Source organism: Triticum aestivum, chromosome 4D, assembly GCF_018294505.1.
Source record: "Triticum aestivum cultivar Chinese Spring chromosome 4D, IWGSC CS RefSeq v2.1, whole genome shotgun sequence".
NCBI classification, from domain to species: Eukaryota; Viridiplantae; Streptophyta; class Magnoliopsida; order Poales; family Poaceae; genus Triticum; species Triticum aestivum.
In genome coordinates this window covers 427,738,762-427,810,850 of record NC_057805.1, presented here as the reverse complement: position 1 = coordinate 427,810,850, position 72,089 = coordinate 427,738,762, and the positions used below count along the sequence as shown (strand labels likewise).

At 47.4% G+C, this 72,089-nt stretch overlaps 2 protein-coding genes across 2 annotated transcripts; one reads left to right on the top strand and one right to left on the bottom strand.

Annotated features, from left to right (window-relative positions):
- The first annotated feature begins 36,921 nt into the window (after positions 1-36,921).
- On the top strand, positions 36,922-42,958 carry LOC123098353 (calcium-transporting ATPase 10, plasma membrane-type). The gene is made up of 7 exons (XM_044520325.1): positions 36,922-37,447; positions 38,428-38,482; positions 38,584-40,535; positions 40,624-40,782; positions 41,079-41,250; positions 41,725-42,023; positions 42,366-42,958. The coding sequence occupies exons 1-7, from the start codon at positions 37,271-37,273 to the stop codon at positions 42,612-42,614; spliced, it is 3,063 nt and encodes a 1,020-aa protein (XP_044376260.1). The 5' UTR covers positions 36,922-37,270; the 3' UTR covers positions 42,615-42,958.
- A 10,008-nt stretch (positions 42,959-52,966) lies between these two features.
- On the bottom strand, positions 52,967-55,284 carry LOC123098352 (cyclin-D5-3). The gene is made up of 5 exons (XM_044520324.1): positions 54,665-55,284; positions 54,490-54,576; positions 54,065-54,353; positions 53,828-53,976; positions 52,967-53,737 (listed from the first exon to the last, which is right to left on the bottom strand). The coding sequence occupies exons 1-5, from the start codon at positions 54,947-54,949 to the stop codon at positions 53,513-53,515; spliced, it is 1,035 nt and encodes a 344-aa protein (XP_044376259.1). The 5' UTR covers positions 54,950-55,284; the 3' UTR covers positions 52,967-53,512.
- Positions 55,285-72,089: the final 16,805 nt, after the last annotated feature.

Sequence of the window (72,089 nt, the reverse complement as noted above, 5' to 3'; positions counted from 1 at the left end):
AGCATGGGCATTTGCAGTGTAGAGGTCTATACGGTCGGTTGTGATGGACACTTTGAACTCTTCGGGCCTCTTTGATTCGTAGGATTTTGTAAACATAGGAATGGGAGTTGTAGTGGCCTGCCCACTTGAATCCTATAAGATTAGCAAGGAAATGCGGGGAGTTGTGTCGCCTTGTAGAGTTACACAGATATTAATAGTACCGCACCTTCAGTTGAAGAGAGCTGGTATCCGAAGCCTTTCTAGCCGTACTAGCAATACTAGCACATATGTTCCAGCAAGTTCCACATTGCTGATTTTACTCCTGATGCTTACGGTTTTCCCATTATATCTACACTATGGTCTCTGTAGTTGCTTTGTGTCGCACTAGCAGCAGTCCACTCTTGAAGCTAAACAAAACACCAATCATAAGTCCAAAGCTTCCTTCTTCAAATACGAATTGTGATATGATACTGACATTAGTTAGTAGACACACATTTAATTGGTCAGGTAATGCTCCCACTTGATTTTCCAAATGCATGTGGCCGCATATAGAGAGACATCATGGAATTGCATTTCTTTGGGCGCTCTGATTCATCATGGGTGGGCAACCAACATTGTACAGAAAGAAGGGGAATCTCAATAATATGCTTCCTCTTCTGTTCTTTAACATGTTCCTCTTCTGTTCTTCTTTAGTAAGCACAGTATGTTCCTTGTCAGGAAGGGGAGTAGGGACATCTGCAGTCAACAGCTGATAGAGCTGGCCTGTACGTGATCGGTAGGCTTTCAATTAGTAGCGGCAATACAACACCGTATTTTCCAGCCAGTTCCACTTTCCCGATTTATATATCGTGGTTATGGTGTACCCCTTTTATGTACACTACGATCTGCCTAGTTGCTGTGTGCTCTTGTTATCATGGTTTGGCAATAAACTCTCTATACAATATATTATGAACCTATCATCTGCCAACTATCCTTACTTCTGGAGCCTATTTTTTTGTGTACTTGTGCCAGATTATATTAATGCACGCACCATATTACAGCACACATGAGCTCTCTCATTAGAATCCAGTGATAGCACACAAGAGTTTACAGGGGCACCCCTATATTAGAATATCCTTTGCATTACAAAGATAATCTTACTACTATTTATGTTTTCCTAGTTCTCAGATATTATACATAGTTATAGTGAATATCAAAATCCGTGCATCAGAAGAATATTGTGGCACACTGCAACGACTTACAAAATTGGCACCAAGGCATTGAGTGCCATTCTGGATGCAATGAAACTCATACGCTCCCCACCTGTAGATTCTTGTTCAGAATATGATCCTAATGACTATTCTAACCTCGAGGAGTCAAAGGCAGATGGCATGTCCTGTTCACCAATCAAGGTGCCTATTCTAATTTGGCAAGGTTTTATTGATTGCGCGTATCTTGCATATGTTGTCTTGCGTTTCTTCTACTTTGTTGCACCGCCATCTGCTTAGTTTACTCATCATATATGTCAAGATGTCATGCCCATCCATTATCAATACATATTCCATCTGTCATCATACCATGTTTTTTCACTCAAATGATGTTCTTGTGCATCAGATATCAAAAAGGAAGAGGGTGATTGCCGAACCTGAAGGAGCACTAGCAAAGTCCTTGAAAAACGTGGTGGTGCTGGAGAAATCAGACGGCACCCCACTTATATTGGCTGTACAACCAGTGACACAAACCGTAGGACCGACTCCAGCAGACTGTAACCATACTTCACTGGCCACACCACTAGCCCCACCACACAGGACCTGCACTCTAGCAAAAGGTATGCCGATTTCAGTTGCCATAGCACCAGCCGTACCACAGAAAAATCCCACTCCCGCAAAAAGTACAGCAAGTCCACCGGCCGAAGACCTATCCCAACTGCAGAGACGGCCAATTCCTGAAGATTGGAACCCCATTCCAGTTATTCCCATTTTAGAAGACAATGCTTTCAATGTTGTTAGGGACTACGTGCATATTTTCCCACCATGGGAAGATTATAGTGAAGACAAACACCATTTTCACATCTTCCTGTCCCACTTACGTGTAAGTGCTATTTATTCATGGTGATTATTTTCCTGTTTTCTGCTGATTGAACACATCAATGATTTACATTACATTGTTGTAAGTAGGCAAGAGTCAATCTGGATAGTCATGACGAGCAAAGCTTGCTTGCGCTTTTCAAGGAAGCATTGTGGCAGTATCGGTGTTACCTGAGGAAATCACACTTTGATGGCAAGTCTATAAACGAATTTCCACTGAAGTCTCATGTGCTAAATTTAGAAGACATTGAATGGAAAAACCTTGTTATGCACTGGTCTCGTTCCCAGGATGAGGTATTGTCTATGATATCACATGAAAATTTGAACTTCTACTTTTCCGCATGTGCCTTACAGATCTTTTTTGCAGGAAATCTGCTCGAAGAAGAATTCCAGTTTCAAAAGAACGACAGGATATCGCAAATATGTTGCCTGCTGCTTTGTTCTTGTTAGTACCTGTTGTCCTGTATCACTCTACTTGCATTCATACCTGGTTCATTATGTGACAGCAGTATGCATGATAGCGTGCTTATCAATTGTTCGCTCCAAATTATCTGATCTGTATGAATGGTTACATTAGTGTAGAATATATCCAATGCCAATGAAGATTTTTAGCTCTGCATTGTTCTTGTAAGTACCCACTGTCCTTTATCAATGTACTTATATTGACAGGTAGTTGTTCATGTACCATCACTCTGCAGATTATTTTCCTTTGCCCTCCATTGTCTACACATCATATCTATATTTACTCTTACCATAAGGTTGGATAACACCGATGGTACTGAAGAAGTTTAGCTCTGCATTGCTCTTGGTTGTACCTATTTCCTGTATCACTGTACTTACATTTGTAGCTACTTGGTTATGTAGCATCACTCTTCATCTTATCTTAAATATTCACCATTTTTTCCTTATATTATCACATCTATATTTACACTTAACAAAATGTAGAATAAAGGCAATGCTTATGAAGAAGATTATGTGGTAAACTTCTTGAATTGCCCCCCCCATCAGCATGGACAAGGGCTTTATAGAGCCTGTCTTCACCAATAATGTTAGTTTGTCCTTCTCAAGCCTTCAAACTTTGTAGTGTATATTTGGTTAGGCATGACTGTAACAGCTATTTATTTTTGGTGTTTGCATCAAATTGCATGTTTAAAGTTTATTATGTAGTTCATAAACAAAAGTTTGTCCTTCTCAATTTAAGTTTTCAGTTGTACAACCAAGTTCCTTCTTCATACCATGTAAATTAACTATACAGAGCAAGTGATCTTCTTTTGCACTGCATGTATGCTTCTGCTCTTGATCCGTAATCCAGCGGTGTGGTGAACCTACCCACTATAGCACAAAGTCATATTATGCAATGTCTTATCTATGAACAATGTCATATCATTCTACTATTATTTAAACCGTCACTTTATTTGCAATCCGAAATGGGAAAATTGACAGCACACTAACCATTGATACTTATGAGTTCTTGATCTGTAATCCAATGGTGTCGTGAAGCTGCCAACTCCTTCACAATGTCATTTCCCACCATGTCTTAACCTGAACAATACCATATTGTGTTAATGCTATTTTAAACTGTGTCACTTTATTCGTCAGTAAGAAATGTGATGAATTGCCAGCACTGATACTTATATGTGTGAAACCTGTCATCTATCTGCTTGTTTATCTTTCAGAGTGAGGAGGATATAAGTGTCAAACAAGCGTGCTCTCATCAGCTTGCTCAGCTGCTTGCGCTACAGCTCCCAAGCAGGGCTAACCTTGCTTGAACTCTATTGAAGTGCTGTCGGTTTTGTATATTATTTTGTCCACGTGTTTATTTTCACCGGTGGCGATCTTTGATGCCCAGTGTATGTAATCTGTTGTCTGCTTGTGCTTTATTATCATGGTGGCGAACTTTGATGCCTAGTGGATGTAATATGTCGTAATTTCTTTATTGTATAGTCTAGGTTTTTTCTTATTCACGATGCTGCAGTTATTTTACTGTATATATATCTTGTCTTCGCAGTAAACCGGCCAAACCGTAAAATTACGGTACATAATCGGGCCATCATGCAAATCACTATGTATGATCCGCATCATGGGCCCAGTCATCTTGGTCCGTTAACAGGCCTAAATGTAAACTAGCCCACTAGTAGATTCGGGCCTTTAATAGGCAGAGTAAACCGCCAGCTCTTTTTTCGCAAGAAAACTCAATGGGCTTTTAAGAGGCTGAAAAGTAGGTTGGGCCTGAAACGTGCCGAACAGCTCACGGGCCGGCAGCAGGCCGAAATAGACCCTGGCCCATGATTGTGCCAATCACATCACGGGTCGTTAACAGGCCAAAATTGTCTCGGGCCTTGTTTGGCCCAATCAGATTATCGGCTGTGAGCAGGCCAGATGCAAACCGGGCCGTAGTTAGGCCCAACTATATGACGGGCTTTTAACAGGCCGAAATAAATATAGGGTCAAAATGTTAAACAAGCCTTTAACTGGACGAAACTAATATCAGGCCGAATTACTAAATGGGCCTTTAGCAAGTGAGCCCAAAAGCATAGCGTCCATTTGACGGGCCGAATCTGATATGGGTCATAATTTAGCCCAAAGCCTCTTAAAGGACCGGATCTGATCTGGGCCGTAATTTGGCCTAGAACGTGGTAGGCTTTTAATGGGCCAGATCTCATATGGGCCTTTATTAGGCCCGTAATGTGGCAGGCTGTTAATGGACCGGATCAAATATGGGCTGGCATTTGGCCCAAAACATGGCAGCCTGTTAACGGGCCGGCCCACTAGTGTCGGCAAAATCTTGTGGGCCTTTAGCTGGGCCGGCCCATTATGGTCGGTGAAATCTCGTGGGCCTTTAGCTGGGCCGGCCCATTATGGTCCGCAAAATCTTGTGGGCCTTTAGTTGGGCCGGCCCATTTAATCTTTATGGGCCACTTTGGGGCCGGTCCACGTGTTAACATATCATAGGCGCATCTCGCCCATTGCATGAGTGACACATGTGCCAACGCAGAGCTCACACGTGGTTCCGTTGGCCAATGAGAATTTTGCACGTGGAAAATCGGCATTGATCGTGGCTATTAGCGGGTTATCGGATCCAAAACCGGACCCGATAGCTTAACGGCGACCCATTACGGTGGATGCCACGTGTCGGTCTCCCTTGATGAAAGCACTTCCATGACGCGGCATTTATCGTCATGGAAGTGAACACTTCTGTGATGATAATTTTGGTAATGTCATGGAACACTTCTACGACAGCACAGGTATGACTATCTTGATTCTGTCATAAATTCGTCATGGATGTACATGCATGACAGAAAACGTGACCTACTGTGACAAACACGTATCATCACGGAAGTGTATTTTTTTGTAGTGACTTGGATTATGGTATGCCAAGGGCTCAGATTTTGATCTCATTGGATATTCTGACTCTGACTATGCTGGCGATCGAGTGGATCGCAAGTCAACATGAGGCACATGCCATTTCCTCAGACGATCCTTAGTATGTTGGTCCTCGAAGAAGCAGAACTGCGTATCATTGTCTACTGCTAAAGCTGAGTACATTGTTGCTGGTTCTTGCTGTGCTCAATTGCTATGGATGAAGCAAACCCTCAAGGACTATGGCATCAACATGAAGAATGTGCCACTCTACTGTGACAACGAGAGTGCCATTAAGATTGCAGACAACCCTGTTCAGCACTCGAAGACAAAGCACATCTAGATTCGTCGTCATTTTCTTCGTGATCATGTGTTGAAGGGCGACATCTCCATCGACCACGAGAAGACTGAAGAATAGCTGGTAGATATCTTCACAAAGCCCTTGGATGAGAAGAGATTTAGCAAATTGCGATGTGAGCTAAATATCTTAGAATCTTAAAATGTTCTTTGAAAGGACACTAATCCTAACACCTATGCAAAATGATGACTTAGATGTGCAACACACGAAGTAATGTGTTTCTTCAATCAATGAAGACTAACCGTCTAAGTCTGAAGAAATTAATGAAGAATTTGATTCTCAGAGCCCTACGACAATTGTACGCGGTGTCTAAAATCATCATTCTTATACAGTGGGTCACGCCACCAACAAAAGTTGAAAATCTTCAAATTTGTGTTTTTAATTCATTTTTGCAAATTCTTCAATTTTCAAATTCCTCAAGTTTGCAATTTCTTCAACTTTTTGACTGGTGTTCTTCATTGATTATATATATATATATATATATATATATATATATATGAGTTTTCAATGTCCTCAACAACATTCACTTATTGCTAATTCTTCAAGTTGATTTTCCTCTAAGTGAATGTGATTGGACCCGTTCCCCCTCTAAGCTAAACTCAACCCAGTCTGTTCACAAATTCTTCATGTGTGTTTTGTTTAAAACCCGTTCAAAATCTTCACTATGTCCTTGAGAGCTAAAGAAATTGCAAACGGAACTTCAAAATTTTCCTATCGAATTTTTGGCTGTTGTCGCTCAAACTGTTCTGCTTCCCACGATGGATTAAACTACTCACCCATGATCCCCCACAATCTCCACCACTCTGTACGTGGGTGACACAAGTCGTTAGGATAACAAGGGTCAGGGGCATGTTCGTCCAAAATCTTCGGGCGAGCAATTTTTCACTGCGACTATAAATGCCCCTAACCCTCCTCCGACCTCATTTACTCCACTCAATCTCACTCCCCTCGCTCGAGCTCTCAGACCTAGCGCCGCCGCTAACTTCCATCATCGCCGGTGAGGAAGAGCTTCACTGCCTCGACCTCATCGCCGTCGTACTCGCGCCCGATGTCGCCGTAGTTGTCTCCCTCCGCCGAGTTAGGGCGTGGGGGATCTGGACAGACGAACTTCTCCATCTCCACTCCCAGTTTGTCGTGTTATTCATCGAGGGTACACTACTGGAATCTGGCATTTTGCCGTCCGCCAGGTCTTTGCCGTCCGCCAGCTGACGGCAAAGAGGCTCTTTGTCGTCCGCTTCCACAAAGCGGACGGCAAAGAAAGGGCGGATGGCAAAAATGCTATTTGTCGTCAGCTGCTTCTTTGTCGTCGGCCAGCTGACGGCAAAGAGCTAGAAGGCAGACGGCAAAGAGCCAGGTGGGCCCCACAGGGCACGGCATGGCTAGGTCAGATTCTTTGCCGTCCGCTAGCGCACGGCAAAAGAGGTGATTACTTTGCCGTCTGCTGGTGGACGGCAATGTTAGTCCTTTGTCGTCTGCTTGCGGACGGCAAAGAGGAGACGTGGGCCAGCCCTAACAGTGGCCCTCGTTGCCGTCTGCTAACAGACGGCAAAGAAGGCCCACTTAACGGGCCGAGCCGTCTCCCCCCTCTCTATCTTTCTCTCTCTCCCTCCCTCCCTCCTGTGCGCCCGCCTCTCCCCTCTGTCGCCGCCGCCGGCCATCCCCGCCCCGTCGCCCCGCCGCCCCGCCACGCCCCATTGCCCCGCCGCGCCCCGTCAGCCCGCCGCCCCACCGCGATCCGCCGCGCCCCGTCGCCGGAGTGGCCTGCGTCGGGCCGCCCCGGTGCCGGACCCCTCCCCGAGGTCCCTGCGCCGCCCCAACCCGCTGCCGTCCTCCTCCCCGCGACCCCTGCGCCGCCCCGCCCAACCGGCCGACCTTGCCGGAGCAAGAGGTAATTTTTTCTATTTTTTTCCTGTTTTTTTGTTCTCTATTTTCTTGATTTGTTTTAGGTTAGTGCTAGGTTTAATTAGGTGTAGTTTTGAGTTTTTAGGTTTAGGTTAGTGCTAGGTTTAGGTGTAGTTTTGAGTTTTTAGGTTTAGGTTAGTGCTAGGTTTAGGTGTAGTTTTTTCCTGTTTTGTTTTAGGTTAGTGCTAGGTTTAAGAAGAGGAAAAAGGAGAAGAAGAAGAAGAAGAAGAAGAAGAAGAAGAAAAGGAAAAAAGAGAAAGAAGAAGAAGAAGAAAAAGAGGGTTCCTCGGTGTCGATGGTACCCTAAATAGCAAGTATCATCAGTGCAAGGTACATGTGGCCGTCGGTGTCGAATACTACATCCACGTCCCACAAGTGACAGAGGGGTTCTGCGTCCAGCAGCAACAGTTCTCGGCGTCGATGGCGGTCGAACACCATTGCAAATTTGTCTGGCAGCCTGAGAGATGACGATTGAAAGCTAAGTGTTGAAACTTGAAACACCCAAACTAACTCAAGTCGGTTTGGTAGTTTGAAATTTCAAAACTTGGCTTTAATCCTCATCGCAAAGGCTGCCAGACAAATTCGCCAAGGTGTTCGACCGTCATCGGCCACCAGAACTATTGTTACGGGATGCCGGATGCCGGCTTCACTTGTGGGATGTGGATCTAGTGTTCAACGCCGACCGCCTGATGTACCTTGCACTGATGGTAGTTGCTATTTAGTTTACCCGGGGACGAGCGGGTTAGAGGGTTCCTCGGTGTCGATGGTACCGTAAATAGCAAGTATCGTCAGTGCGAGGTACATGTGGCCGTCGGTGTCGAATACTTGCTATGTTACTCATCTTTCGATTTAAATATGCAGGTATTTCGTCGCTGCGAGGGTCTAGTGTTCGACGATCTCCGCCCCTGCGTTCGTTGGTGAGCACAAATGACATCTCCTCCTCCCCCCCTTCATTTGCTCTGTTCCGGTCTTCGTGCCGATGAAACTTGCTAGCTATAGGTGTCAATCATCAGTATGCATAACCACTATGCGTCTCCCATTTGAAAGGGTTACATCTATAAATATGCATGCATTTGCATATTTATAATCGTGATTCTTTCGAATTGTCCAATGTTATCCATGGACAGCCCGAGTATGTGTAGATTGGGTTCGTTTTCCCATATGCTCAGCTCCGGATCCGATGCAGAATTTCGTCAGTGCCTCCCTGTTGTTCTCCGGGTACACATTCGCTCTGCTTATTGCCGAGACGTGTATCAGGAGAACAGCGGGGAGGTGCTGCCGAAATTTTGCGTCGGATCCGGAGCAGAGCATGGGAAAACGAACCCGATCTACACATACTCGGGTGGGATTAGGACCTATCTTTACCTATTAGCGTGTAGGTTGCATCAACATAATAAAACTAACAAACTCCATTAACTGATGGATATGGTTTGCTTAATTATGTATATATTTCTTGTGTGTCCAGTAGGAAGTCAATATGAGTGATCGTGCATGGATGTACATCGGTTACACTAGTCAGAAAGTTTGGACCGAGGAATGGTTAACAAAAACCAAGGGGTTCTTTAGTGCTGCATTTGCAAATGGCCAGGAATTTAGCTGGTGCCCTTGTGCCCGTTGCGACAACTATAAAAAGAGGGACGAGCTTGATGAGTAAAGACCTGCAGAAGTTTGGTTTTACGCCTGGTTACACGGTCTGGACATTACATGGTGAGTCTGCCCAACGTGCCAGAGCAGAGGTTCATCGTCGCACTGACGAGCATGGTACCGGGACCGCAGACATGGTGCAAGACTTTGACGATGCTCGGGACTCGGACGAGGAGATGGAGGAATCTGCAAAGGCCTTCACTGAAATGTTGGAGTCCTCAAAACGTCCTCTCCACGAGCACACCTATGGCAAAGAGCTATCTATGGCCGACCGAAAGTCTACAAATTGTTGTGTCTGTGCAATCGGCGAAGGAGGTATCGAGTATTATGGAAGAGTTAAAGCAATTTATGAACTTGAATTCTATGGTGAAAACCCACCAAACATCGTAGTCTTCAGATGTTATTGGTTCCAGCCGAGGGAGACTAGAAGGACTCATGAACATATAGGGCTAGTCGAAATCAAACAAAGCACCCATTTGGATGTTCCCGATGTCTATATTACGGCTCAACAGGCAACCCAAGTTTTCTATCTACCGTGGGCCTGTCAAAGTGATCCAAATCTCAGTGGTTGGAATGTCGTTTATGAAGTGCCGCCACGTGTTAGACCACCTCCCCCCAATGAAAACGATTATGAACCTCACATTAACCAAGACACATATGACAAAGGAGAATTCTTCCAAGAAACACGTCATTCCAAAAAAACGTTTCAAGAACCGCTCTACTCCACCCCAGAACATTGAAGTAGACAACGATAGTGAATCCGACTTCACCCCTGAGCCGGAACAAGAAGAGCCAGAAGAAGAAGTTACTGCTGCAGATGACCTGTCAATGCTTGAACGATTACGTAAAGGTGGCCTTCCACATGATGATGCATTTATTAATGATGATGATGATGAGCACGTCATTACCGATAGTGATGATGATGATGCTTTTATTAATGATGATGACGAGCACGTCATTACCGATAATGATTATTAGGTATTAAAAATTTTATGTTGTACTTGATTTATATAGTTATTTGTATGATTGTATGATTTATATAGTTGGTATTTATAATTTTCTTACTTTGTATGGTTGTTTCTTATACATAGTGCAATGGTCTTGATTTCCGTCCCGGTCGGCCCTCGCCCGCTTTATGATTCGGATGTGGTAAATTCTCTTTCATAACTATTTGTTGCATTTCGCATTTATGACAATTATGGCCATCAAGTTGACATAGAGATATTTTAATCTAGGAGGTATGTGAACCGGAATTTGAAAAGGACCCTCTTGTCGAGAAGTTAAATTTAGTTGAAAAAGAAAATGAGTATTTGAAAGAAAAAATTAAAAGAATTGAAGAAGAGAAGATGACATTGTAGTTGTATGTTGCCGATGCCATCGATGATCACAAGATGAAGATGAATGCAATGCGCTTGAAGATGGATGCAATGCGCCTTAAGCTTAAGAAGATTAGAAAATATGCCATTGATAATGAGGCTTGGTATCATTATGCCGTTGGATCAATTGTTACCTTAGTTGCGATCTTCATCACATTTGTTGTGATGAGGGTAAGTTTTCTCTAGTGTTTTGCTTTACAAATGGATACTTAGCTTATTTTCCTCCTAAATGGCATAATTACCTAAGTTAGATAAAAAAACTATACTTAGCTTATTCAGTTCATTTATGACATACTTAGCATACTTAGGTAAAAAATGGCATGATAATCTTTGTTAGCTCCAAAATGATATAGACTTAGCTTATTTTCCTCGAAAATGGCATAATAACCTTACTAAGCTCCAAAATGACCTATTTACCTACCTTAGCTCTAAAATGACCTACACTTAACATTTTTACCTAGCTTAGCAATAAAATGACATTTTTACCTACCTTAGTTAGAAGAAGAAGAAGATAACGAAGAGGACAGGAGAAAAAGAAAGAGAAGAAAAAAAATCTTCTTCTTCTTCTAACTAGTCTTCTTCTTCTTCTTCTAACTTTCATCTTTCCCAATTTGCAGATTTGCTTTACATGAGGAAGTTTGGATTCATGGAGTGTACTATTCTTCTGGTGCTTCCTTGTTGTTTATGAAAACTTGTTTGGATATGTATGTCTATATGGATATGTTGTTGGAAACTTGTTTCTCGTTATGTATATATGGATATGTTGGACTTTGTTGAACTATGTTGTTGGATTGGATGAAATATGTTGTTGGACATGCTGTTGGATATGTTGGATATGTATGCATGTATATCTGTGTTTGAAACCATGTCTAATTAATGGGATTTAAATAAAAACAGGGGATATATAGCCTCTTTGCCGTCCACTAGCACACGGCAAAGAGCTTTGCCGTCTGCTAGCACACGGCAAAGAGGACACGTGGCAGTCACCTGTGCAAACTGGGAACACTGGCTGCCTATTTGGTCATTTTGCCGTCTGCTGGCAGACGGAACAGTGACCAGCTATGCCGTCTGCCAGCAGACGACAATGATTCAAACCTCTTTGCCGTCTGCTGGCGGACGGCATATCTGGATACGTGGCAGCTTCCCAGTGCTGCCTAGCTGGGCTCTTTGCCATCTCTCAGCGGACGGCAAAGATCTTTGACTCTTTGCCGTCTGCTGGCAGACGGCAAAGATCTTTGACTCTTTGCCGTCCGCTGGCAGACGGCAAAGAGCGCCGTTAACCCCCTAACGGCTCTCACGCCACCGCACTGCCGTCAGATGTCTTTGCCGTCTGCTGGCCTCGGATGGCGGACGGCGTAATCCTTTGCCGTCCGTTTCTAAGAAGCGGACGGCAAAGAAGGCCTTTGCTGGCAGGCGTTCATCCGGACAGTTTGCCGTCCGCCAGCGGACGGCAAAGAAGTTTGCCGTCCGTGATCTATGCCTTTGCCGTCCGCCATGGCGGACGGCAAAGAAGCTGATTCCAGTAGTGGTAATTAAAATCTGATTTCACCGCCCTACTTTGATTCTTATGGTTTCCACAAAATCCTTAAAAGGTGTTTATTCTTCAACTTCCCACTCCTTAAACACCTGAATGATTCTGTTCCTTGATTTGTTTCTCTAAGCTATATTTTCTTCTTCAAGATTCCTCAATTGTGTGGATTTTCAAATCTATACAACTCTGTAACCTAAGTCAAGAACGCTTAGTGAAATTCCTCAAGACACCTATGGTCAAATTCCTCAAACTTGATACTTTTTGAAAAAATTCTGAGAACGCATATGACCTCTCCAAATTCTTTGCACCTATACTCTGTTCACAGGTACAAATGTCTGCTGCTGAATCACTAAGTTTTCATCAACTTAACTGATTTGCAGCGTTCCTCGAAGAATTTTTGCAGTCCTCAAGTGAGGAAAATGGAAGATGGGAGGAGACCTCAGAAGGGAGGCAAGAGGCCAGAGCCAAACACAGCGTTTGAAATCCTTGAAGACATCTATGATGAATATTGCACACCTGATGAAGCAACTCATGGCAAAGAAACCAAGGCTCAGCGCAAAGTGCGCATACAGAGGATTGAGAGCAGATGGGCGAAGGAATGGAAGGAATACCACTATGTTACTCCAAAGTACATGAAGAAATTCTCGGTGAATCCTCCTTGCCTTAGACCTCCTCTAGCTGCTGGCCAACGAGATGATCCCACATGCATCAAGCGTGGTGAGGAATTTCCTAAAGAATGGGCCAAGCGCCAAGCCAAACTTCAGAAAACTACTGTAGAAGCGGCGAGGAAATTCAATGAGGATTCTCAAGTTGCTGCCACTGAGGCCTCTGCTAGTACAACAGCGCCAAAGAAAGCCATGCTGAAGAAATCTGCTGTGAAGAAATCTTCAAGCTCAATGCCCTCACAGCCAAGTTCTTCAACGACAAAGCCCTCAGGGCAAATTCCTCAAGCAACTTCTTCAAGGGCAGTGCCAATCCCATCAGTTGCCACAAAATTCTCAGCTGCTACCACAAAGTCCTCAACACCTGTGCATCTTGCTACGTGTCAGCGGACTGCAGGCTTCTCTATTGCCTCAGGGGCTTCAGCATCATCCTCAGCTCCACCACAATCTTCAAGTGGTCCAACTCTGCTGAAGGTCAAGACCACTGCTGGACGTGGAAAGAGGCCAAGTCCTCACAATAAGCATGTGGCATTCCATGTTCCGTCTGATGACGATGATGAAGCTAGTGATGCAGAATTGACTGAAATAATCAAGGATAGACTAGAAAGGGTTGCAAGAGTCAAATGCAGCTCTGTGCCTCTTATGCTGGATCCAAGGAAGATCCTCGACTTTATTGACACATGGCACAAAGATCCCAACACTCCACTGCCTGACTTTAACCTCACTCCTGGCCAAAGTCATATGCTGGCCGCCTTCATAGGCAAGGAAAATGGAAGTTTCAGAAGGCCAGGCAAGTCAAGAAGGCCCAGTACAAGAAAGAGCGATTCCCGAGGAACAATGTTCTTACACTAGCTCCTGAAGAACTTGTAACTGTTCAAAGGGAGATCAGAGACCTCAGTGATTAATTTGACAGATACCATGCAGATTGGCTCGGTGCCAAAGTCAGATTTGTCAAGATTGCCAAGAACCTTACGGCAGACGTTGCCGCATCATCGCAATAGCAAATTCCTCGGGCTGAAGCTTCTACTCAACAAACTGAAGAAATTGAAAGCGCAGCTGATGAAAATCAGCCTGCTGAAGAAGGCTACCAGGGCTGTTGAAGAAATTCCAGCTCCTGAAGACAATGCCAGGGCAACCACCAGTGTTGCTCCTGAAGAACAACCCAGGCCAGCTGAAGAATTTGCTGCGCCTGAAGAAACTGAAAATGCCAGGGCGACTGCATGACTCGTGCCTGGAGAAAATGCTCCAACTTCATCTGCTCCTCCTATGAAATCTTCAAAGGTGAAGAAATCCACACTTCCTTCTGCATCAGAAGTGAAGAAAACAAAGGCTTCGGAGAAGGAAGCCGCTAAGAAGAGGAAGCATCAACCTCTATAGATTCTTCAGCGCCCAAGAAAGTGAGGACTTTGACAAGCTCTTTCAGTGAACCAATTGATGTTGTTCCGGTCTCAATAGTGCCATCAAAGGAGCTCATTCCGTTTGGTGAAGAATATGTCATTCCAGATGACATTGATGAAGAAAATCCTTCTGCTGCTGCTTCAGAGCACTTGGATGAAGAAATTGAAGTGGAAGAGGCTATTTCCACACCATTGGTATCATCGCTTGTGCCTCAGTTCACTGCTGAAGAGGCTGGCATTGAGGAAATTGAAGAAGATCTGGATATTGGCTCTACAACTCCTGTGTTGGATGATGACTATTGGGAAAATTTTCACCCAAATTCACCAATTGCCACACCTCTGCATCCAATTCCTCAGTCCATTGAAGAAATTCTAACAGGATCTGAAGGATGTCAAGCTTCACTTCAGTCCATACCTGAAGAAATGGAGAACCAAACTGCTGCTAATGAATTTGCCGCTGAAATTGCTCAGTCTGAAGTTCCTGAAATTGTGACTCAAGAGGTTGTGAGGCCGTCAACTGCAAATCTTCAGCCCAAGCCACAAAATCCTCATGCAAAGAGGACAAAATTCAAGGCTGATGATTTCTTTGCTGAGCATCATTTCTTCACCGATATAAATCCATATGACTCAGCAAGACTAAGGCGCAAGAGGTTTTGGACTGCAAGCCAGATGAACTTCTATGCATCTGTTCTCTTTGACAAGGACAAGGTATTTCAGCACCGTCAAATTCCTCATGTGGACATGGAGTCCATTCCTTGCTTCCAACCTGTTATGAATGTTCTTCACGAAGCTGGACTCCTCAATTTCTGTGCTGATATCTATGATTGGAATGAAGAGCTAATTCTTTAGTTCTATGCAACTCTGCACCTCACTGGCAATGTTGCTGATGTCAATTCATGGGTGCTTGACTGGATGACTGAGAACACTCACTATAAAGCTCCGGCCTCTGAATTGCTTCATGTCGTTCCTGTCAATCCTCCAGGTGAAGGCGCAAGGCTGATATATGAAGAACCTGAAGTTCAAAATCATCTCATGCAAGTGTTGATGAAGCCTTTGCGGCCAGGCCAAGCTCTAAGGACCACCTTCCTAGTGAAGGATTTGTTGTATGTGCCAAGGACCATCTACCGCATATTGACCAAAACCCCCAATCCAGTCAAAGGCCACAATTCTGAAGAAGAAGAAGAAGAAGAAGAAGAAGTTGTTGGCATCATGAAGAATCTGTTGTTCAACATCATACATGGGATTCCCATTAACTATCATGATTTCTTCATGAAGACTTTGGCTAATGTTGCACTATCGCCGTTTGAACTGAAGCCCTATGCTCCTTGGATATTGAAGTTCATCAGAACCAGGTCTTCAATTCCATATAAGGCTGATTTTCAAAATCACCTCAGCTTTCTGCCTCCTATTGAAGTCCTCAAACGGACAATTTCCTCAGTTGATGAAAAAGGCAAAGCTGATGTTATTGATGAAGGCACTCGTCCATTGGATGGTCAGTTCCGTAAGGCTGCATCTTACTCCACCAATGATGACTCGGCAACTCAAGATTCTGCCGCAAAAGCCTCAAAGCAAAATCCTCAAGCCACTGCTCCACGAGTGATGACTGATCGTGATCTTCTTCTAAGTCTTCATCAGAAGGTCGATCGCAATCACAAGTAGGTCAAGCGTCAATTGGCTCAATTCTTTAGAACGTGACTGTCACGCAAAACACTGTGAAGAAGAATCACTATTATGCACATGAAGTCTTTGATCGCACTTGGGCCATTCTGTCTCATCTCTACAGTGACAAAGACCTCAAGAAGATGGACTTTCAGCAGAACTTTGACTAGGCTCAACCTCCCTCGAAGAAATTCAAGAAGGTTAAAGTTCCTCAGCTGGCCACTAGTTCATTTTCTTCATCGCGTGAGAAGGATGAAGCTGAGGATCTCGACGACACTGCGGCAGGCCCTACTTCAACAAACGACCCTGACAACACTGGCGCTCCTCCATCGACATCATGATGATATTCTTCAGGGGTGTTAGTCCTCACTTTTCATCCCTTTTGGTCATTCGATGACAAAGGGGGAGAAATTTGAGTTAGTCTTCAAGCGGGTCTTATATATGGGCTGTTTTTTTCCTTTAAGTTACAAATCTTGCTCTTCTGAGGTGTTTGCTCTGATGAGTTGTAAACTTAAGTCCGATGGTGGTCTGATACTTTTGAACTGCTTTCTGCATGCTTATTTCCTCAAGTACCTTAATGCATGCATGCTGAATTTTGTCAGACACCATTTTCCATCATGCATTTCAAATTCTTCATACTATATGTTAAATATGTGTATGGATTACAAGATATAGGGGGAGATCTCCAAGATTTTACTCTACAATGTGCATTTGCAATCCAAAGCAAATTCCTCAAATATGCACATCTTCAGGGGGAGTTATTCTATATCTTGCAATCAAATTCCTCAATATCATTATTTACACTTCATATGTTTATCCCCGTTGAAAACTTAACCTATTTGTCATCAATCACCAAAAAGGGGGAGATTGAAGTAGATCTAGTGCCCCTTAGTGATTTTGGTGTATTGAAGACTTATAGGTTAAGGGACTAATGTGTTTGTGTTGGGAAACGTAGCATGCAATTTCAAAAAATATCCTACGCTCACGCAAGATCTATCTAGGAGATGCATAGCAACGAGAGGGGGAGAGTGTGTCTACGTACCCTCGTAGACCGTAAGCGGAAGCGTTTGACAATGCGGTTGATGTAGTCGAACTTCTACTAGCTCCGACCGATCAAGTTCGTAACGTACGACACCTCCGAGTTCTGCACACGTTCAGCTCAATGACGTCCCTCGTCCTCTCGATCCTGCAAGATGTCGAGGAAGTAGATGAGTTCCATCAACACGATGGCATGGTGACGGTGATGGTGAAGTGATCTGCGCAGGGCTTCGCCTAAGCACTATGAAGATATGGCCGTGGGAGTAAACTGTGGAGGGGGGCGCCGCACACGGCTATGCAATAGTCCGAGGTGTGATAGAGGCGCCCCCCACATATATATAGGTGGGGAGTGGGGAGGCAGCCAAGGAGGCACCCAAGTAGGCCGAATCCTACTTGGGGCTTTCCTACGGCCGGCGCCCCCCCTTCCTTATTTACCGGAGGGAGAAGGAAAGAGGAGGGAGGAGGGAAGGAAGGGGCAGGCCGAACCCCCCCCTTTCCTTCTCCCTTCCCCTCTTTCATTCTCCTCTGGTGCGGCCCATATGGGGGGGCGCAGCAGCCCCTGGTGGCTGCTGTGTTTCCCCCCTTGGCCCATAAGGCCCATATATTTTGCCGGGGGTGCCCAGAACCCCTTACGGTGACCCGATATGTACCCGGTACCCTCCGGAACACTTCCGGTGTCCGAATACCATCATCCTATATATCAATCTTTACCTCTTGACCATTTAGAGACTCCTCGTCATGTTCGTGATCTCATCCGGGACTCCGAACAACATTCGGTCACTAGATCACATAACTCATATAATACTATATCGTCATCGAACGTTAAGCATGCGGACCCTACGGGTTCGAGAACTATGTAGACATGACCAAGACACCTCTGAGATTTGATTGTCGGTATCTTCATACCTAGTTCAATCTCGTTACCGGCAAGTCTCTTTACTCGTTCCGTAATACATCATCCTATAACTAACTCATTAGTCACTTTGCTTGCAAGGCTTCTTATGATGTGCATTACCGAGAGGGCCCAGAGATACCTCTCCGAAACTCGGACTGATAAATCCTAATCTTGATCTATGCCAACTCAACAAACACCTTCGGAGATACCTGTAGAGCATCTTTATAATCACCCAGTTACGTTGTGATGTTTGATAGCACACAAGGCATTCCTCCGGTATCCAGGAGTTGCATAATCTCATAGTCGAACGAATATGTATTTGACATGAAGAAAGCAATAGCAATAAAACTGAACGATCATAATGCTAAGCTAACGAATGGGTCTTGTCCATCACATCATTCTCCTAATGATGTGATCCCGTTACCAAATGACAACTCATGTCCATGGTTAGGAAACCTTAACCATCTTTGATCAACGAGCTAGTCAAGTAGAGGCTCACTAGGGACACAGTATTTGTCTATGTATGCACACATGTATTTAGGTTTCCGATCAATACAATTCTAGCATGAATAATAAACATTTATCATGAATAAGGAAATATAAAATAAAAACTTTATTATTGCCTCTAGGGCATATTTCCTTTAGATTGTGAGTGTACACATGTTCTATAAGTCTCTAAGGAGTTTGATATTGTCAAAGAAAGTCAACCCCTAAAAATGAATGTCTTCAGTTGAAGACTTTGGTTTTCTTGAAGACTTTGAAAACGAGCAAATTGGTGTGACCTTCAAGACATTGATATTGATGCGAGGATTATGAAGCGTGAAGACTTTTGTTTTCGTAGTTTCATTTTCTCTTTCTTGAGTCATAGGAAACACCGTACTATTAAAGGGGGTCGAGGTAATACTAAGGAAACAGTTTCCAAGTGATGCTCATCTCAAAGCCTACACATACCCAATCCTTCGAGTGAAGCCTTTGGAAATCTCATACAATTCAGTTAATTTCTTCAGTGACAGAGACGAAGATCTTCTGGTCTCCAAGGAATTTGTCCTGACTTAGGAATGAGGAATTCGCCAGTGCAGATTGCCTACAAGTGAGGAACATGATAACCTTGGGGAATTTGAGAGATCAAATTTCCGACCGTTGATGTGCTACGCGCCAGCTGTCCCAAATATCTTATCCACCTAACGGTCATATCTTTAGGGGCATTTATGTCTTATCATGTCGGGCTGCTCCCTGGCTATAATTAGCCGCCCCCTCAACCACTAGCTGGTTGGCTGCTCCGAGAGAAACCGACACTTGTCATTTAGAGCATCCCATCCTCCGAGGACTTTGAGCGAAAATCATTAGTGAGGAAAAACCCAAAACCCCAAACACCTAAAACACATAGTGATTGAGCATCACTGAAGAGATTGTTCCTGTGTGGAACCGACGCTTCTTACCTTTGAAGACTGTGCATCTTCTAGACGGTTAGGCGTCATGGTCTAGAGCATCCAAGAGGAATTGTGGATTGCCAGGTGACCAAGTTTGTGAAGGTTTGGAAGTCACCTTGAAGACTTACCATGAGTGATTAGGCGAGGTCTGTGTGACCTTAGCTCACGGAGAATACGGTAAGGACTGTGTGTCCTGGGACTGTGTGTCCTGGGACTGTGTGTCATTTGGTTTAAATACCAAGCCACTCCAACCAGACGTACAACTGTCACAGCAGTTGGAACTGGTCTACCATATCACTGTCTTCACCGAGTTACTGGTTCTATTTCCTCAACCCTTTCATTTACTCGCTCATGTGTTGATGAAATTGAGAGTTACTGTTTGAAGACTTTTACTAGAGACTTTCTCAATTTCCTCAATCCTATTTCTTCAGTCATCTTGTCTTCTGCCTGCTCATCCTGTTTACACGCTACATGTGCTTTGTGTATGTTTCATTTCATCATGATGACTATGCTATTGTCTTGTTATGCATGTGCCTGAGTACTTATTCTGCTACTTGTAGTTCATCACTTAGCGAATTCCTCAAGTAGTATTTCCTCAGTGACAAATTTGAAAAAATCGCCTATTCAGCCCCCTCTAGTCGATATAACGCACTTTCACTTTGGGATCGACTTCACAGTGCTTGAGGAGGGAGAGTCGGCCCTCTCTAGCCCTGGCGCACTTGTCGGCTAGATTGAACAGCTCCAGTGCTGAGCACGGTTCATCGTTGATGGCGAGCTCCTCGCTCATCCTGATGTCAGTCACGCCCCCCGTGAACGCGGAGATTATGGCCTCGTCGGATGCCTTCGGAACCTTGAGGCGGACTTGGGTGAAGCGCTGCATGTACTTCCGGAGGGTCTCACCTGGCAGCTGCTTCATTCGTCGCAGGTCGTTGATGGTGAGGGCGTGATCGCGGGTCCCTTGGAAGTTGGCGATGAACTGCTCGTGAAGCTCATCCCATGAGGAGATGGATCCCTCGGGGAGGTGCATGATCCAGGAGCGCGCGCCATCCCTGAGGGCCATGGGGACTAGTTCGCCATAACCTTGTCATCGCCATTCGCTGCTTCGATTCTCAGCGAGTAGAGCTGGAGAAACTCTGTAGGGTCATGAGTGTCGTCATAGCGTGGGGGCAGGTCTGGCTTGAACTTGACCGGCCAGACAACGCGGCGCAGCTCGCGAGAGAAGGCACGGCAGCCCGCCACGCTCATGGGGGCAGCCCGCGCGAGAGGGGCACGGTCTTGACGTCTGCCTGCTGCAGCCTCCAGGGCGGCTAGGTCTTGAGGCTGGCGCGGTGGTGCTGGCAGCGCACGTGCGTCGTACTGTGGTCGCTGCACGACCTGGCAGCTGGCCTCGTCCCGTGCTGGAGCCGACGCTCCATGCAGCGGGTCGCGCGGACGCGCGTCATGCCTTGGTTCATCACCTGCGTTGTGCCGAGGAGGAGGTGGAGGCGGAGGCACGCAATGAGCCACGTCGGCCACACGAGATGGCGGGGGGCGGAGCGAGTGGGAGGGCGTCGGGGCCACGACCGTGGCGTCGACGAGCTCGGTGATGCGGCCCAGCGAGGCGTCGTAGCCCCGCTGGCGGGGCGGAAGCGCAGCAGCTCACGCGCCAAGAGCAGCGCAGGTTGCGCGTTTGCCGGCACGCGAAGGACGTGGGAAGACGAGGCTGTGGCGAGAGTGAGGGAAGGAGTGGCGATGCAGGAATCACGCAGCACAGACGGAGGCAGCAAAGAATCCTGCTGCTCATGAGTGGCAGGGTTAGTGGCGGCGTTGACTACCCGAGAAGCGGAGCAGCAAGGGGCGCCGCGGCCCACTGGCGCCATTTGAGCGACGCGAGCAGCCCGGCGCTCGGTGCGGAAATGACGAGCTTCAGCCATGGATGCGGCGGAGCGAGGATGGAGCGTGGTTGATGAAGAAACGGAGGCTTCAACACGCCCCTACCTAGCGCGCCAAATGTCGGAGTCTAGGGTTCCGCGGACCCAAACTAGGTTCGAACTCTGGGGCGTGTATGAAGGATCTCGCTTCACAACGACACGCTGCTCGCCACCCCCACGGCCTGATCTCGTTGAGTACACGCGAGCAGGAAGAAGAAATGGACACGGTGGTTTACCCAGGTTCGGGCCACCTTGCGGTGTAAAACCCTACTCCCGCTTTGTGGTGGATTGCCTCGCGAGGAGGTTGTGGATGAACTAGTGCAAGGGCGAGCTGCCTCACGAGGGCTCGGAGGGTGAGAGGGAATCGATCTCTCCCCATGGCGGAGGATAACCTATACTTATACTAGGCCCCGGTCCTCTTCCCTCATAACCTAGACGGGAAGGGATACCACAGTGGCCAATTTTGAAGGGAGACAGGAGTACACCCTATCCTGACTAAAGGTGGTCTTAGCCTGCAAAGCTTCTGGCCATGACGTAGTTGTCGGCTCAGCGATGACCTCCATCTTGCCGAACCCGTGGTCTTGGTCTTGTTGCACCGGAATGGAAACCTTTGGGGGATTCCTCGAGAACCCACGCTTGTCCTTGCCTCCTTAGCACCAAAGTGGGAACTGCCCTGGCCTGCGCCCGCTGGCGCCCTCCTGGTCTTGGTCGTCATGGCTCACGTCACCGCGAGCCTCATGAGGCAGGGTGCCTGCATAGAGATATCTGCCCCTTGGGAGGACTTGACGTCGCTCGCCTAGCGAGGCGTGGGGCCCTCGCGAGAGTCTTGCTCGTGAAGCTCTAGGGTTGGGCCACGGGCCGTTGGTGAAGTCATGCACTGGGCCGCAGGCAGGCGGGCCTGGGTACCCCCGTTCCCAGAACGCCGACAGCGCCAAGGGTGTCACCATCACCGGCTCCGGCCACCGGCCAAAGACAAGGTCTTCACCTAGATCTGCCCCACGAGATTCCAACCGACATCATGTGCACTAACTAGACCACCTTCAAAGCCCCAGATCTGGCCGCCCAGATTTGGGGACTACCCACAACAACAATGCCCCACGGGGTCCCTGACACTCCGGCCACTGCCGGCGAACACCACCCCTGGAGCCTGGGGCGGGCTCCCACCCCACCTTGCCAAACCGCAAGAGCCACCGGGAAGGATCCTGGTTCCGCTCGTCACTATCGTTGGTCCGAACCAACCAGAGCCAAAGCCACTCGATCGTCGGCACAACTCCGCCTTGGACATGGGCACCACCACGCCATGCTACGGAGAGCCGCCTGAGCTTCATCCGCCGCCACCGCCCAGGGATCTAGGCCAGACGTCACTGCCACTACCAGCCACGCCCAAGCCACACCCCCGTACCTTCAGCCGAACCCCACCGGCAGCACACCAAGCGTCGCACCCCATGGATCTGGGCACCTGCGCCTCCCATCGATCCGGGAGAGGGAGGAGAGGTCCTTTGCTACCGCCATCGGTCGCACGGGCTTTGCCCGACGGCGACGGAGGGGGAGGTGGGTCGCTAGCGGCGGAGGTTGAGGCCTCCCGTGTCGCCCGCGAGGGGGGTAATGTGAGAGGAGAGCGGGTCACGAGATGGAGATAATGTACATAATAATAATTTTGGGTTTACAAAGTTGTAGTAAGTGTGAGGCAATTAATTTGGATTGGAGGGAGTAACAATAATTTCTCCAAGTCAAAATATGCCGGCAGAAAAGCTCAATGAATTAGGTAAATTTTGCATGACAAAAGTTCACACGAAGTCTGGTGCGCTCGAACGAATCACGAAGTTGCAAATCAAACAGATTCTTCACAAGTTTGTGCCATCATTCTGAATTAGGGAATCTCCGACACACACTGTATTTGTTCATGGATTGATCTGGACTGGTCTCCGAACAGTGTTACGGAAGACGGCTATCCAACTTTGTCCCCTAGAAGTCTGTCCCTATTTTTTAAGTTCGCGAGCTCATTCCCCAGATCGTAGCATTAAGTATTTCTTGGCGAGCTATAAGATGGTCAGATTTATAAGTAAGTATCTCTTGTAAAATATGAGCAACACCAAATCCTTCTAAAGCCCAAACTTCCATTTCTCCTACTCGTTGTCCCCCTTGCTTGGCTCACTCAGCTTTTTGACTCAACAATCGTTCCCCCTGTTACACAAAGCTACGTATACAGGGGTAGTTGTTCATCCCTTTTGCTCGTGACATATCTATTTTTATTCGGCTCAATATTTTTTTTTCTAAAAAAGATTGAGCCGAGTTTAATTGCAATCAATTAGAAGAATAAAGAAGAATTACTGCATTTCATAACTAGCTAAACCGGTTGTAAAGTGGCTCTAATAAAAACCATCATTGCTTTATTTTTTACTTTGCGTTAATTGAGGAATATGTCTATTTTTTCTGGGGTATTGGCCATGGACTTAAAGATATTTTGGAGGCTCACAAGGGCCCATTTACAGGACAAGGCCATAAGGGTCTTTATGAAATCTTAACAACGTCATGGCATGCTCCGTCTGAATTTCATATTTCCGGATGTGAAAAGAGGTATAAATATCTTGACCCCTCTGATTTGTGATCTTTTAATAGAAAGAAAAAGCCTTCTCTCAGACTTAAAGGTAAATGAAAGCGGGATTTTTTTTCTCTCCTCTAAGCTAGCAGCAAGTCAAGTAATCTGAGAATGCTGCCCCCAATCAATTTATATAACTAGATGATTCTCGTTCAAAAGATTCTTCCCATTATCATTATATAGAGAGGCGGAGGCGCGTAGCAATAAAAAAGCTTGCTTGTTGGGCTGATGAGGCTCGCGCAGGTGTGTCCGCACCCCCTAGAGTGGACGAGAAAGAAAGGATTTTTTTTCTGGGAGCAACCCCCCCTGTAATAGCCTACCAAATATTTGATTAGTGAAAATATTCAAATACGACAATTATTCTAATTTAAATGTTACAATCTAACTAAGTTTTCAAATAAATAGTTTAACTTGAATTCAACTCGCACATATGTTCTAATTGTCCCCTAAGCGTTCGTCTGATTTTTTAAGTCCACGAGCTCAAAATAATAGCATTTGAAATCTTTGATTAGTGAAAATATTCAAATGCAGCAGTAGTTCTAATTTAAATATTACAATCCAATTAAGTTTCCAAATAAATAGTTCAACTTGAATTCAACTCGCACACATGTTCTAATTGTCCCCTTTAACCACCCACAAATGCTTAATCAAATATTCCTCCAGCTACTCATGAGTTGCTCGATGCTGAATTTGTTGTTGCATTTGAACAAACTTATCAAATGTGGCTTGATTCTAATCTAGAAGTTGTATATGATCACACATGTTCTTAAATTTCAGACTCTGGCAACATCTTCACCCTCATCCTCCATGGTCATGTTGCACATGATCACACAAACATGTCATCACCTCCCACAAGGTCTTCAGATCTCATTGTTTTGCGGATCCACAGGCACCTAAACATGCTTAGAGCACTCCAAATGCCCTCTCCACATCCTTTCTAGTTTCTTCTTATCTTTGAGCCATGTGAGATCTTTCTGACCAACTGACCCAGAGATGGTCATCATGAAGGTAGCTCACGGAGGATAGATACTGCCAACTAGATAGTAGCCCATGTTTGTACTGATGTCTATTGATAGTATAGTTGCAAGGAGGAGCTTGCCTTTCAGTCAACCTAGCAAACAATGGAGGCTGCTGCACCACATTGATGTCATTGTGAGACCCGAGCATCCCAAAAAAGCATGCCAAATCCATATGTCTTGTGATGCAACTGCTTCAATAATGATGGTGGGCTTCTTAACATGGTATGATATTTCCCTTGTAGATCTTTAGGGCAGTTCTTTCATCCCGAGTGCATGGAATCATGATATCTGAGCAAACCTGACCACCCTCTTGCTTCGGACATTGCCAAGAGACTTTTGATGTTTGTGACAGTTGGTTCCCTCAAGTAAGGTCAAACACCTCGACCATCGTAGTAGCAAATCTGACCATGGCGTCTCCGCATGTGCTCTCATATATCCAGAGTTGCTCGTCCCTAGAATCTGCGGCCGTGCCATATGCAAGTATCTGCAATGCAATCGTGCACTTATCGTAACCAGAGAATCCAATCCTTCCTACGACATCCTTCTTCAAGATGAAGTAGTCATCATAGGACAGGGCACCATGTAGAGGCGATCGAAGATATTTTTTCGCATCCGAAAGCGCCTGTAAAAATTGTCCGCGAATAGGGCATAGAGGACAAAGTAGTCATCCACATCGTCAAATGCCTTTCGATTCAGCACTTGATGAGCCTTGATCGATCCCTTAAAATTGAGAACATTCTCTTCCGCATGTCCATTTGCAAGGACCACCTGCATCACTGCCCTTTCATCTGCATAATCCTCCGCGTGGGACAACTCAACATAGTGTGCATACATGTACTGAATCCATTGCTTCAAAGAAGGAACACAAAAGTTATCACCGCCATTTTACCAAACACTTGTCAAGCATAGTGACCCCCCGTGGACGGACGAGAGGTGTGAACCGGCGGTGTAGGCAAAGTGGTGTGGCTATCGGGTGGAGCGGCGGAGGTTTGGAAATGGCTTGTCAGGTGGCTAGGGTGGCAGAGCGGTGACATTGGCAAGGGAGGAAGCAGATACCGAGAAAGAGGGAACAGATGGAGACGTGGGGTCCAAGTGTGGTTTTGGGTGGGTTGGGGTGTCGGAGTCCTACGTGATGGCGGTCCAGATACCCACAAAGCCCCCTTAGCTAGCTTTCGGTTTGTGGGAAAATGAACAAGCACATGGATTGATGCGGGGCGGTGTTGGATGGCAAATTGCATCTGGACAATGCAGTCCAGATGTTTGTGGGCGATTTAAATGTGCACTTTGAGGATGCCCTCAGTTTGTTTCTAATTAGAACTGAAACACATGTGTTGTGCCACCACAAACGCCACCAACGGCGCTGTTTGTGTCTCCGCTCCTTTTGTGGCCCACCCCTGTCGTGCACTAACGCCATCTTGAACGCCCAAATTTAAAACAGACACATGATTTATCAGCGGATTAGTCCAGACTCATGCGTGAACACGAATACAGAGTTGGTCATCCAAGCATGTCCCTCGAATGTCCGCTCCTCCCTTTTTAAGTCCGCAACACTCAAAATGATAGCATATCAATTCTTTGATTAGTGAAAATACTCAAATGCTACACTAGTTCAAATGTAAATACCACAATCCAACTAAGTTTTATAATAAAATAGTTTAAACTAGAATTCAACTCGCACATATGTTTTGGTTGTTGGAAATATGCCCTAGAGGCAATAATAAATTGGTTATTATTATATTTCCTTGTTCATGATAATCGTTTATTATCCATGCTAGAATTGTATTGATAGGAAACTCAGATACATGTGTGGATACATAGACAACACCATGTCCCTAGTAAGCCTCTAGTTGACTAGCTCGTTGATCAATAGATGGTTACGGTTTCCTGACCATGGACATTGGATGTCATTGATAACGGGATCACATCATTAGGAGAATGATGTGATGGACAAGACCCAATCCTAAGCATAGCACAAAAGATCGTGTAGTTCGTTTGCTAGAGCTTTTCCAATGTCAAGTATCATTTCCTTAGACCATGAGATCGTGCAACTCCCGGATACCGTAGGAGTGCTTTGGGTGTACCCAACGTCAGAACGTAACTGGGTGACTATAAAGGTGCACTACGGGTATCTCCGAAAGTGTCTGTTGGGTTGGCACGGATCGAGACTGGGATTTGTCACTCCGTATGACGGAGAGGTATCTCTGGGCCCACTCGGTAATGCATCATCATAATGAGCTCAATGCGACTAAGGAGTTAGCCACGGGATCATGCATTACGGTACGAGTAAAGTGACTTGCCGGTAACGAGATTGAACAAGGTATTGGGATACCGACGATCGAATCTCGGGCAAGTAACGTACCGATTGACAAAGGGAATTGTATACGGGATTGATTGAATCCTCGACATCGTGGTTCATCAGATGAGATCATCGTGGAACATGTGGGAGCCAACATGGGTATCCAGATCCCGCTGTTGGTTATTGACCGGAGAGGCGTCTCGGTCATGTCTGCATGTCTCCTGAACTCGTAGGGTCTACACACTTAAGGTTCGGTGACGCTAGGGTTGTAGAGATATTAGTATGCGGAAACCCGAAAGTTGTTCGGAGTCCCAGATGAGATCCCGGACGTCACGAGGAGTTCCGGAATGGTCCGGAGGTGAAGAATTATATATAGGAAGTCAAGTTTCGGCCACCGGGAAAGTTTTGGGGGTCACCGGTAGTGTACCGGGACCATCGGAAGGGTCCCGGGAGTCCACCGGGTGGGGCCACCTATCCCGGAGGGCCCCATGGGCTGAAGTGGGAAGGGAACCAGCCCCTAGTGGGCTGGGGCGCCCCCCATGGGCCTCCCCCCTGCGCCTAGGGTTGGAAACCCTAGGGTGGGGGGGGGCGCCCCACTTGCCTTGGGGGGTAAGTTTCCCCTGGCCGCCCCCCCCCCCTTGCAGATGGGATCCAGGCCGGCGCCCCCCCTCCCAGGGGGCCTATATATAGTGGGGGGAGGGAGGGCAGTAGTATGACAGCCCCTGGAGCCTCCCTCTCCCCCTGCAACACCTTTCCCTCTCGCAGAAGCTTGGCGAAGCCCTGCCGAGACCCCGCTACTTCCACCACCACGCCGTCGTGCTGCTGGATCTCCATCAACCTCTCCTTTCCCCTTGCTGGATCAAGAAGGAGGAGACGTCGCTGCTCCGTACGTGTGTTGAACGCGGAGGTGCCGTCTGTTCGGCACTCGGTCATTGGTGATTTGGATCACGGCGAGTACGACTCCATCAACCCCGTTCATTGGAACGCTTCCGCTCACGATCTACAAGGGTATGTAGATGCACTCCTTTCCCTTCGTTGCTAGTATACTCCATAGATGGATCTTGGTGATGCGTAGGAAAATTTTTAAATTCTACTACGATCCCCAACAGTGGCATCATGAGCCAGGCCTATGCGTAGTTACTATGCATGAGTAGAACACAAAGCAGTTGTGGGCGTAGATGTTGCCAACTCTTCTTGCCGCTACTAGTCCTATCTTGTTTCGGCGGTATTGTGGGATGAAGCGGCCCGGACCGACCTTACACGTACTCTTACGTGAGACAGGTTCCACCGACTGACATGCACTGGTTGCATAAGGTGGCTAGCGGGTGTCTGTCTCTCCCACTTTAGTCGAAACGGATTCGATGAAAAGGGTCCTTATGAAGGGTAAATAGAAATTGGCATATCACGTTGTGGCTTTTGCGTAGTTAAGAAACGTTCTTGCTAGAAACCCATAGCAGCCACGTAAAACATGCAACAACAATTAGATGACGTCTAACTTGTTTTTGCAGGGTATGCTATGTGATGTGATATGGCCAAAAAGGATGTGATGAATGATATATGTGATGTACGAGATTGATCATGTTCTTGTAATAGGAATCACGACTTGCATGTCGATGAGAATGACAACCGGCAGGAGCCATAGGAGTTGTCTTAATTTATTGTATGACCTGCGTGTCAAAGAAAACGCCATGTAATTAATTTACTTTATTGCTAACCGTTAGCCATAGTAGTAGAAGTAATAGTTGGCGAGACAACTTCACGAAGACACAATGATGGAGATCATCATGATGGAGATCATGGTGTCATGCCGGTGACGAAGGTGATCATGCCGCGCCTCGAAGATGGAGATCAAAGGCGCAGGATGATACTGGCCATATCACGTCACTTTATGATTTGCATGTGATGTTTATCATGTTTACATCTTATTTGCTTAGAACGACGGTAGCATAAATAAGATGATCCCTCACTAAAATCTCAAGAGACGTGTTCCCCCTAACTGTGCACCGTTGCGAAGGTTCGTTGTTTCGAAGCACCACGTGATGATCGGGTGTGATAGATTCTAACGTTCGAATACAACGGGTGTTGACGAGCCTAGCATGTACAGACATGGCCTCGGAACACATGCGAAACACTTAGGTTGACTTGACGAGCCTAGCATGTACAGACATGGCCTCGGAACACAAGAGACCGAAAGGTCGAACATGAGTCGTATAGCAGATACGATCAACATGGAGATGTTCACCGATGATGACTAGTCTGTCTCACGTGATGATCGGACACGGCCTAGTTTGACTCGGATCATGTATCACTTAGATGACTAGAGGTATGTCTATCTGAGTGGGAGTTCATTAATCAGATGAACTTCATTATCATGAACATAGTCAAAAGGTCTTTGCAAATTATGTCATAGCTTGCGCTTTAGCTCTACTGTTTAAGATATGTTCCTAGAGAAAATTTAGTTGAAAGTTGATAGTAGCAATTATGCGGACTAGGTCCGTAAACTGAGGATTGTCCTCATTGCTGCACAGAAGGCTTATGTCCTTAATGCACCGCTCGGTGTGCTGAACCTCAGCGTCGTCTGTAGATGTTGCGGCACATCTGACATACACGTTTTGATGACTACGTGATAGTTCAGTGCGTAATGCTAACGGTTTAGAATTGTGGCACCAAAGACGTTTTGAAACATCGCAGAACATGCGAGATGTTATGAAGACTGAAATTGGGATTTCAGACTAATGCCCACGTCAAGAGGTATGAGACCTCTGACAAGTTTCTTAAACCTGCAAACTAAGGGAGAAAAGCTCAATCGTTGAGCATGTGCTCAGATTGTCTGAGTACTACAATCACTTGAATCGAGTGGGAGTTAATCTTCCAGATGAGATAGTGATAGTTCTCCAAAGTCACTGCCACCAAGCTAGTAGAGCTTCGTGATGAACTATAACATATCAGGGATAGTTATGATGATCCTTGAGCTATTCGCGATGTTTGACACCGCGAAAGTAGAAATCAAGAAGGAGCATCAATTGTTGATGGTTAGTAAAACCACTAGTTTCTAGAAGGGCAAGGGCAAAAAGGGATACTTCATGAAACAGCAAGTCATTTGCTGCTCTAGCGAATAATCCCAAGGTTAAACCCAAACCCGAGACTAAGTGCTCCTGTAATGAGGGGAACGGTCACTGAAGCAGGACTACCCTAGATACTTGGTAGATGAGAAGGCAGGCAAGGTCGACAGAAGTATATTGGATATACATTATATGAATGTGTACTTTACTAGTACTCCTAGCAGCACCAGGGTATTAGATACCGGTTCGGTTGCTAAGTGTTAGTAACTCGAAATAAAAGCTGCAGAATAAATGGAGACTAGCTAAAGGTGAGATGACGATATGTGTTGGAAGTGTTTCCAAGGTTGATGTGATCAAGCATCGCATGCTCCCTCTACCATCGAGATTAGTGTTAAACCTAAATAATTGTTATTTGGTGTTTGCGTTGAGCATAAACATGATTGGATTATGTTTATCGCAATACGGTTATTCATTTAAGGAGAATAATGGTTACTCTGTTTATTTAAATAATACCTTCAATGGTCTTGCACCTAATGAATCTCGATCGCAGTGATACACATGTTCATGCCAAAAGATATAAAATAGTGATGATAGTACCACATACTTGTGGCACTGCCGTTTGAGTCATATTGGTATAGAACGCATGAAGAAGCTCCATGTAGATGGATCTTTGGACTCACTCATTTTTGAAAGGATTGAGACATGCAAACCATGTCTATTGGTATATATGCATGAAGAAACTCCATGCAGATGGATCGTTTGGACTCACTTGATTTTGAATCACTTGAGACATGCAAATCATACCACATGGGCAAGATGACTGAAAGGCCTCATTTTTCAGTAAGATGGAACAAGAGAGCAACTTGTTGGAAGTAATACATTTGATGTGTGCAGTCCAATGAGTGCTGAGGCACGCAGTGGATATCGATAAGTTCTTACTTCACAGATGATTTGAGTAGATGCTGAGTGTATTTACTTGATGAAACACAAGTCTGAATTATTGAAAGGTTCAAGTAACTTCAGAGTGAAGTGGAAGATCGTCGTGACAAGAGGATAAAATGTCTATGATATGATCATAGAGATATCTGAGTTACGAGTTTGGCACACAATTAAGACATTGTGGAAAGTGTTTCACAATTAATACCGCCTGGAACACCATAGTGTGATGGTGTGTCTGAACATCATAACTGCACCCTATTGGATATGGTGCATGCCATGATGTCTCTTATCGAATTACCACTATCGTTTATGGGTTAGGCATTAGAGATAACCTCATTCACTTTAAAAGGGGCACCACGCAATTCCGTTGAGACGACGCCGTTTAGAGAAACCTAAGTTGTCGTTTCTTGAAAGTTTGGGGCTGCGATGCTTATGTGAAAAGGTTCCAGGCTGATAAGCTCGAACCCAAAGCGGATAAATGCATCTTCATAGAATACCCAAAACAGTTGGGTATACCTCCTATTTCAGATCTGGAAGCAAAAGTGATTGTTTCTAGAAACGAGTCATTTCTCGAGGAAAAGTTTCTCTCGAAAGAATTGAGTGGGAGGATGGTGGAGACTTGATAAGGTTATTGAACCATAACTTCAACTAGTGTGTAGCAGGGCACAGGAAGTTGTTCCTGTGGCACCTACACCAATTGAAGTGGAAGCTTATGATAGTGATCATGAAACTTCGGATCAAGTCACTACCAAACCTCGTAGGATGATGAGGATGCGTACTTCAGAGTAGTACGTGATCCTGTCTTGGAAGTCATGTTGCTAGACAACAATGAACCTACGAGCTATGGACAAGCGATGGTGGGCCCATATTCCGACAAATGGTTAGGAACCATGAAATCCGAGATAGGATCCATGTATCAGAACAAAGCATGAACTTTGGTGAACTTGCCCGATGATCGGCAAGCTATTAAGATAAATGGATCTTTAAGAAGAAGACGGACGTGGACGGTAATGTTACCGTCTATGAAGCTCGACTTGTGGCAAAGAGTATTTTCACAAGTTCAAGGAGTTGACTACGATGAGATTTTCTCATCCGTAGCGATGCTTAAGTCCGTCGGAATCATGTTAGCATTAGCTGCATTTATGAAATCTGGCAGATGGATGTCAAAAACAAGTTTCCTTACCAGTTTTCGTAAGGAATGGTTGTATGTGATACAATCAGAAAGGTCTTGTCGATCCTAAGGATGCTAAAAGGTATGCTAGCTCCAGCGATCCTTCCATGGACTAGAGCAAGCATCTCGGAGTCAGAATATACGCTTTGATGGAGTGATCAAAGTTTTGGGGTTTATACAAAGTTTGTTAGAAACTTGTATTTACAATAAAGTGAGTGGGAGCGCTACAACATTTCTGATAAGTATATGTGAATGACATATTGTTGATCCGAAATGATGTAGAATTTCTGGAAAGCATAAAGGGTTGTTTGAAAGGAGTTTTTCAAAGGAAGACCTGGATAAAGCTGCTTACATATTGGGCTCAAGATCTATAGAGATAGATCACGAAGCCTGATGATACTTTCAAAGAACGCACACCTTGACATGATTTTGAAAGAGTTCAAAATAGATCAGCAAAGAAGGAGTTCTTGGCTGTGTTACAAGTTGTGAGTATTGAGTAAGACTCAAGACCCGACCACAGCAGAAGAGAGAGAAAGGACGAAGGTCGTCCCCTATGCTTTAGACGTAGGCTCTACAATATGCTATGCTGTGTACCGCACATGAAGTGTGCCTTGCCATGAGTTGGTCAAGGGGTACAATAGTGATCTGGGAATGGATCACATGACAGCGGTCGAACTTATCCTTAGTATCTAGTGGACTAAGGAATTTTCTCGATTATGGAGGTGAAAAGGAGTTCGTCGTAAAGGGTTACGTCGATGCGAACTTTGACACTAATCCGGATGACTCTGAGTAGTAGACCGGATTCGTATAGTAGAGCAGTTATTTGAAATGGCTCCAAGTAGCGCGTGGTAGCATCCACAATATGACAGAGATATTCGTAAAGCACACACAGATCTGAAAGGTTTAGACCCGTTGACTAATAACCTCTCTCACAAGCATGACATGATCAAACCAGAACTCATTGAGTGTTAATCACATAATGATGTGAACTAGATTGTTGACTCTAGTGAACTTTTTGGATGTTGGTCACATGGTGATGTGACCTATGAGTGTTGATCACATGGTGATGTGAACTAGATTATTGACTCTAGTGCAAGTGGGAGACTGTTGGAAATATGCCCTAGAGGCAATAATAAATTGGTTATTATTATATTTCCTTGTTCATGATAATCGTTTATTGTCCATGCTAGAATTGTATTGATAGGAAACTCAGATACATGTGTGGATACATAGACAACACCATGTCCCTAGTAAGCCTCTAGTTGACTAGCTCGTTGATCAATAGATGGTTACGGTTTCCTGACCATGGACATTGGATGTCGTTGATAACGGGATCACATCATTAGGAGAATGATGTGATGGACAAGACCCAATCCTAAGCATAGCACAAAAGATCGTGTAGTTCGTTTGCTAGAGCTTTTCCAATGTCAAGTATCATTTCCTTAGACCATGAGATCGTGCAACTCCCGGATACCATAGGAGTGCTTTGGGTGTACCCAACGTCAGAACGTAACTGGGTGACTATAAAGGTACACTACGGGTATCTCCGAAAGTGTCTGTTGGGTTGGCACGGATCGAGACTGGGATTTGTCACTCCGTATGACGGAGAGGTATCTCTGGGCCCACTCGGTAATGCGTCATCATAATGAGCTCAATGTGACTAAGGAGTTAGCCACGGGATCATGCATTACGGTACGAGTAAAGTGACTTGCCGGTAACGAGATTGAACAAGGTATTGGGATACCGACGATCGAATCTCGGGCAAGTAACGTACCGATTGACAAAGGGAATTGTATACGGGATTGATTGAATCCTCGACATCGTGGTTCATCCGATGAGATCATCGTGGAACATGTGGGAGCCAACATGGGTATCCAGATCCCGCTGTTGGTTATTGACCGGAGAGGCGTCTCGGTCATGTCTGCATGTCTCCCGAACCCGTAGGGTCTACACACTTAAGGTTCGGTGACGCTAGGGTTGTAGAGATATTAGTATGCGGAAACCCGAAAGTTGTCCGGAGTCCCGGATGAGATCCCGGACGTCACGAGGAGTTCCGGAATGGTCCGGAGGTGAAGAATTATATATAGGAAGTCAAGTTTCGGCCACCGGGAAAGTTTCGGGGGTCACCGGTAGTGTACCGGGACCACCGGAAGGGTCCCGGGGGTCCACCGGGTGGGGCCACCTATCCCGGAGGGCCCCATGGGCTGAAGTGGGAAGGGAACCAGCCCCTAGTGGGCTGGGGCGCCCCCCATGGGCCTCCCCCCTGCGCCTAGGGTTGGAAACCCTAGGGTGGGGGGGCGCCCCACTTGCCTTGGGGGGTAAGTTTCCCCTGGCCGACGCCCCCCCCCCCCTTGCAGATGGGATCCAGGCCGGCGCCCCCCTCCCAGGGGGCCTATATATAGTGGGGGGGGAGGGCAGCAGTATGACAGGCCCTGGCGCCTCCCTCTCCCCCTGCAACACCTCTCCCTCTCGCAGAAGCTTGGCGAAGCCCTGCCGAGACCCCGCTACTTCCACCACCACGCCGTCATGCTGCTGGATCTCCATCAACCTCTCCTTTCCCCTTGCTGGATCAAGAAGGAGGAGACGTCGCTGCTCCGTACGTGTGTTGAACGCGGAGGTGCCGTCCGTTCGGCACTCGGTCATCGGTGATTTGGATCACGGCGAGCACGACTCCATCAACCCCGTTCATTGGAACGCTTCCGCTCGCGATCTACAAGGGTATGTAGATGCACTCCTTTCCCTTCGTTGCTAGTATACTCCATAGATGGATCTTGGTGATGCGTAGGAAATTTTTTAAATTCTACTACGATCCCCAACATTGGTTTCCCTTTAAGCGTCCATAACTACTCAATCGGGTCTTTCTTAAACTGCTGATGAGTTACTCGATGCCGAATTTGTTGATTTATTTGGACAAACTTATCAAATGCGGTCGAATTCTCATGTGGAAGTTGGATAAGATCAACCATGTTCTTAAATTCCAGACCCCGACAAGATCTTCACCCTCATCCTCCATGATCATGTTGTGTATAGTCACACAACATGTTATCACCTCCCATAATGTCTCCGGATCCCATATTTTTACAGGTCCTCAAACAACTGCAAAACGGGTCTGGAGCACTCGAAATGCTCCTTCTCGTCCTTTAGCAAAGTGAGTTTTTTTCTGACCGACTGACTCAAAGATGATCTTAACAAAGGTCGCCCATGGAGGATAGATACTCTCAACCAGGTACTAGCCATGTTGTAGTCATGCCCATTGATAATATAGTTGCACGGAGGAGTTTGTCCTTCTATCAACCTAGCAAACAATGAAGACTGCTGCAATTCATTGATGTCATTATGAGAGGCAAACATGTCAAAGAAAGCTTGCCAAATCTAGAGGTTCTTTGATGCAGCTGCGTCAAGAATGATGGTGAGCTTCTTAACATGGCTGTGGCATTGCCGTTGTAGATCATATGGGCAATTCTTCCATCTGAAGTGCATGAAATCAACAGATCCGACGACCATCCTCTTGCTTCTATGAGTGTCATGAGCCTTTCGATGTCCGCAACAATTGGTTCTCTCAAGTACCGAGGTCTAAACACTTTGACCACCGCAGTAGCAAATCTGACCATTGAGTCTTCGTATGTGCTTTTAGACTTCTGGAGGTACTAGGCCTAGAATCTGCTGCCATGGCATATGCAAGCATCCGTGGTGCAACCACTAGAGAATCCAATTCTTCCTATGACATCCTTCTTCAAGAGGAATTAGCATCATAGGCCCGCACACCATTGTAAAGGCGACCGAACACATTTTCCCGCATCTGAAAGGGCCGATAAAAATTATCGGGGAATAGGGCATCGGGTAAATGCCCTTTGTGCCCTGTTCTGATTCAGCACTCGATGACCAACAATCGATCCCTTGAAATTGGAGAACATGCTCTTCTGCATGCTCCCCATCTGCATTGTCACCATTTCATCTGCATATCCATTCTCGTCGGTCTTGTTTCGTCCGCGTTCATGTGTCTGCAGGTTGGACCCATTCGATCTATGCTTTTCTTTATCAGCGACGGTTGTTGTTATGGTGTGGTCCTTTCGGGCTTTAGCACGGCTACTTTCCGACTATCTACTACAATAAGGTTAACTCGACTCCGATAAAGGAGAGATGATGACTTCGGCTCGCTCTAGTGCTTGTAACCCTCGCTAAGTGGTTTACGGACATGGATTTTTTTAAAAAAATTTCATGTTCTGTGTACCATTTGATGAATAGATCGGAGGTTTTTCTGAAAAAAACACAATCAAGAAATTGTTAAATTGTTTTGTGAAAAGCTGAACTTGGACACCATGCGCGTCGTTCCACCACAAACTCACTCCGTGGACAGCACTGTCCCCGTCACCCCTCCTTTCCCGTCCCACTCGCCGAACCCACCGTAAATTTCCCGCAACAATCATGGTAACAGACCCCCAAGGCCCAGACGCAGACGCAGAGAGACAGACATGCAGCGTTCATCGGCCTGACCAACCCCAGAGAGAGACCCGTTCCCTCCGTTTGACCCCTGAATCGACGCTCCTTTCCCCAAACCAGAGAAACAAGGAAGGAGGAGGCGCGTCGCCACCCGCTTAATTCCTTCCCTCCCTCCCACCCGTTGCCCCTCCCCTCTTCCTCCCCGCCCCCGCCCCGTTCGGATCCATCAATCATCCACCGCTCCCACCTAAAAAACTCGCCACCTTCCATGAAATCAGCCACCCCCAAGGACAGAATACTTCCATGAAAGTATCGCCCATCGAGGTAGCACCGGAGTCGGACCCACGTACGCACGACGCGTCAACGACGGTCCTGCCCTCACCTTCCCTACCCCACGCCCACGCGCTTCCTTCCGGGAAAATGCCGGTCTGAGCCGCGGCGTGCTATATAGACACGGCGGAGTTGGTGGGGAGGAGAGGAGAGGAGAGAAGGGTTTCATTGGTCCGTTGACCGGACAGGAGCAGAGACGCCGCCGCCATGGAGAGCTACCTCAACGAGAACTTCGGGGGCGTCAAGCCCAAGCACTCCTCCGACGAGGCGCTGGGCCGATGGCGCAAGGTCGTCGGCGTCGTCAAGAACCCCAAGCGCCGCTTCCGCTTCACCGCCAACCTCGGCAAGCGATCCGAGGCCGCCGCCATGAAGCGGACCAACCAGGTATGTGTCCCCGTCCTCGTCCTCCCTTCTCGATTTACATCTAGTAATTTTCTTGGAGAACCAAGAACTCTGGAACGGAGAATTAATTAATTCGCCTTTTGCATATCTTGTTTTCTGTCGCCGTCGCGCTTGCCATTGTCAGGCGTTTCCCCCAACCTTTGGTTGGCACGCATAGAAAGCGCAGGTTGCACATGCCATAGTTGGTACGGCATATACCTTCTTATCAAAAAATTGTGATGCAGAGGTTCGTCCCAAAAAGCAAACATTAGTTAGGCCATGACAGTAGACATCTCTGAGAGAGCAATGACTAAAAATATACTATATAGATATTGATCTGCAATGCACCTCTAATTGTTCGACGCATCTGTTCGGAAGTGAGCCTGTAATTATTATTCTGTGTTGTTTAGAGTGAAATTATATCACTCTCATTAATGCACGTATGTAAAAAGTTTCAGAATAGACCTTGTTGTTAAGAAAATCAAGATACCGTATGTAAACTATAACCGAAAGTTACTTTTCCTGCACAAACTTGCCATAGTTGATCTTTTCCCATTTGCTAGAACAATTATCAGATGAATGAAGTAGGCCTAGAGCCTTGTGAAAAACGCAGCATTGCGTGACGTCGATGCTCCTAATGCATCTTTCCCCTAAAAAAGGGAATCTCCATTATGGATTATTTTATTCTAGGAAGAACACGCTCCTTTATTTTTGGGCTTCTCTGATGGTCTTTTTAAATATCTGGTGGAGTAGTCTTTAGCTGCTGCAACTCCTGTCAATCAGGAGTGCTGTCAATATAAACCAACAAAGTTGCCCTTCAATAAACAAGTGGATTCAAGTTATTAAAACATCATTCGGTAGCGCTTGGCAACTGTCATCTCTCTCTGGTGCTTTTTACTACATCTATATGCACTTTTCAGCTTCAAGCAATTTGAGAACAGTTGTTATTCTTGAGACTGACGCCACACCAATACCTATTTCAGGAGAAGCTGCGTGTTGCCGTGCTTGTTTCAAAGGCTGCACTTCAGTTCATCCATGGTATGATGATACCAGGGCATACCATACAATTAATCAACATCAGTTATCCCTTTCCCTCTGGATCTCTATCAGTCAATCTTACCACCAACACAATTTCACAGGTCTTGCTCCCCAGAGCGAGTACACAGTCCCTGCCGCAGTCAAGGCAGCAGGCTACGGCATCTGTGCTGAGGAACTGAGCTCTGTTGTCGAGAGCCACGACATCAAGAAGCTGAAAGCACATGGCGGCACCGAGGGCCTCCTATCAAAGGTGTCTACCTCAGAGTCGGATGGCGTCAGCACATCCAAGGACAAGCTTGCATCCCGGCAGGAGATCTTTGGCATCAACAAATTCGCCGAGACGGAGGCCCGCAGCTTCTGGGTCTTTGTCTGGGAGGCGCTCCACGACATGACACTCATGATCCTTGCTGCATGTGCCTTCTTCTCGCTCGTCGTCGGCATTGCCACCGAGGGGTGGCCCAAGGGCGCGCATGATGGCCTCGGCATCGTCGCTAGTATTCTTCTGGTTGTGTTTGTCACTGCGACAAGCGACTACCGGCAATCCCTGCAGTTCAAGGACCTTGACAAGGAGAAGAAGAAGATCACGGTGCAGGTCATCCGGAGTGGGTACCGGCAGAAGCTCTCGATATACGAGCTTCTCGTTGGTGACATTGTGCACCTTTCCATTGGTGATCAAGTACCAGCTGACGGTTTGTTCGTATCAGGATTCTCGTTGCTGATTAATGAATCAAGCCTGACTGGGGAGAGTGAACCAGTTGCTGTCAATGCCGAGAACCCATTCCTTTTGTCAGGAACTAAAGTGCAGGATGGTTCTTGCAAGATGCTTGTGACGACAGTCGGCATGAGGACTCAATGGGGTAAACTCATGGCCACCCTCAGTGAAGGCGGGGATGATGAGACGCCATTGCAGGTCAAGCTGAACGGCGTTGCCACCATCATTGGCAAAATAGGCCTCGTCTTTGCTGTTGTCACATTTGCAGTGCTCACTGAAAGCCTGTTCCGCCGCAAGATCATGGATGGTTCGTACTTGAGTTGGAGTGGAGATGATGCACTGGAGCTGCTTGAGTTCTTTGCTATTGCTGTTACTATTGTTGTTGTAGCAGTTCCTGAAGGCTTACCGCTCGCCGTGACCTTGAGCCTTGCATTTGCCATGAAGAAGATGATGAATGACAAGGCGCTTGTCCGACACCTTGCAGCTTGTGAGACCATGGGCTCAGCAACCTCCATTTGCAGTGACAAGACTGGCACACTCACAACAAATCACATGACTGTCGTCAAGGCTTGCATCTGTGGCAAAATTAAAGAAGTGGAAAAATCTTCAGACGCCAAGAGCTTATTCTCCGAGCTACCGGATTCTGTCATGACAATGCTCTCGCAGTCCATATTTAACAACACTGGTGGCGATGTTGTCATCAACCAGGATGGCAAACGCGAAATACTGGGCACACCAACTGAGGCAGCAATTTTAGAGCTTGGCCTGTCACTCGGTGGAGATTTCCAGGCAGTGCGAAAAGCAACCACCCTCATCAAAGTCGAGCCATTTAACTCAGCAAAGAAGAGAATGGGAGTGGTCATCCAGCTGCCAGGGGGTGCATTCCGTGCTCACTGCAAAGGTGCATCAGAGATCATATTGGCATCTTGCAGCAAGTACCTGAATGATCAAGGCAATGCCGTCCCCCTTGACAGTGCAACTGTTGCTCACTTGAATGCCACGATTGAGAGCTTTGCAAATGAGGCACTTCGCACTCTGTGCCTTGCTTACATTGAAGTTGCAGATGGGTTCTCAGCTAATGATGCGATTCCTGAAGAGGGGTACACATGCATTGGCATTGTTGGGATTAAAGATCCAGTGCGCCCAGGTGTGAAGGAATCTGTTGCCATCTGCAGGTCAGCCGGTATTACTGTCAGGATGGTCACAGGCGACAACATTAACACAGCAAAGGCAATTGCCCGGGAATGTGGCATTTTGACTGAAGGTGGTCTTGCCATTGAAGGCCCAGATTTTAGAACTAAGAGTGCAGAAGAAATGTACAAATTGATACCAAAGATACAGGTATGTTTACTGCTATTGCCATTTTTGTCTTGCCTATCATTTCTGGATTTCATTTGTCAACATACTGTTGTTGTATGTATCATGTCAGGTGATGGCTAGGTCTTCACCACTTGACAAGCACACCTTAGTGAAGAATCTCCGGACTACACATGAAGAAGTTGTTGCCGTGACTGGTGACGGGACAAATGATGCACCCGCACTTCATGAGGCTGATATTGGACTTGCGATGGGCATTGCTGGAACTGAGGTAATTTCACAGAGCGAAAATTGTTAATATTATCTCTTGTATGGGGAAAAATAGTCGTGTCAATTTAATATATAAAATACTATAGAATTCTTTGACATAACTAGCTATGACTCATTGAGTGTCTCCCAATGTAATTACTACCTAATAGTGTGTCAGCATGTTTATGATCTATCATTATGTCACTGCAGCATCTATAAGGCCTTGTACATCATGATTTGCACAGTCAATTACATGTTTGCTCAATCCATTTCTTATTTATTAGTTCCAGTATGCCTCATTTTTGTATTTTTTTGAAGGTTGCAAAAGAGAGTGCCGATGTCATTATTCTTGATGACAACTTCTCCACTATAGTCACGGTTGCCAAATGGGGTCGATCTGTGTACATCAACATTCAGAAGTTTGTGCAGTTTCAACTGACAGTCAACGTGGTTGCCCTAGTTGTGAACTTCTCGTCAGCTTGCATGACAGGTACACCTGAAACTTTGACGCGTTCATTTAAGCTGGCACTAACCTGTAACGAAAAGGAAGGGATAGTCCGATTCTGTGAAAATTGAATAACCTTCAACAACTGAACTCTAAATCAGTTCATTTGATTAAAGGGACGGGTTTTATGCCCCACCAGCTTGATTCCGTAAAAATTAAAATAATAATCTACAGTTGAATTCTAAATTAGTCATTTTGTATATTACCTTTAGGGCTGTTTCATGCTCCAGTTATTATCATAAACCAACTCCTGATTGGAACTAACTGCTACATGCTTTTTTTCAAGTTTTTAACTCATAAGTTGTGATACAAATATTCCTTTCAGGAGATGTAATAGTATTATAAGATAAGTTACACCCGGAAATTAGTATATTATATTAATGTAGCAAAGCTTTAGTTCCATCGTTTATTTTGTGACATATATTTCACTCTATTGCATACTTCTGCTTGTCAATTCAGGGAGTGCTCCCCTTACTGCTGTTCAGTTGCTCTGGGTCAATATGATCATGGACACACTAGGAGCATTGGCATTGGCCACAGAACCTCCAAACGATGAACTGATGAAGAGGACCCCTGTTGGAAGGAAAGGAAACTTCATTAGCAACATTATGTGGAGGAACATCATGGGACAGGCAATCTACCAGTTCTTTGTAATTTGGTATCTGCAGACCGAAGGAAAGACGTTGTTTGAACTTAAGGGTGATAATTCCGATCTAGTCTTGAACACGCTCATCTTCAATTGCTTTGTGTTCTGCCAGGTAATTCGAAGTTTCTATTGCATTCTTTTGATATCTGCGAAGAGTCTTTTAGGATTTCACTGTTCCCCGCTCCAATAATGCCAATTATTTATCAACCAGACACTTGTTTCAGCAAAAATACTAAATATAACCATTACTACAAGAAATATAATGAATGCATCCTTATCAATAGGACTATAATGCTGTTCTGTCACTATCATAATATGGCGAAGTATGAACACTTAACAAGGCATCAAGTCTGACGACTTCATTACCAAATAATAATTTTGAATGAAAAAAAGAACTATGCTAGTTTTTCTGGGTGATAGTGTGCGAAGATGAGCTGAAGTTTTTGTTATGCAGGTGTTCAACGAGGTGAGCTCCAGAGAGATGGAGAGGATAAATGTATTCAGAGGCATTCTAGACAACAACGTGTTCGTCGCGGTGCTCGGCAGCACGGTCTTATTCCAGATCATCATAGTACAGTTCCTTGGCGATTTCGCCAACACCACCCCTCTGTCACTCAGGGAGTGGTTCTCCTGCATCGTCATCGGCTTCATAGGCATGCCTATCGCCGCGATAGTCAAGCTCTTCCCAGTGGGTTCTCAGTAGGAGATGCCAACTAATTTGCAGTCAGGAACTGAAGTGAGGTAGTAGGACTACAGGCTGATGGTGATGCCAACGCAGTTTGGGCGCTGTCGTGAGCATAAGAAACTCTTTTTTCTGCTGTTAATCCGTTTTATTTATCTAGGTGAATTGAATCTATGGCCTTTTTTTTCTTTTGCATTTGATCTTTATTAGAGGATGGGCCAAGACTGTGGGCTTGATTCTTCAAAAGTGTTTAATAGACCCTTTTAGTTATTTTTTCATGCTATTTTCCTTGGAATGTTGGAACTTGAAATTGTATATGCATCAACCTAAACCTAAAGTACTTGGGACATCTGTTTGATTCGACATGATGTTTGGATTGGCTTGTGTATAAGGTTTCCCTGTTGCCATCTTTGTGCCTTTTATTGTCCAGTGCCAGAAATTTAGCCGAAAATTTGATAAAAAATTCAATCATTCTTCTTGTCCGGTGTGACTATCACCAAAGCGTGATTCTTTGGAAGTTGCCAGTTTGACCAGGGATCTGGCTGTTGCAATCCAAATGCCACCATAGCATTGAGTAGATACAGAACAGTGTGGGTGCTTGTGCAGGGCAAAATTGACAAATTTGACCTATGGACGAAATCAAATCACAGAATGAACTGTCCGTGAAACTATTTCACGCGGTTGACCTTTTTGTGTGACGCCCGATATGAAGGCGCCACACTACACTGTGCAACGCCTCACAGATAGGCGCTACACGCCTGGCCAGCGTCGCACCCGTGTGATCCAAAAATTACTAAGTCAGTGTGCAGTGCCTGAGAGCTAGGCGCCACACTATACAATGTAGCACCTAGCTTCTAGGCGTTGCACTAGTGGTTGCTTCATTTTGTAGTGCAACCACTAGTGCAGCGCCTGAGAGCTAGGCGCCACACTATACAGTGCAGCGCCTAGCTCTTAGGCTCTGCACAATGACTTAGCAATTTTTAGGCAGTCTGGGATGCAACGCTGGCCACGCGTGTAGCGCCTATCTGTGAGGCGTTGCATAATGTACTGTGACGCATTTGTGTCGGGCGTCACATAAAAATGTCAGTCGCGTGAAATAGTTTCACGGATAGTTTATTCTGTGATTTGATTTCGTCCACGGATCAAATTTGTCAAATTTGCCGCTTGTGCAGCATAGGGCTTTGGCAGTTGGCTTCTTTTGGCGTCCAGCCTTATCTCCACATCACAGGCGATTGACACACAGGCAGCTTGCTTCCATCACCGCTGTCACCCGGTGCCCGTACCAAGTGTTTTTGACCAGTCAAGGCAAGCATCCTGTGCTACCACTGCTGTACCACAACAACTCCTACTGCCGCACAAGCACGAGCACGAGGCAAGAAGCAGCGGCCACTTGGGATGATAAAATTCCAACAGCGTCAGCCAATAGCTGCCGACCTTTTTATTTTTTTACCGGCTGCCAGCCAGGCACAAGACAGCAGAGCAAAGGCAGTACTTACACCCAAAAACTTCAACCATGTCATGTCGCCCTGCTGCTGCTTTTGACTGCATCGACAAAGGCTAAAAGAAAGAAAGAAAGAAAGAAAGGAGACGCAGCGGCAGCGCAAGGTCTGGTCACCCATCCACAGACGCCTGATCGTGCAAGAGGAGGTGGTTTCTTTGGTCAACATCCTGACACAAGCACGGCCCTCGTACTTGAAATTTTTCACAAGAACGCACACCACAGACCACACAGTTTGAGAGGGCAGGCATTTGCTTTCGGCGTGGGGCGATTGCGTTCTCAGTCGTCGCCCCATGTTGTCCTCAAAATCGCGCAAACTCGGCGATCTGATACGAATCTAGCACAAACTCGGTGATCTGATACGAATCTGGCACAAACTCGGCGATTTTTAATTGAAATTTGTATAAAAACAGAGAAACATACAAACTACGCCTAGCCCTACTATGCCGCGGCCGCCGCCCGCCTTCTCATGCCGAGGAGCCTGTAGAACTGGGCGTAGTCGCCGCCGCCGCCCTGCGCCTCGCTGGAGCCACCGTCGTCCCTGCTGCACCCCTGACCAGGGTTGTCGACGCGCAGGGGGTTGGACGGCCCGAGCTCGTCCTCCTCGTCGCTGTCGAGGACGACGACGACGCCTTCCTCGCGTCCACGGCTCCGGGCCTTGATCTCCGCGTACGCCCGGTGTCGTGGAATTGTCACGGCAGATGTCCTAGTGTGAGGACTTAGTCGTGAGGCCAACGCATCTTTGTAGTAGCTTGAGAGGGGTTGAGCATAATCGAGAGACGCAACACAAGGCAAGGATTTAGACAGCTTCGGGCCCCGGGAAACATCATCTGATAAAAACCCTACATGCTGTTTGTGGCTAGATCTCATTATGATCATGAGGGAGTCGCCGGTAAGCCGGCTCTTTGTGTCTAGCCCTAGAGATTGTTTCTTGCTTGTCCCTCTTGGGGTGCCCTGCCCCTCCTTATATAAGCTGAAGGGGCGGGTTACATGTAGAGTCCAACTCGGACTTAAGACTTAACCTTATTTCGACGTCTTACCATGGGCTTCTTAACGTCTTGGGCTTCTTACAATCTAGCTTACAATCTGACTTACGGTCTAGCTTACGATCTGACTTACCATCTGGCTTACCGTCTGGCTTACGATCTGACTTACCATCTGGCTTACCACCTGGCTTACCGTCTGGCTTAACATCTGCCGGGTTACATGACTGTGTCTGCCGGGTTACAATGCTTAACTGTTCCCGCGAACTTAACCTACTTAACTATTCCTGCCGGCTTATAGTCTGCCGGGTCATCAATGAAACATCCAATCCCAGTCGGGTCATATCTCCGGCCGGGTCATACCGCGGGGTATATCCCCGACATTAGCCCCCAGTTTAATTTGGATTCATCCATGTTAAACTGATCCTGTAAAACAAACACAAGAACAATTTTGACCGATTATGCTCCGGGTTAAAAAGCTCTTGTAAGCCGGCACCTGATCATCCTTAATTCCTTGGTATTCCCTTCTTCTAGAAAATCCGGGTCAATAAGCCAACTTCATAATCAATTTGCTGACGTTGGTTTCTCACAGAGAAAGACTGAAGAATAATTCATTTGACTCAGCTCCCAATGTTTAAAAATATAGGTCTTGAAATACTCATGTGACCTTCAACCGGCTTAAAGATGTAGAACTCCATTATATTCATATCACTTGTAGCCCCCAAGTGCCGGGTCATTATGATATAATGAGCAGGGACTTTGTAAATATGATCATGTAAACTTGAGCAGCAACGTGTAGCCCCCAAGGGCCGGCTCAGTAAGATAATACTGAGCTGGGACTTTGTATATAATTCATTAATGATAACATCATATGATGTAATCTCCACCATGGGGCTTGAACCCACGTTCATAAGGTTAAGAGCTTTGTACTCTACCAACTGAGTAGTGGACCTTTCAATATAATGAACTGAGGCTTGTGTACCTTGAATTTTTGACATGAGCAATTGGTAGCCCCCAAGGGCCGTCTCATTACAATGGGATGAGTCGGGTCTTCAATAAGTTGGTCAAAAAATTGACTTTACATTAGCCCCCAAGTGCCATGGTGCATGCTCGCAGTGACATGGGACTTGCATATTTGATGTGATCTCAATTTGAATAATGTAGCCCCCAAGTGCCGGGTCGTAAGCCTGCAGCGACTCGGGACTATTCCCTCCATTGTGAAAATAAATCATGTCCATTAATAAAATAATAATCATTGCGCTAAAGCGACTTTGAGGACCTCCATCAAAATATTGGCTATTGATAACCATAATAGAAATCCAGCCATGTTGGCTATTAAAGATTTGAATAATAGTATAATCCGGTTTGGAAAACCGGTTCCTGTGATATTGAATCATACTGCCGGTTTAAGATACCTGTGCAGTAAGTGTGATAACCCAATCCTTAGAAGCCAATGCTTCCACATAGATGATGATTGTCATAAGCCGGTGACTTATCATCGAAAATCAAGCCGGGTTTAAATAGAAACCACTCATATACACTTTAGATGTGTTCAAAAGAGCTTCAAATAAAATCCCAAAAATTGTTTGCAAAAAGAGACTTCAAAATTTTTGAGGCTTCTGATTCGAATACGATCAGAAAACCGTCCCAAAGGGGTTAAGCTAAGATTCGAATACGATCATATAGCCCCCAGTGGCTTTGGCGTTGCCAATCAAGAGGGTACCGACAGCTATGTTCTCTTTGGTTCGAATACGACCTATATTTGAACAGGAAGCCCCCAAATGACCTTGAGAGTTGTTTAACGACGCTGATTCGAATACGATCCATGTCGGTTCCCAAGAGGGGTTGAGCTATGATTCGAATACGATCAAGAAGCCCCCTAGTGAGCTCGGCAGTGTGCCGATCAAGAGGGTACCGACAGCTATGTTCTCTTTGGTTCGAATACGACCTATGTTTGAACAGGAAGCCCCCAAGTGACCATATAAATTTTGCCATCGCGCCGATCAAGAGGGTACCGACAGCTATGCTCGATGAGCAAGAAGCCCCCAAGTAGTTGACCATGATATAGACCGGTTTGAGTCCTGCATGGGAGAACTTGCAAGCCAAAGTAATTGCTCTTTTAAAGAAAATAATGTGCAATATAAAATATACTGGATGGATTTCACCTGATATGCCAGGCTAGTGATTATCCACCGCAGAGTTGATGATCACCATGGTGAAGCTGAACTCAATCACGGGTGAGCCATCCGCGGCAGTGTGAGCCAGTGTGGACGGGCGAGCCAACCACGGTATGTTGATGTAGCTGGGGCGGCGATTTGCACACATATTCATCGAGCAGCACGGCATGGATAAACGCTAGTGCAAAGATAATGTTTGGCACACACCCCTTTGCGACACCTTTGTAATGGATAGTGGTCCTGCGAGAGAAATACCACGAACCCAAAGTAATTTCTCTTAAAAGAATAAAAACATGTATTGATGAAATTCATAAGAAAAATAGCACCTGGTATTTTTTGTTGGATGACCGTGCTGAATAATGCATAACACCGCTTTGGCTTTTGACAAAAGAATTGCTCTGATGTGTGTAAAAACAATGATTGGAGACTGAAATCTGCCAACACGCCTCATTTGGTTCCTTGGAAATCGTGCCATGTTGAGAGGAGCAATAATACTAATTCTCCTGTCTTCAAATGCCTAGGATGATTGAGGTCTCTTTATATAGCTTCTTTTGACCGCGACTTACTTGATCGTGAAATCTTTCACGTGAACAGTGGCAGGAGTGACTGATGGAACTTTGCTTCTGCCCCACTGTTGCTTTTATCCTCACGTGCATGTGTAGCAGACTTCTATTTGTTTTCCTCATCCTTAGGATATCCACGCAGATTGATAAACCAGTCTTTCTAGCATCAAGCAATATACAAGTGCCGAAAATTATGACTGAAACAAAAACCAGCGAGCTTCAGAAAACAAGCGTAATGGTTTGAGACGGCGACGAGTGACATGGCAGGAGGCAGTAGCTGCTTGAGTTTATGTTCCAGACAGTCCATGGCAGTTCAACCACAGCGTAGTAACGGGCGGCTCATGGCTGTGAAGATGACGACTATGAGGCGGCATCGAAGTTGACTTGGAAAAGAGGCGGGACTGTCCGCGACCCGGATCCAGACCCGTGGCCATTTTTTCGCTGAAGGGGCCGGCGACGGCGACTCGGACGAAGGCGGCTCTGCCGCGGGCGACTCGTGAGCCGGCGGCAACTCGGGCAATGGCGGCTCTGCCGCGGGCAACTCGGGCGACGGTGACTCGGATGATGGCGGCTCTGGCGCGGGCGTTTCGTGAGCCGGCGGCGACTCGGATGATGGCGGTTCTGCCCCGGGCGACTCGTGGGCCGACGACGGTGACTCGGATGACGGCGGCTCTGGCGTGGGCGTTTCGTGAGCCGCCGGCGACTCGGATGATGGCGGTTCCCCGGGCGACTCGTGGGCCGGCGACGGCGACTCAGATGACGACGGCTCTGGTGCGGGCGATTCGTGAGCCGGCGGCGACTCGGATGACGGCGGCTCTGCCCCGGGCAACTCCTGAGCCGGCGACGGTGACCCGGATAACGGCGACTCCGCCGCGGGCGATTCGTCAGCCGGCGGCGACTCGGACGACGTTACGGGGCCAGCCGCGGTGCGAGAGGCCAGCGGCGGAGGGCACGGGGCCAGCCCCAGACGGGTGCAGCGGCGAAGTTGAGCACCCGGCCGCGAGCGGTTCGAAACGGGGTAAGGCCGGCTCACCCTGGCCCCGGGGACGTTTTAACACTGACGGGAGCGAGGCGCGGCGGCGGCTCTCGTAGTAGGGGCAAGCGGCTCGAGGCCGGAGCCAGGCGAAGCCGCAGCAGCGGTTCAAAGTCGAGGGCACTCGGAGCAGAAGCAGAGAACACTCGATGGATAGGGCGGCCCGCAGCGGTGAAGGCGTCTGGCGGCTCAAGGCGCGGGCAACGAATGAGGCCGCGGCAGTGACTCGACACTGCGGAGGCGGTTGGGCATGTCGGCGAGCCCGCGGTGGCGAGGCGGAGTAGCTTGAGGCAGAGCCTGCCCAGCGCGGCCGCGACTTGAGGTTGCGAAGGCACAAGGCCGAGACGGCGGTCGGCGACGCGAGGCCGGATAACCTATGGCAGAACAGGAGCAGCAAGACCACACGACGGAGGTCAGCGGAGGCAACTCGAGGCTGGTGGCCCGGGGACGGCGACTTGAGGCCGGACGACAGTCCGTCAGTAGCGGCATCTCACAAGCAGCAGTTGTGGCCTGAGGTGCAGCGATTTAGAGGTGACGGCGACTCACATCCGGGGCAGCCCAGTAGATGGTGACGGCGACTCAATACATTAGGCCAATTCGAAGTGCGGCGGCTGATTTGGCCACTGCGGCGGCTCGCACGGAGTCCGGACGAGATAACCAGGGCGGCGACTTTCAAAACGAGTGCAAACGCAGCGAGGCAGCTTGGAGATCAAGGCGGCGCAGGGCGCTCGGACAAATCGAGGACAGCCGCGGCCAGAGGCGGCTTGCGAGGCTAGGCGGCACAGGGCACTTCAGATAAAGGTGAGTGACGAGGCGGGGTCCCGGGCCATCATGGGAGGAGCGCTTAGGCGGGGCGATTTTGGCAGCGACGAGCCGAGGCGGAGCGATGAATCGGACTAACGAAACAGCGGCTTGACCACGGTCCAGTGAGGCAAAACAGCCGGCGTAGGCGAGGCGTCAGGGCACCGCAGCGGCTTAACTCGGCTGTGTGGGCGGCGGCTTGAGACCGGAGCAAGGTGATTGCGGCAGCTCGACAGGGCGCGGCAGAGGAGATCACGACGGCGACTCTGCGGTCATGGCGATTTGATGCATCGGGTGGACTTTAATGGTGATGTCTCTAGTCACTTCAGATTTTGATGGTTGTATATGCGGAGCAGCTACGGCGACTTTAAAGTGGTGATAGAGAGGCACCGTGGCGAGACGAGGTCAAAGAAAAAGCGAGCGGCTTGCGACAGGGTCGGGCCCGCGAAGCCACAGTGGCAAAGGCCAGTAGCAGCTCAGAAACAGGGCACAGTTCAGAGGCAGCCCTGGCAAGGTCGCAGTGGTGGCGGCGAATTGGAAGTAGAAGCAGGGTGAGGCAAGTCCGGGTTGTGATCGGCCCTGTTTCCGCGTCTTCAGAAAATTCACGTCTGCCTCTTCCCTTTTTCTTGACTTTTTCCTTTGCGGTTGATGGTTGAACGGTGAACGACAACTCCAACCGTACTGGTTTTGGCGAGTTACCAACAGAAATTTGACACGCCGATGATTTTGGCGACTTGTGATTTTTCCTTGGCGACTTACGGCAGCCCTCAGATCGCAACCTTAATTTTCCTTAAATCTCCTAGACTATGAATCTGGACCAATGAACTCGAAGCCGATGCAGATCCTTCCCAGCCGTCTCTTCTTCAACCGGAAATTGCGAACTTCTTGATCCCTGTGAGAGATCCCTCCAAAAACTCAACACCACCGTGCGCAGGCCCCACGGTGGGCGCCAACTGTCATGGAATTGTCACGGCAGATGTCCTAGTGTGAGGACTTAGTCGTGAGGCCAACGCATCTTTGTAGTAGCTTGAGAGGGGTTGAGCGGAATCGAGAGACGCAACACAAGGCAAGGATTTCGACAGCTTCGGGCCCCGGGAAACATCATCTGGTAATAACCCTACATGCTGTTTGTGGCTAGGTCTCACTATGATCATGAGGGAGTCGCCGGTAAGCCGGCTCTTTGTGTCTAGCCCTAGAGATTGTTTCTTGCTTGTCCCTCTTGGGGTGCCCTGCCCCTCCTTATATAAGCTGAAGGGGTGGGTTACATGTAGAGTCCAACTCGGACTTAAGACTTAACCTTATTTCGACGTCTTACCATGGGCTTCTTAACGTCTTGGGCTTCTTACAATCTAGCTTACAATCTGACTTACGATCTGGCTTACCATCTGGCTTACCGTCTGGCTTACGATCTGACTTACCATCTGGCTTACCACCTGGCTTACCGTCTGGCTTAACATGTGCCGGGTTACATGACTGTGTGTGCCGAGTTACATGACTGCCTCTGCCGGGTTACAATGCTTAACTGTTCCCGCGAGCTTAACCTACTTAACTATTCCTGCCGGCTTATAGTCTGCCGGGTCATCAATGAAACATCCAATCCCAGCCGGGTCATATCTCCGGCCGGGTCATACCGCAGGGCGCTGGCGCGCCACCTGCTCGCGGACGTAGTCCGCCTTCGCCCATTTGAGGGCGGTCTCGTCGTCGGCCGCCATCTCCGCGTGCTCCGGCTTCACGGGGAGCAGCCCCAGCTCGGTCTTCAGTCGGACTAGGCGGAGGGAACGCGGGGAGGGGCGGCCGCCCTCGTTGATGACGAGGGCGCCCCTGCGGGTGCGGCGCCGAAGCGACGTCAACTCCGGCTCCGGCTTGACGGGGCGGAGCGCCGGCGAGCCGGAGCCTGACGATGAGGAGGTCCCCGCCTCCATTCGCCGCGACGTCCAGGAGCTGCCACGACGGCGAGAGAATGACGGGCGCGGCGGGTACTCGAGGCGCGGCGTGTTGCCGGTCTCGATGTGGTCGAGGACGGCCTCGGGGGTGCGGCCGGGCACACCCCACCACTCGTGCCGCCCGTCGGCGTTGAGGCGGCCGCGGGGGATGATGCCGTTGGCGGAGGCGATCTGGTCTTCGCGGCGGCGCTCGAAGTACATCGTCCACAACGTGTGGCTGTCGGCGGCATACCTCGGCTCGTTCCGCTGCGCCTCCGTCAGCGACGAGCGGATGTGGGCGATCTCGGCCCGCCGTTCAGCCCTGGTGGGCACCGGTGGTACCGGGACGCCGGCGGCGCTCAACTTCCACGAGCTCGTCACCCGCATGTCTGGGGGCGCCGGATAGTCGGCCTCGTAGAGGAGGCGCGCCTCGTCCTCGTGGAGATGGCGTCGGGCGAAGCTGTTCGCCGCCGCGGAGTCGCCGGGGTAGCACTCGGCCATTGCTCGTCGGCGGGGAAGAGGGGGGAGGTGGCTTCTGTGGGGAGACGAGGCAAGAGAAGGCGAGTTGTGGCGACTGTGGCGTTCACCGGCGGGGAAATCGGCTTTTATAGCCGAAGCGGGCTGTGAGAACCTGCATGCCCGTGAGGCATCAATGGAGGCTGACCGGCGCGGCAGCCTTGGCATTGATTCCCGCGGGAACCGAGGCGATGAGGACGACAAAGCGGCGTGTCGCTGATTCGGCGGGCCCATTCCCGTTCGCGCTAAAATCACTTTCCCGGCGCCCCCTAGCGCACCGGGTTCGGCTTGGGTCCGCTGGCGCCAGTTTTGGCCCAAACCGGTGAAAAACGGGCTCCTGAGGACGCGACTGAGCCGTTTTTTAGGCGCCGGCAGAAAAAATGGCCTGGAGGGGGCGTGGGTGGAGATGCTCTCAGAATCACCTCACCAGCTGGCGAGTGGACCTCAAGAGAGAATCCTATTTCACCTGCCCTGGCTTGTCCAAGTACGTACTACTGTAGTAATTTTGCATTGCCTGATGCCACTACTACCTAAATACATACAGTGGGTTCAGTCAGAGAGGGAAAGGCAGTGCTAGACACCGCCAAGAACAGCAAGCCATTGTTGCAAATAGCAGCGCAGGGGCGACCTGGTGGCAGGACAAGCAATGGCCGCATGAGAATGGCAGCAAGCGAGCGAGGGCACAGTTGTTTTCACCCACAAATAACAGCGAGACAGAGCACCCCAACCACCCCCACTGCTGAAGCAGCAAGTGCGCACGGGACTCGCAGATGGGGAGAGGGTACAGTCTGTTTCGGCATCTCAAGAGCATGGCAGGGCAATGAGCCAAAATGGCATGACCCAACAGAGAGCAAACCCAAACAAGCAGGCCATCATCATATGAATGAATGAATATCTGCTTAACTATTGCTGTATTATTTGTCACTGATGGAGTGACCAGAAGAGGACGAGAGGATAGCTCCAGCTAGCTCGCACACCATCCACAAAGGAAGAGAGAAAAAAATGGCTCCCCACTCATGTCATGCCTAGGGCTTTGCACTCTCTTTTCTTTTCACCTCACTTTGAGCTGAGCTGAGAGCTCTTTGCAGCAGTAACAGCTTTGGCCTTTCTCTCTCTCTCTCTCTCTCTCTCTCTCTCTCTCTCTCTCTCTCTCTCTCTCTCTCTCTCTCATCTTTACACAGCCTTTTAAAGCCTGGATGGGAAAGATCTCCTGAAAACCAAAATCTTTCCGATCCTAACTTACCAATCAGCTGCAATAATTGCACAATCACAAGAATCAAGTCCTGCCCCCTATTTAGCCACCACCACCACCAAAATCACTGCTCAAGCTAATGAAAAAAAGGCTAAGGCTAGGGGGGCGACAGAAATTAGCAGCAGCTAGACCAGAGCGCGAGCTGAACTCCAGCCAACATTCGTCCAGCTCCCCCTACTGGCGCTGAGGCGAACGCACCCTTCTCCTCTTATTATTGTCCGCCGAGGCGGTGGCAATGGCATTATTGTCGTCGGCGGCCACGGCCATGGCGACGGAGGTGCCCGGGCTCCCGGCGGGGGCGGCGGCGGAGACGCCGGAGGAAGCCGCCACCTCCCTGCTCGACTGCGTGGACCTGCCCTCCTCCTGGATCATCACGCTGTAGCAGGAATACACATGCCCCTGTGCCACGGAGAAGAGCATTTACTCATCATTGCCCCTTTTCACCAACAGATTTCCAAAAAGGGTGCGGCTATTATGATGGGGGCTTACGGTGTGTAATTGCTGCCATGATGAGCCCAGGATCGCCTTGAGCTCCTCCTCTAGGCTCGGGGCCGTCCCCGTCCCCTCCCTGCCGCCGCGCGCGACCAGGATCGACGCCAGCGCCATGGTCGACGGCTGGTACTCCACCGAGCTCATCACTGCACACACACACACACACAAGAGAGCTCTTTTTATGATCCGATCCGATCCGATGGGAAAATGGGATGGAAGGGGGAATGGTCTGACCTTTGATGGAGGCGAAGATGCACTTGACGGCGCGCAGGACGATGGCCCTGCGCTCGTCGTGCCGGAACCTGGACGCGAAGCAGCTGAGGTACGGGAACGGGGTGCCGGCGATCATCTGCCACTTGAGCGTGCCGAGGACGAGGAGCTCCATGCGCAGGATGGAGGCGCTGTCGAAGTCGTACTCGTCCGGCCGGAACTCCGGCAGCCGCGGCACCCGGTGCTCCTCCACCTTGGCCGCCAGCGAGAGGCAGGCCACCGAGAGGAGCTGCAGGGCCCACTCCTTCCCCCTCTGGATCCCCCAAAAACGGCAATGCGGAGTCAGGCATTACATCGAACACTCGACGGCACCACAGAACAGAACAGAGCAGAACAGAGCGAAGGAGGAAGGCAATGGCGGCGCAGGGTGATTAATAATTATTACGTACATCGACTCGCCGCTGCGCCAAGAACCGATCGAGGTACGTCACCGCGACGTACGCCGTCTTCCCGCTGAAGAGGAACCTCGCGTTCGTCTGCCAACAAGCACGCATATGGAAACCAGTGAACAAAGATCCGGTTTTGCACAACAAATTTCGCCTGGGGAAAGACGGCGCGAAGCACCTTGACAATCCAGTCGACGCACACGGCGCGCGCGGCCTTGGTCCACTCGTCCAGCTCCTCGCCGCACGCGCCGGCGCCGGCGCCGGCGCCCTCCTTGGAGAGCATGAGGGCGACGTACTCGTCGTCGCGGTCGAGCAGCAGGAGCCCGTCGTCGGCGGCGAGGCGCGAGTCCGCCAAGCCGCCGGCGGGGCTATCGTCGTCGAGGAAGAGGTCGTTGCCGTCCTCGAGGCAGATGAGCGTGGAGGTGGGCGTGGCGGGGGCGGCGGAGGTGGACGCGTCCCCCATTGGCGGCGTGACCGTCCGGCGAATCAGTCACACGACCCCGTCCCCGTGCATGCGCGGGGAAAAAGGAAAGAAAAGGCGAGGAAAAGGATCTAGCGGCGGCCGAAGCGGCGGCAGGGCGGGGGGGAAGGAGGCGCGCGGCGCGGCGGATGAGTTGGGAGGAGGCGGAACAGAAACGAGAAAAGGAGTCCTCCCTCCCCCGCCCGCGCGCGGCGAAAGGGGAGACAAATCTGCAGTTAGGGAGACGGATTGGAGAGAGAGGGAGAGGGAGAAATGGATGGGAAGTTGAGGTGTAGGTGGCGGGGCGCGTGGGCTGGGGGAAGACTCGACTGGACGGATGCGTGCGGGGTTTCGCGCCAGTAGTGGTGGCGGAAAGGGTTTAGCACCAGGCGACGAGTGGCGTGGTCCGCCGGTCCCGCTGGCTGGCTGGACGGACTCTGCTTTGCCCAGTTGGGGGGTGTACCTACGTAGTCTACGTGCGTACTGGTCGCGGTTACGCTCTTTGTGACCGGATCTTGAGCGTACCTGAGCATCGCTGCATGTATGCTTGCCGTATTCCTGAGAAGCGATACTGCGAGAAGGAAGGCTCGTATTAATACCAGCTTTAACCCATGATGCCGGTTTTATGAAGAGTGTGTCTCTACATTTTTCGTGCACGAAGTTGTGTGTATCTGTATCTTTGTGTTTCTTTAGTACTGTTAATACATATTATAAATTTATTAAAGGATGCATATTTATGGTAAATATACTCACCACTCCCTCCATCTACACGTATAAGTCTGGGCGTTAGTTTGTACTGTTTGCTCGGTCTAGTCATTTCGGTCTTCTAAAAAAATCAGTCTTCCATATCCGACAACCGAATTTACTTCGTGTTTTCTTTTTTTTTTTCTCTATTCGGTCCTCGGTCAATTCGGTTTGGTCTTTGGTATTTGACAAAACAGACCGATTTCATAAAAGAATCGGAAGTAGCCCTCATAGGGTGGTGCCCATGGCCATGATTATCAACTGGTGGGTCGTCTTCCCACCATAGATGGCTTCCACAGCCATCGGGGGGCACCCATGCCACGGTGTGAACTTGGCCGCTGCCAATCCACGTGACAAGCCGACCTACAACATCCGTCGTAACCCCAGGGCCACTGCCTCGGCATCTTCCATGTGAGCCAGCGACGTAGCTAGAGGGTGTGTCGGGTGGGACGTGGCACACCTAGAATTTTGAGATTTCTTTTGTTGTCATATAGGAATTAGGCCCAAATAATACTTAGCCCAGGCAAGCCCTAGTAGCCAAGCAACTCCCAACCCCAATCAATCCTCGTCAGTCATCCCATCGGCCATCAGGCTCCTAATTAAGTTGTTGAAACAGTCACAGACGAAAAGGGTTTAGCACAATGCGACGAGTGGCGTGGTCCGTGGGTACTGCTGGTCGGACGGACCCTGCCTTGCCCGGCTGGGGGTGTATCTACGTACTACGCATAGTCTACGTGCATATTGGTGATCGTCGTTACACTATTTGTTATCGGATCTCGAACGTACATCAGCATGGCTGCATGCATGCTGTATTTCTGAGAAGCGATACTGTAAGAAGACTCGTATTAACAAAGCTTTAATCCATGACGTTTGTGGTGCCTGCTTTATGCAGAGCACATCTCTACATTGTTCCTTCCATGAAGTTGTGTGCATCTGTATCTTGTGTTTCTTTAGTATTGTTAATACATATTAAATTTATTAAAGGATGCATATTTATGGTAAATATACTCACCACTCCCTCCATCTACATGTATAAGTCTATGTGTTAGTCTGTACGGCTTGTTCGGTCTAGTCATTCCATATCCGACAACCAAACTTACTTCGCGTTTCCTTTTTTCTCTATTCGGTCTTCGATCAATTCGGCTCGGTCTTTAGTATTGACAAAACATATCCATATCACAAAAAAAATACAATGTGATTAATTGATCTAAAAAGAAATAAGGACACAATTGTGTGAGGCACTTACACTGAGACTTGTACGAGTGTTGGATGCAAGAGAAGGGCTCAGGAGACAGGGTGAGGGACTCAGGTACACATGATTGATAAGCATCGAGGGCTGGATGCAGGAGCGTGTGAGCCCCGGGGATTAATGGATGTTGTCTACTGCTAAGGATTTACTAGTAATTCGGTACCAGGTCAAAAAACCGAAAGTAGCCCTCATAGAGTGGTGCCCATGGCCGTGATTACCGAAAGGGTGGGTTGTCTTCCCACCATAGACGGCTTCGACAGCCACCGGGGGCACCCATGCCATGGCATGAACTTGGCCGCTGCCAATCCACGTGTGCACGGGCCGACCTACAACATCTGCCGTAATCCCGGGGCCGCTGCCTTGGCATCCTCCATGTGAGCCAGCGGCGTAGCTAGAGAGTGTGCTAGGTGGGATGTGGCACACCTAGAATTTTGAGTTTTGTTTCGTTATCATATAGGAATTAGGCCCAAAGAAAACTTATCCAAGGCAAGCCCTAGTAGTCGAGCAGCCCCCAACCCCAATCAATCCTCGTCAGACATCCATCGGCCACCAGGCTCCTAATTAAATTGTTAAAACAGTCACGGACTGAGAGTTTAGCACTAGGCGACGACTGGCGTGGTCCGTGAGTACTGCTGGCCGGATGGACTCTGCCTTGCCTAGTTGGGGGGTATATCTACGTACTACGCATAGTCTATGTTCATACTGGTGGTCGTCGTTACGCTATTTGTGACTGGATCTCGAACGTACGTCAGCATGGCTGCATGCATACCGTATTTCTGAGAAGCGATACTGCGAGAAGAGTCGTATTAATACCAGCTTTAATCCATGACGTTTGTGGTGCCGGCTTTATGCAGAGCGCATCTTTACATTTTTCCTTCCGTGAAGTTGTGTGTATCTGTATCTTGTGTTTCTTTAGTACTGTTAATACATATTAAATATATTAAAGGACGCACATTTATGGTAAATATACTCACCACTCCCTCGATCTACACATATAAGTCTGGGCGTTAGTCTGTACGATTTGTTCTGTCTAGTCATTCCATATTCGACAACCGAATTTACTTCGTGTTTCCTTTTTTGTCTATTCGGTCAATTCGGTTCGGTCTTTGGTATTGACAATGTGATTCATTGATCTAAAAAGAACTAAGGGCACAATTATGTGAGGCACTTACACCGATACTTGTAGGAGTGTTGGATGCAAGAGAAGGGCTCATGAGACCGGGTCAAGGACTCAGGTACAGAAGATTGATAAGCATCGATGGTTGGATGCAGGAGCGTGTGAGCCTGAGAGATTAATGTATATTGTCTACTGCTAAGGATTTACTAGTAATTCGATATCAGATCAAAAAACCGGAAGTAGTCCTCATAGGGTGGTACCCATGGCCATGATTACCAAAGGGTGGGTCATCTTCCCACCATAGACGGCTTCCACAACCATCGGGGGGGGGGGGCACCCATGCCACGGCATGAACTTGGCCGCTGCCAATCCACGTGTGCACGAGCCGACGTACAACATCCGTCATACCCAGGGGGCCGCTGCCTTGGCATCCTCCATGTGATCCAGCGGCGTAGCTAGAGAGTGTGTCGGGTTGGACGTGGAACACCTAGAATTTTGTGATTCCTTTCGTTATCATATAAGAATTAGGCCCAAATAAAACTTAGCCCAGGCAAGCCGTACCTGAGCAGCCCCCAACCCCAATCAATCCTCGTCAGTCATCTCATTAGCCACCAGGCTCCTAATTAAATTGTTGAAACAGTCGCACATGGATAGGGTTTAGCTGTTGGAGATCGTTGCAGAAATTAAAAAAATTCTACGCATCACCAAGAACAATCTATGGAGTCTTCTAGCAACGAGAGGGAAAAGAGTGCATCTACATACCCTTGTAGATCGCGAGCGGAAGCGTTCAAGTGAACGGGGTTGATGGAGTCGTACTCGTCGTGATCCAAATCACCGATGACCGAGCGCCGAACGGACGGCACCTCCGCGTCCAACACACGTACGGTTGGGGAAGATGTCTCCTCCTTCTTGATCCAGCAAGGGGGAGGGAGAGGTTGATGGAGATCCAGCAGCACGACGGCGTGGTGGTGGAAGCAGCGGGGATCTCGGCAGGGCTTCGCCAAGCTCAACGAGAAGGAGAGGTGTCACGGGAGGGAGAGGGAGGCGCCAGGGGCTTGGTTGCGGCTGCCCTCCCTCCCCCCTCTTTATATAGGGCCCCTTGGGGGTGCTGGCCCTAGGAGATCCAATCTCCATGGGGGGGCGGCGGCCAAGGGGGTGGCTTGCCCCCCAAGCCAAGTGGGGCGCCCCCACCCCTAGGGTTTCCAACCCTAGGCGCAGGGGGAGGCCCAAGGGGGGCGCACCAGCCCAACAGGGGCTGGTTCTCCTCCCACTTCAGCCCATGGGGCCCTCCGGGATAGGTGGCCCCACCCGATGGTCCCGGTACAATACCGGTGACCCCCGAAACTTTCCCGGTGGCCGAAACTGGACTTCCTATATACAATTCTTCACCTCCGGACCATTCTGGAACTCCTCGTGACGTCCGGAATCTCATCCGGGACTCCGAACAACTTTCGGATTTCTGCATACTAATATCTCTACAACCCTAGAGTCACCGAACCTTAAGTGTGTACACCCTACGGGTTCGGGAGACATGCAGACATGACCGAGACGACTCTCCGGTCAATAACCAACAGCGGGATCTGGATACCCATGTTGGCTCCCACATGTTCCACAATGATCTCATCGGATGAACCACGATGTCGAGGATTCAATCAATCCCGTATACAATTCCCTTTGTCAATCGGTACGTTACTTGCTCGAGATTCGATCGTCGGTATCCCAATACCTTGTTCAATCTGGTTACCGGCAAGTCACTTTACTCGTACCGTAATGCATGATCCCGTGACCAAACACTTGGTCACATTGAGCTCATTATGATGATGCATTACCGAGTGGGCCCAGAGATACCTCTCCGTCATACGGAGTGACAAATCCCAGTCTCGATTCGTGCCAACCCAACATACACTTTCGGAGATACCCGTAGTGCACCTTTATAGCCACCCAGTTACGTTGTGACGTTTGGCACACCCAAAGCACTCGTATGGTATCCGGGAGTTGCACAATCTCATGGTCTAAGGAAATGATACTTGACATTTGGAAAAGCTCTAGCAAACGAACTACACAATCTTGTCCTATGCTTAGGATTGGGTCTTGTCCATCACATCATTCTCCTAATGATGTGATCCCGTTATCAATGACATCCAATGTCCATAGTTAGGAAACCATGACTATCTGTTGATCAACGAGCTAGTCAACTAGAGGCTCACTAGGGACATGTTGTGGTCTATGTATTCACACATGTATTACGATTTCCGGATAACACAATTATAGCATGAACAATAGACAATTATCATCTACAAGGAAATATAATAATAACCATTTTATTATTGCATCTAGGGCATATTTCCAACAGTCTCCCACTTGCACTAGAGTCAATAATCTAGTTACATTGTGATGAATCTAACACCCATAGAGTTCTGGTTTTGATCATGTTTTGCTCTAGGGAGAGGTTTAGTCAACGGATCTGCTACATTCAGGTCCGTCTGTACTTTACAAATATCTATGTCTCCATTTTGAACATTTTCGCGAATGGAGTTGAAGCGACGCTTGATATGCCTGGTCTTCCTGTGAAACCTGGGCTCCTTGGCAAGGGCAATAGCTCCAGTGTTGTCACAGAAGAGAGTCATCGGGCCCGACGCATTGGGAATAACTCCTAGGTCAGTAATAAACTCCTTCACCCAGATTGCTTCTTGTGCTGCCTCTGAGGCCGCCATGTATTCCGCTTCATATGTAGATCCCGCCACAACGCTTTGCTTGCAACTGCACCAGCTTACTGCCCCACCATTCAAAATATACACGTATCCGGTTTGTGACTTAGAGTCATCCAGATCTGTGTCGAAGCTAGCATCGACGTAACCCTTTACGACGAGCTCTTCGTCACCTCCATAAACGAGAAACATATCCTTAGTCCTCTTCAGGTACTTCAGGATATTCTTGACCGCTGTCCAGTGTTCCATGCCGGGATTACTTTGGTACCTTCCTACCAAACTTACGACAAGGTTTACATCAGGTCTGGTACACAGCATGGCATACATAATAGACCCTATGGCCGAGGCATAGGGGACGACACTCATCTTTTCTCTATCTTCTGCCGTGGTCGGGCATTGAGCCGTGCTCAATTGCACACCTTGCAATACAGGCAAGAACCCCTTCTTGGACTGATCCATATTGAACTTCTTCAATATCTTGTCAAGGTACGTACTTTGTGAAGGACCAATGAGGCGTCTTGATCTATCTCTATAGATCTTGATGCCTAATATATAAGCAGCTTCTCCAAGGTCCTTCATTGAAAAACACTTGTTCAAGTAGGCCTTTATGCTTCCCAAGAATTCTATATCATTTCCCATCAACAGTATGTCATCCACATATAATATGAGAAATGCTACAGAGCTCCCACTCACTTTCTTGTAAACACATGCTTCTCCATAAGTCTGTGTAAACCCAAACGCTTTGATCATCTCATCAAATCGAATGTTCCAACTCCGAGATGCTTGCACCAGCCCATAGATGGAGCGCTGGAGCTTGCATACCTTGTTAGCATTCTTAGGATCGACAAAACCTTCCGGCTGCATCATATACAATTCTTCCTTAAGAAAGCCGTTAAGGAATGCCGTTTTGATGTCCATTTGCCATATCTCATAATCATAGAATGCGGCAATTGCTAACATGATTCGGACGGACTTCAGCTTCGCTACGGGTGAGAAAGTCTCATCGTAGTCAACCCCTTGAACTTGTCGATAACCCTTAGCGATAAGTCGAGCCTTAAAGATGGTCACATTACCATCCGCGTCTGTCTTCTTCTTAAAGATCCATTTATTTTCTATGGCTCGCCAATCATCGGGCAAGTCAGTCAAAGTCCATACTTCGTTTTCATGCTTGGATCCTATCTCGGATTTCATGGCTTCTAGCCATTTGTCGGAATCTGGGCCCGCCATTGCTTCTTCATAGTTTGAAGGTTCACCGTTGTCTAACAACATGATTTCCAGGACAGGGTTGCCATACCACTCTGGTGTGGAACGTGTCCTCGTGGACCTACGAAGTTCAGTAGTAACTTGATCCGAAGTACCTTGATCATCATCATTAGCTTCCTCTCTAGTCAGTGCACGCACCACAGGAACATCTTCCTGAGCTGTGCTACTTTCCGGTTCAAGAGGTAGTACTTCATCAAGTTCCACTTTCCTCCCACTTACTTCTTTCAAGAGAAACTCTTTCTCCAGAAAGGACCCATTCTTGGCAACAAAGATCTTGCCTTCGGATCTGAGGTAGAAGGTATACTCAATGGTTTCCTTAGGGTATCCTATGAAGACGCATTTTTTCGACTTGGGTTCGAGCTTTTCAGGTTGAAGTTTCTTGACATAAGCATCGCATCCCCAAACTTTTAGAAACGACAGCTTAGGTTTCTTCCCAAACCATAATTCATACGGTGTCGTCTCAACGGATTTCGACGGAGCCCTATTTAAAGTGAATGCGGCAGTCTCTAAAGCATAGCCCCAAAATGAGAGCGGTAGATCGGTAAGAGACATCATAGATCGCACCATATCCAATAGAGTGCGATTACGACGTTCGGACACACCATTTCGCTGAGGTGTTCCAGGCGGCGTGAGTTGTGAAACTATTCCACATTTCCTTAAGTGTGTGCCAAATTCGTGACTCAAATATTCCCCTCCACGATCTGATCGTAAGAATTTTATTTTCCTGTCACGTTGATTCTCAACCTCACTCTGAAATTCCTTGAACTTTTCAAAGGTCTCAGACTTGTGTTTCATTAGGTAGACATACCCATATCTACTCAAGTCATCAGTGAGAGTGAGAACATAACGACAGCCACCGCGAGCCTCGACACTCATTGGACCGCACACATCAGTATGTATGATTTCCAATAAGTTGGTTGCTCGCTCCATTGTTCCGGAGAACGGAGTCTTGGTCATCTTACCCATGAGGCATGGTTCGCATGTGTCAAATGATTCGTAATCAAGAGACTCTAAAAGTCCATCAGCATGGAGCTTCTTCATGCGCTTGACACCAATGTGACCAAGACGGCTGTGCCACAAGTATGTGGGACTATCATTATCAACCTTACATCTTTTGGTACTCACACTATGAATATGTGTATCACTACATTCGAGATTCATTAAGAATAAACCATTAACCAGCGAGGCATGACCATAAAACATATCTCTCATATAAATAGAACAACCATTATTCTCGGATTTAAATGAGTAGACATCTCGAATGAAACGAGATCCTGATACAATGTTCATGCTCAAAGCTGGCACTAAATAACAATTATTGAGGTTTAAAACTAATCCCGTAGGTAAATGTAGAGGTAGCGTGCCGACGGCGATCACATCGACCTTGGAACCATTCCCGACGCGCATCGTCACCTCGTTCTTTGCCAGTCTCCGTTTATTCCGTAGCTCCTGCTTTGAGTTACAAATATGAGCAACTGCACCGGTATCAAATACCCAGGAGCTACTACAAGTGCTGGTAAGGTACACATCAATAACATGTATATCACATATACCTTTGGTGTTGCCGGCCTTCTTGTCCGCTAAGTACTTGGGGCAGTTTCGCTTCCAGTGACCACTTCCCTTGCAATAAAAGCACCCAGTCTCAGGCTTGGGTCCATTCTTTGGCTTCTTCCCGGCAACTGGCTTACCGGGCGCGGCAACTCCCTTGCCGTCCTTCTTGAAGTTCTTCTTACCCTTGCCTTTCTTGAACTTAGTGGTTTTATTCACCATCAACACTTGATGTTCCTTTTTTGATCTTCACCTCCGCTGATTTCAGCATTGAATATACCTCAGGAATGGTCTTTTCCATCCCCTGCATATTGAAGTTCATCACAAAGCTCTTGTAGCTCGGTGGAAGCGACTGAAGGATTCTGTCAATGACCGCGTCATCCGGGAGATTAACTCCCAACTGAGTCAAGCGGTTGTGTAACCCAGACATTTTGAGTATGTGCTCACTGACAGAACTATTTTCCTCCATCTTACAACTGAAGAACTTGTCGGAGACTTCATATCTCTCGACCCGGGCATGAGCTTGGAAAACCATTTTCAGCTCTTCGAACATCTCATATGCTCCGTGTTGCTCAAAACGCTTTTGGAGCCCCGGTTCTAAGCTGTAAAGCATGCCGCACTGAACGAGGGAGTAATCATCAGCACGCTGCTGCCAAGCGTTCATAACGTCTTGGTTCTCTGGGATGGGTGCGTCACCTAGCGGTGCTTCTAGGACATAATCTTTCTTGTTAGCTATGAGGATGATCCTCAGGTTCCGGACCCAGTCCGTATAGTTGCTGACATCATCTTTCAGCTTGGTTTTCTCTAGGAACGCGTTGAAGTTGAGGGCAACATTAGCGTGGGCCATTTGATCTACAAGACATATTGTAAAGATTTTAGACTAAGTTCATGATAATTAAGTTCATCTAATCAAATTATTCAATGAACTCCCACTCAGATAGACATCCCTCTAGTCATCTAAGTGAAACATGATCCGAGTCAACTAGGCCGTGTCCAATCATCACGTGAGACGGACTAGTCAACATCGGTGAACATCTTCATGTTGATCGTATCTTCTATACGACTCATGCTCGACCTTTCGGTCTTCCGTGTTCTGAGGCCATGTCTGTACATGCTAGGCTCGTCAAGTCAACCTAAGTGTATTGCGTGTGTAAATCTGGCTTACACCCGTTGTATTCGAACGTTAGAATCTATCACACCCGATCATCACGTGGTGCTTCGAAACAACGAACCTTCGCAACGGTGCACAGTTAGGGGGAACACTTTCTTGAAATTATTGCGAGGGATCATCTTATTTAAGCTACCGTCGTTCTAAGCAAATAAGATGTAAAACATGATAAACATCACATGCAATCAAATAGTGACATGATATGGCCAATATCATTTTGCTCCTTTTGATCTCCATCTTCGGGGCGCCATGATCATCGTCGTCACCGGCATGACACCATGATCTCCATCATCATGATCTCCATCATCGTGTCTTCATGAAGTTGTCTCGTCATTTATTACTTCTACTACTATGGCTAACGGTTTAGCAATAAAGTAAAGTAATTTACATGACGTTATATGTTGACACGCAGGTCATAAATAAATTAAGACAACTCCTATGGCTCCTGCCGGTTGTCATGCTCATCGACATGCAAGTCGTGATTCCTATTACAAGAACATGATCAATCTCATACATCACATATATCATTCATCACATCCTTTTGGCCATATCACATCACACGGCATATGCTGCAAAAACAAGTTAGACGTCCTCTAATTGTTGTTGCAAGTTTTTACGTGGCTGCTATAGGTTTGTTAGCAAGAACGTTTCTTACCTACGCCAAAACCACAACGTGATATGCCAATTTCTATTTACCACCCTTCATAAGGACCCTTTTCATCGAATCCGATCCGACTAAAGTGGGAGAGACAGACACCCGCTAGCCACCTTATGCAACTAGTGCATGTCAGTTGGTGGAACCTGTCTCACGTAAGCGTACGTCTAAGGTCGGTCCGGGCCGCTTCATCCCACGATGCCGCCGAAACAAGATAAGACTAGTAGTGGTAAGAAAATTGACAACATCTACGCCCACAACAAGTTTGTGTTCTACTCGTGCATAGAAACTACGCATAGACCTGGCTCATGATGCCACTGTTGGAGATCGTTGCAGAAATTAAAAAATTTCTACGCATCACCAAGAACAATCTATGGAGTCTTCTAGCAACGAGAGGGAAAAGAGTGCATCTACATACCCTTGTAGATCGCGAGCGGAAGCGTTCAAGTGAACGTGGTTGATGGAGTCGTACTCGTCGTGATCCAAATCATCGATGACCGAGCGCCGAACGGACGGCACCTCCGCGTTCAACACACGTATGGTTGGGGAAGACGTCTCCTCCTTCTTGATCCAACAAGGGGGAGGGAGAGGTTGATGGAGATCCAGCAGCACGACGGCGTGGTGGTGGAAGCAGCGGGGATCTCGGCAGGGCTTCGCCAAGCTCAGCGAGAAGGAGAGGTGTCACGGGAGGGAGAGGGAGGCGCCAGGGGCTTGGTTGCGGCTGCCCTCCCTCCCCCCTCTTTATATAGGGCCCCTGGGGGGGCGCCGGCCCTAGGAGATCCAATCTCCATGGGGGGGCGGCGGCCAAGGGGGTGGCTTGCCCCCCAAGCCAAGTGGGGCGCCCCCCACCCCTAGGGTTTCCAACCCTAGGCGCAGGGGGAGGCCCAAGGGGGGCGCACCAGCCCAACAGGGGCTGGTTCTCCTCCCACTTCAGCCCATGGGGCCCTCCGGGATAGGTGGCCCCACCCGGTGGACCCCCGGGACCCTTCCGGTGGTCCCGGTACAATACCGATGACCCCCGAAACTTTCCCGGTGGCCGAAACTGGACTTCCTATATACAATTCTTCACCTCCGGACCATTCCGGAACTCCTCGTGACGTCCGGGGTCTCATCCGGGACTCCGAACAACTTTCGGATTTCCGCATACTAATATCTCTACAACCCTAGAGTCACCAAACCTTAAGTGTGTAGACCCTACGGGTTCGGGAGACATGCAGACATGACCGAGACGACTCTCTGGTCAATAACCAACAGCGGGATCTGGATACCCATGTTGGCTCCTACATGTTCCACGATGATCTCATCGGATGAACCACGATGTCGAGGATTCAATCAATCCCGTATACAATTCCCTTTGTCAATCGGTACGTTACTTGCCCGAGATTCGATCGTCGGTATCCCAATACCATGTTCAATCTCGTTACCGGCAAGTCACTTTACTCGTACCGTAATGCATGATCCCGTGACCAAACACTTGGTCACATTGAGCTCATTATGATGATGCATTACCGAGTGGGCCCAGAGATACCTCTCCGTCATACGGAGTGACAAATCCCAGTCTCGATTCGTGCCAACCTAACAGACACTTTCGGAGATACCCGTAGTGCACCTTTATAGCCACCCAGTTACGTTGTGATGTTTGGCACACCCAAAGCACTCCTATGGTATCCGGGAGTTGCACAATCTCATGGTCTAAGGAAATGATACTTGACATTTGGAAAAGCTCTAGCAAACGAACTAGACGATCTTGTGCTATGCTTAGGATTGGGTCTTGTCCATCACATCATTCTCCTAATGATGTGATCCCGTTATCAATGACATCCAATGTCCATAGTCAGGAAACCATGACTATCTGTTGATCAACGAGCTAGTCAACTAGAGGCTCACTAGGGACATATTGTGGTCTATGTATTCACACATGTATTACAATTTCCGGATAACACAATTATAGCATGAACAATAGACAATTATCATGAACAAGGAAATATAATAATAACCATTTTATTATTGCCTCTAGGGCATATTTCCAGCATTAGCACCAGCCGACGAGTGGCGTGGGCCGACAGTCCTGCTAGCTGGACGTACTTTGCCTTGCCCAGTTGGGGAGTGTAACTACGTACAACGCGTAGTCTATGTGCATACTGGTGATCGTTATGCTTTTTGTGACCGAATCTCGAACGTATGTCAGCGTTGCTGCATGCATGTCGTATTCCTGAGAAGCGATACTACGAGAAGGCTCGTATTAATACCAGTTTTAATCCATGACGTTTCTGGTGCCAGTTTTATGCAGAGCGTATCTCTATATTTTTCCTTGCATGAAGTTATGTGTATCTGAATCTTGTGTTTCTTTACTATTGTTAATACATATTAAATTTATTCAATGATGCATATTTATGGTAAATATGATCACCACTCCCTCCCTCTACACGTATAAGTCTGAGCATTAGTCTGTATAGTTTGTTCGGTCCGGTCATTTCGGTCTTCCAAAAAATCAGTCTTCCATATCCCACAACCGAATTTACCCCGTGTTTCCGTTTTTTCTCTATTTGGTCTCCGGTCAATTCGGTTCGTTCATTGGTATTGACAAAACAGACCTATTTTACAATGTGATTCATTGATCTAAAAGGAACTAAGGGCAGAATTGTGTGAAACACTTACCCTGAGAGTTGTAGAAGTGTTGGATGCAAGAGAAGGGCTCAGGAGACGGGGTCAGGGAATCAGGTATACAAGATTGATAAGCATCGAGGGCTAGATGTAGGAGTGTGTGGGTGTGAGGGATTAATGGGTGTTGTCTACAACTAAGGATTTACAAGTAATTCGGTATCAGGTCAGAAAACTAGAAGTAGACTTCATAGGGTGGTGCCTATGGACGAGCCGACCAACAACATCCGCCACTGTCTTGGCATCCTTGATGTGATCAGCGGCGGCTAGAGAGTGCGCCGGGTGGGACGTGGCACACCTAGAATTTCGAGATATTTTTCGTTATCAGATAGGAATTAGGCCCAAATAAAACTTAGCCCAGGCAAGCCCTAGTACCCGAGCTGCCCCCAACCTGAATCAATCATCGCCAGGCCCCTTATTAAATTGTTGAAGTAGTCGCAAGCGGAAAGGGCTTAGCCCCAGGCAATGAGTGGCATGGTCTACCGGCTATGCTGGCTGGACGGACTTTGCCTTGCCCAGTTGGGGTGTATCTACGTACTACGCATCGTCTATGTGCATACTGGTGATCGTCCTTATGCTATTTATGACCGGATCTCGAACGTACGTCACCATGGCTGCATACATGTCGTATTCCCGAGAACTGACACTACGAGAAGGCCCATATTAATAACAGTTTTAATCCATGACGTTTGTGGTGCTGGCTATATGTATAGCATATATGTACATTTTTCCTTGCATGAAGTAATGTGTATGTGTATCTTGTGTTTATTTAGTACTTTTAATACATATTAAATTTATTAAAGGATGCATATTTATGGTAAGTATACTCACCACTCCCTCCATCTAAACGTATAAATCTGGAACCGGTCATTTCGGTCTTCCCAAAATTTCGTCTTCCATATCCGACAACCAAATTTACTTCGAGTTTCCGTTTTTTTCTCTATTTGGTCTGCGGTCAATTTGGTTCGGTCTTTGGTCTTCACAAAACAGGCCGATTTCACAAAAAAATACAATGTGATCCATTGATCTAAAAAGAACTAGGGCGTAATTATGTGAGGCACTTACACCGAGACTTGTATGAGTGTTGGGTGCAAGAGAAGGGCTGAGGAGATGGGGGCAGGGACTCAGGTACGCAAGATTGATAACCATTGAGGGCTGGATGCATGAGCGTGTGGGCTCGTGGGATTAATGGATGTTGTCTACTGCTAAGGATTTACTAGTAATTCGGTATCGGGTGAGAAAACCTGAAGTAGCCCTCATAGGGTGGTGCCCATGGCCATGATTAACAAAGGGTGGGTCGTCTTCCCACCATAAATGGCATCCACAGCCATTCAGGGGCCGCCCATGATATGGCGTGAACCTGGCCGCTGCCAATCCATGTGTGCATGAGCCGACCTACAACATCCGTCGTAGCCCCGGGGCTGCTGCCTTGACATCCTCCATGTGAGCCAGTGGCATAGCTAGAGAGTGTGCCAGGTGGGGCGTGGCACACCTACAATTTTGAGATTGGTTTCGTTATCATATAGGAATTAGGACCAAATAAAACTTAGCCCAGGCAAGCCCTAGTAGTCGAGCAGCCCCCAACCCCAAATAGTCCTCGTCAGTCATTCCATCGGCCACCAGATTCCTAATTAAAATTTTGAAACAATTGCAAACAGAAAGGGTTTAGCACCAGGCGATGAGTGGTGTGGTCCGCCGGTCCTGCTGGCTGGACACACTGTGCCTTGCCCATTTGAAGGGTGTATCTACGTACTACGCATAGTGTACGTGCATACCGGCGATCGCCGTTATGCTATTTGTGACGGATCTCAAATGTACGTCAACATGGTTGCGTGCAAGCCGTATTCCTAAGAAGCGAAGCTACGTGAAGGCTCATATTAATACCAACTTTAATCCATGACGTTTGTGGCGCCTGCTTTATGCATTTTTCCTTGCATGAAGCTATGTGTATCAATCTGTATCTTGTGTTTCTTTAGTACTGTTAATACATATTAAATTTATTAAAGGATGCATATTTATGGTAAATATACTCACTGCTACTTCTTGAGCTTGCGTTGGTTTTCCCTTTAAGAGGAAAGGGTGATGCAGCAGAGTAAAGATAAGTATTTCCCTCAGTTTGAGAACCAAGGTATCAATCCAGTAGGAGACAACACATGAATCACTGAATACATGCACAAACAATCAAACAACTTGCACCCAACGCAATAAAAGGGTTGTCAATCTCTTCACGGTTACTTGCAAAAGTGAGATCTGATAGAGATAGATAAACGGTAACGTAAATATTTTTGGTATTTTTGGTTTATAGACCGGAAAGTAAAAGATTGCAGAAATAGTAGATCGGAAAATAATATGATGGAAAATAGACCCGGGGGCCATAGGTTTCAGTAGAGGCTTCTCTCAGGATAGCAAATAATACTGTGGGTGAACAAATTACTGCCGAGCAATTGATAAAAAAGCGCAAAGTTATGACGATATCTAAGGCAATGATCCTGAATATAGGCATCACATCCGTGTCAAGTAGACCAAAACGATTATGCATCTACAACTATTACTCCACATATCGACCGCTATCCAGCATGCATCTAGATTATTAAGTTCATAAAGAACGGAGTAACGCATTAAGTAAGATGACATGATGTAGAGGAATTAACTCAAGCAATATGATGAAAACCCCATCTTTTTATCCTCGATGGCAACAATACAATACGTGCCTTGCTGCCTGTACTGCCACTGGGAAAGGACATCGCAAGATTGAACCGAAAGCTAAGCACTTCTCCCATTACAAGAAAAACCAATTTAGTTGGCCAAACCAAACCGATAGTTCAAAGAGAATTACAAAGATATCAAATCATGCATATAAGAATTCAGAGAAGATTCAAATAATATTCATACTAGTAGAATGCCCGTGCGTTGCCACGGGCATTTAAAATATTTTGCTAGAATTATACAAAGATAATGCATATTAAATTTTACTTGTGGAGACAATATAACACGGGCACCATCGGATAATAATTGCCGCCCACTCCCTTGCCATTATTAAGTACAAAGGTTATGCGATTGGTTTTACACCATCGTGCAAGAACATATCATCATCGTTTTCTTGGGGGCAGTCATGATTGATTCGATGACAGTAATTGTCTAGGGGTACAAACAAAGTTTACCATCATGATACAAAAAATGAGCCAAATCAGTATATAAAATGAGCCAAATTAGTTCAACAAAAAACAATATGACAAAGTAAAGACCGATAATAACATTGAAAAAATACCTTGTGCGATGGCTCTTTTTTTGGTTTGTTACGAGATACCACTACTTGCACATCATTATGTTGTAAAAAGCTTTGAAAACTTTCAATCCCTTCCAACGACGTCGCCTCGGAACCTTTGTCGATGGATTATTTTTGAACATCGCCAGAATAGATCTCTATTTCTCCCATGATCTGCAACAATTATCATATAATGCTCCTTTTGTATAACATACATATAAAGAAGGATTAGTTATATGCACCTCTTCTCGTGGTGTTTCAGTTTGGTCCGTCATCGTTACATCAGCGCTTATGTGAGATGATATTTCTAAAACATCATCTGGATCCATCAATTATTATATATGAACAAAAGTGGAATATATAAAAATATAAAAACATTTTATACGACATTATATAAATAAACATATATAATATAATTTCAAAAAAGTGAGACTAACACATTTTTTTGCAATAAAAGCTGGGTACCAATAATTAAATTTAAATATATAAACATATACAAATCATATTAATAAACATGAGTGACACAACCCAATTATATTTCACCTACCCAACATCATCCTGAACTCGCCCCAGTCTCTCCATAAGTCCATAGTCAACGACATCCCTCACTCCCTCAGCCTCTCCAACTCCGGCTCAATCCCCTCTCACTCTCCTACACTGTGACGCCCGGATAATCATGCTACAGTAATCCCATGTTAACGATGCCACGTCACCTACGTTACTGTTGCTAATCCTTCGTTAGTTCAAAACCGATTAAAAATTCAA

Coding starts and splice junctions, on each gene's coding strand:
- LOC123098353 (XM_044520325.1), top strand. CDS start 37,271: ATGGAGAGCTACCTCAACGAGAACTTCGGGGGCGTCAAGCCCAAGCAC. Junction 37,448..38,427: donor CCATGAAGCGGACCAACCAG/GTATGTGTCCCC, acceptor TACCTATTTCAG/GAGAAGCTGCGTGTTGCCGT. Junction 38,483..38,583: donor TGCACTTCAGTTCATCCATG/GTATGATGATAC, acceptor ACAATTTCACAG/GTCTTGCTCCCCAGAGCGAG.
- LOC123098352 (XM_044520324.1), bottom strand. CDS start 54,949: ATGGGGGACGCGTCCACCTCCGCCGCCCCCGCCACGCCCACCTCCACG. Junction 53,977..54,064: donor CATCTTCGCCTCCATCAAAG/GTCAGACCATTC, acceptor GTGTGTGTGCAG/TGATGAGCTCGGTGGAGTAC. Junction 53,738..53,827: donor CATGGCAGCAATTACACACC/GTAAGCCCCCAT, acceptor TCCGTGGCACAG/GGGCATGTGTATTCCTGCTA.